Genomic DNA, 72089 nt, shown 5'->3' with positions numbered 1-72089 from the left:
AGACTTATGGATAAGGCAAGAATTTATGACCAAAAAGATATAGAGAATATCATAAAAAATGAAATAGTTAATTTTGATGATAAATTTAAAATATTTTTTACAAATAAAACCAATGTAACAAATATTATAAGAGAAACAACAAGGTTGGGGAAAAATAATCTTATAGCAAGTATTTCTGACAAAATTACTTTTTCTCAAATTTTTACAGAACTGAATCAAATTCATAAGAATAGAAATCACTCCCCAGATGAAAAATGTTCAAAGATTATGAACTGGCAGATCTTAGAGAAGGAAATCAAAATGCTCCATAGTCACATTAAAAAAATACTCCAAAATCACTATTTATTAGAGAAATACAAATTAAAACTGCTTTGAGATACCACCCCATACCTTCCAGATTGACTAACATGACCAAAAAGGAAAATTACAAGTTTTGGAGGACATGTGGGGGAAATGGGATGCTGATATACTGTTGGTGGAACTGTGAACCAATAGAACCATTCAGGACAGCAATATGGAACCAGTCTCAAAGGACCACAAAATTATGTGGTTCTATGACTTATTAATACCACCATTGGGTATACACACACACACACACACACACACACACACACACACACACACACATATATATATATATATATATATATATGTTCATTCTGAAGGGATCATAAATAAGTGAAATGGACTTATCTAAATCATATTATTTTTAATGGCAAAGAAGTAGAAACTGAGGTTTTGTCTATTACTTGGAGAATGAATGAACAAATTGTGGTATATGGTTATAATGGAATTCTATTTTGCCTTAAAGCAGTGGTTTTCAACCTTTCTAATGCCGTGACCCCGCAATACAGTTCCTCATGTTGCAGTGACCCCAAACCAAAAAAAATTACTTTGGTGGCTACTTCAAAACTGTAATTTTGCTACAGTTATGATTTGGAATGTAAATACCTGATATGCATTATGTATTCTCATAGCTACAAATTGAGAGGTTGAGAACCACTGGCTTAAAGAATAATGGGGAAGATAGAGAGGGAGAAAATCTAAATTATAAATTTTAATTACTAAATTTTTAAATGACAAAAATGATTGTTAAAAGTGTTTCTACATGTAAAAGAAAAATTAAAAACTTAAATATGTAGCAAAACAACTAAACCTGTTCATTCATTCATTCATTTAATAAATATTTGACTCTTATTTTTCTTTCATACACTGTTTTAAAAGCTATAGAAGATAGCAAAGAAATGAAAGATATATGCCCTGCCCTTCATGGTAAGAGTTAGTTGATAAAAGAGAACCTTAAAATGAAGCTAAACAATAGACTAAATGGTATATTTTCTTAAAAGAAGAATAATACATATTTTAACTTCTATAAGAAGGCAACGGTTGATGCAAACAAGGAAGGTTAGGGAAGGCGTTCTGACAGAGATGGATCTTGGGACAGGCTTTCAAAGAGAGACAGTATTTGGACAGAGGTGTAAATGGAGCATTCCAGTTGGTAGAAAGGGAAGAGACAAAACAGGAGAATTGAAAATGTTTAATGGGTAAAGGTGTGTGTGTGTGTGTGTGTGTGTGTGTGTAAAACATTGCGGGGATTTTTCTGGCCAGAGAGAGGGATTTAGATGAGAAAGTGATCAAAATTAGAGATAAAGATAAACACATCATTCCTAAATGTCTTTAAAGAGGATGTAATACGATGTAAAATAAACAAACTTGATTATAAGAAACTATGCAAAGCATTTTATATGCATTTCAAACTCAGCACAATTATATCTGAATTTTTAACTTCCATTAAGTTACTTCAGATCTTTTAAATTTCAGTTCATTTCTCTGTAAAATGAGAAATATGGCATTTTCTTCCCCTCTTACACAATCATGGAAAAGAAAGAACTTTCTGCCTTTCAGGTACTTATGATAATAAACTTATTTTTTTAAACCCTTACCTTCAGTCTTGGGATCAATACCGGGTATTGGTTCTAAGGCACAAGAGTGGTAATGGCTAGGCAATGGGGGTTAAGTGACTTGCCCAGGGTCACCCAGCTGGGAAGTGTCTAAAGTCAATTTGAACCTAGGACCTCCCATCTCTAGGCCTGGCTCTCAATCCACTGAGCTACCCAGCTTCCCCCAATAAACTTATTTTTAAAGTATTTATTAAATACTTTCATGTCAAACAGTGTGCTAGGCATTAGAGATATAATATAAAAGCAAGGAGAACGCCTTGATTCAAGGAGCGTATATTCTAATAATGGGAGTTGTCACATAGGAAATGATGGCTAGGGAGAGTTCCTGGCTTGGTAAGTAACAAGGGGTGTATGGGGTGCTCAGGGAGGGGTAGTATCTCTGGTATGGAGGGCCTGTCGTGCCCTCCTAGGGCAGCTCTCCAGCCTCTGACCCCCACCTGATACCCATCTCTCACTTGTGGCTCCCAGTAGCTGCTAGCATGTGGCAGCAGCCACACACCAGGCAACAACTTCGACAGGCTGGCCAAACCTTGTGAGGGTAGCCATCGGGTCGTTGACCCCTGGTGAACCAGGGCTTTGCTCACCCAGCATGTGAAGACTGCTTCAGCCGAACAGACGGAAGAAACCAATAAGAAGGTTCAACGGCTGAGATGGCAATGCAGCAAAGCACTGTGGAGTGCTTAGGGCGTGTTGGAGCACAAAGGACAACACGGCCATCCAATGCAGCTGAGGAAGTCTCCAGACATAACAATTTTTCGTGCCACTGGACCCAGGCTTCCAATGCCGAGAGAGTGGGACTGTCTCTGTGCATCGACTTTTCCACTTAAATCTCCTTCACGCACAAGTGTCTTTGTGCACACTCATCTATCCTAACCCCATCCACCCTCTTCAAGACTTGAGGCGATGCGGGAGTGGCGACGCAACAGGTGGAGGTGACCACTGGCAGTTGTAGTCACGATCTTGCACGTAGGCAGCCCACGGACCTGTACGGCAGCAGGGATATTTGGCAGCATCCTAGGCAACTGAGAAGCTCTCTCTAGGACAGCACTGCTCACCCTAATCAAGGGAGGGGACTAGAAAAGGTGTCCCAAACATTGCCTGCCCTACAAACACCCAGTCAGCACACCGCGGCTGGCAGGTCATCCCTTTAAGAGGTCGAAATCAAAGGAAAAATACAAAGAAACTCCTACTAGGAGCATGGAACATCAGGACATTATTTGATAGAGAGAATACCCCAAGACCTGAGAGAAGAACAGCTTTAATCGGTAAAGAACTGGCGCGATATAACATCGACATCACAGCCTTAAGCGAAACACACTTACCAGAAGAGGGATCACTCAGCAAACCCACCACTGGATACACCTTCTTCTGGAAAGGCAGAGCCTCAAATGAAGACAGAATCCACAGTGTTGGCCTGACTATCAAGACCAGTTTGCTCAAATAGCTGCCAGACTTGCCTGTGGGCATCAGTGAGAGGCTCATGAAGATCCATTTGCCTCTCAGCAAAGACCGGTATGCCACAGTCATCAGCGCATATGCCCCAACACTGACCAGCACAGAGGAGACCATCGAGCAGTTCTACCCTGACCTGAGTGCCGTCCTGCACTCAGTGCCCACAAACGACAAGCTGATACTACTGGGAGACTTCAATGCCCGCGTTGGCCAGGACCATGAAAGATGGAAAGGAGTGCTCGGCAAACACGCTGTGGGCAAAATGAACAACAACGGCCTACTGCTACTCAGCAAATGCTCAGAGTTTGAACTCACCATCACGAACGCTGTGTTCAGAATGGCAAACAAATATAAAACAATGTGGATGCACCCACGATCAAAACAGTGGCATCTCATTGACTACATCATTGTACGCCGACGAGACATCCAGGATGTACAGATCACCAGAGCCATGAGAGGAGCTGAATGCTGGACAGACCACCTATTGGTTAGAACAACTCTTCAAATGTGAATTGTGCCTTGCCATCCAAAATGCGCCCAGACAGTTCGCGCATTTTATAACTTGAGTCATCTTAGAGATCCATCTTATTTGCAAACATTCCAGTCCTGCCTGGATGACAAGCCATCTGCCAAGGAACCTCCAGCTTCACTGGAAGCTCAACCGAGAAATGGAACCATTTCAGAGACACAGTGAAGGAAACATCAAAGGCAGTCCTAGGCCCCAAACAATGCAACCACCAGGACTGGTTCGAGGAGAACAACACCACTATTGAAGACCTACTGAACAAAAAGAACAAATCCTTTATGGAGTGGCAAAATACCTCAAACTCTGCTCCTAAAAAGGACAGATTCAAGTCTCTCCAAGCCATGGCGCAGTATGAGATCAGGAAGATGCAAGACTGATGGTGGGAAAAAAAAGCAGAAGAAATCCAGTGCTTTGCTGATACGAAAAACTACAAACAATTTTTCAGTGCCCTCAAGACTGTCTATGGGCCATTAAAACCCACCACCACTCCCTTGCTATCCTCTGATGGTGACATTCTCATAAAAGATAAGCAAGGCATTAGCAACAGGTGGAAAGAACACTTCAGTCAGCTTCTCAACCGACCCTCTTCAGTTGACCAAAGCGCCCTTGACCAGATCCCCCAAAACCGCACCATTGAACAACTTGACGTCCCTCCTTCAATAGAGGAAGTCCAAAAAGCCATTCATCAAATGAGTGTAGGCAAGGCACTCGGTAAAGATGGGATCCCAACCGAGGTGTACAAGGCCTTAAATGGAAAGGCGCTCCAGGCATTCCACATAGTGCTGACCAGCATATGGGAAGAGGAAGACATGCCCCCAGAACTCAGAGATGCCTCCATCATAGCCCTATACAAGAACAAAGGCACACAAGCAGCCTGTGACAACTACAGAGGCATCTCACAATCTCCACTGCTGGAAAGATCCTTGCCCGTGTTATACTCAATAGACTCCTATCATCTGTCTCAGAGCAGAACCTGCCTGAATCACAATGTGGCTTCCAACCAGATCGCAGCACCATCGACATGGTCTTCACGGTGAGGCAAATGCAGGAAAAATGCCTTGAGCAGAACCTGAGTCTCTACATTGTCTTCATAGACCTGACAAAGGCATTTGACACAGTGAACAGGGACGCATTGTGGGTGATCCTTAGCAAACTCGGTTGCCCAGCAAAATTCTTCAAACTGATCCAGCTCTTTTATGTCGACATGACAGGGCAAGTCCTATCTGATGGAGAGCCTTCCGATCGCTTCAACATCTCCAATGGCATGAAACAAGGCTGTGTCCTCGCTCCGGTACTATTCAACCTATACTTCACCCAAGTATTACGACATGCTGTGATGGATCTAGACCTGGGCATCTACATCAAATACCGACTGGATCGCTCACTATTCGACCTTTGCCGCCTGACTGCAAAAACAGAGACAATAGAGAGACTCATCCTGGAAGCTCTCTTTACAGATGACTGTGCTCTCATGGTCCACCAAGAAAATCATCTCCAAACCATTGTGGACAGGTTCTCCACCGCAACAAAACTGTTTGGCCTGACTATCAGCCTCAGCAAAACAGAGGTGCTATTCCAACCTGCACCAGGGAGGCCAACGAACCAGCCGTGCATTACAATCGACGGCACGCAGCTTTCTAACATCAACACTTTCAAGTACCTGGGCAGCACCATCACCAACGACGGGTCCCTAGACCACGAGATTAATGCCAGGATCCAAAAGGCCAGCCAGGCACTCGGGCAGCTGAGCTCCAAAGTCCTCCAACACAGAGGTGTAAGCACTGCGACGAAGCTCAAAGTGTACAACGCAGTGGTCCTCAGCTCGCTCCTGTATGGTGTGAGACATGGACACTGTACCAGAAGCACATGAAATAGCTGGAACAATTCCACCAACGCTCCCTCCGGTCAATCATGAGGATCCCATGGCAGGACCGAATCACCAACCAGGAAGTCCTCGACAGAGCCAACTCCACCAGCATCGAAATCCTGGTCCTCCAAACCCAGCTACAATGGTCTGGACACGTCATCCACATGGACCCACAGCGAATACCAAGACAGGTATTCTATGGTGAACTGTCAGCTGGACTCGGGAAACAAGGCCGACCAAAGTAAAGATTCAAGGATCAGCTAAAGTCCAACTTGAAGTGGGCTGGCCTTATACTAAAGGAACTAGAACTCGCTGCCTCTGACAGAAGCAGCTGGTGAACCCACATTCACCAGGCCACCACCCCCTTTGAAGATGAGCGACGTCGACGTCTTGCCGCTGAGCGTGAACGCCGACACCAGGCCACAACCGCACCTCCCGTAACAACTGGCGTCCCAGGCCCCATGTGCCACAAACTGTGCGCCTCAGCCTTTGGACTCCAAAGCCACATGAGGGTACACCGTAGATGAAACTGCACAAAGACAATAGTTATTCTAGGTCACTGAGAGACTACCACTACTAAGTGGAAAAAAAGCAGAGTGGACCTACAGAACCTTTATGGGAATATTGACAAACTTGTCTTGATTACAGTTCTGGAACTAAAGAGTAATGGGGCATGGGGGCAGAAGAAGGAACCAAAGGTTAAGCAAATTCAACTGTTGAGGAGATGCCTGGGAAGAAAAGAACAGTTGGAGCCAGGACTGCAAAAACTGGAAAAGTCAAGCTGCCACCATTCACAATAACAAAGATCCATGTCAGGAGTTCTAGTACTAAAAAGACTTTGTCTTTCAGGGGCTGGTTTCTGGCCCTGGCAGCAACAGTGACTGGCAAAGAAATGAAAAGTTTGGACTTCATCCTCTTCCCAGTGGAGAGCAACGTGACATTTTTAGCAAAGAATTGACATAATGACATTGGTAGGTTGCCCACATCATGCTTTACAGTATGCACTAGTCAGCTTATTCATAGAAGAAGAGTCTAGGGAAGGTACAACTGAGGTTTTGGATATTAATTTCAAAAGTGCATCACTTATCAAGCATCTTTGCCTCTCTGAAAGACCTTTTATGTTTATATCAGTCTTTTATTTTTGTTAGTTGCATTTTTAGAATACATCATGTGATGGAATCTTTTTCAGGGAAGATTATTGGAATCAGAGTTCCTGAACAGCAAATGAGTTCTAATTGGTCTGAATTGAGTAACTATTAACACTTTGAACTTACTAAATAATTAGTTCTTTTAAACTGATGTACAGACTGGATACAGGAAATTAAAAAGGTGTGAATGAATGTGTAAATAATATGCTTGGCATGGATTGAAATCATTCACATCAATAAAAACAAAAGAATAAGGTTTTTCCAGATGTTTTGGTTGAGGCTTCTCTCTCAAGAGAGAAAGAAAGGAATACCTTGGCTCTTTGGTTTGACTAGGTTTACCCAGTGATGCATTAATCTCAGCAACAAATGGATTTCTTGTCTGGAAAGAAATACACAGAATTCAAAAAGCACAGAATTGCAAAATCTCAGAATAAAATGGGACCTCCAAGATCATTTCATCCAATTGACCTTGAAGAATTCCCAGTTTCTTCAACATATCCTGATACTATGTAGTCTTATTTCTCCCTGCATCTGAGTAATCACACCTAGACATTGGCCATTTAAACTATAATTTAAGAACACAGAACCAATTATGATGTTCTAAATATTGTGTGACCACAGCATGGCATAGCAGGTGTCAATTTCCTCTTCCAGAGCATTATGATTGTCAAAATAAAATGCAGTGAGCATTATGGGCTGCCATGTCACTCTGTAGACTCATGATGAAGTAGACAAAGTCAACTAAAGCCTCAGGATCATTTTCACACAGATGTAGTTGAGCCACACTATATCCACTATTTACTTTCAACATTGATTTTTTTGGGGGAAAAAGAAAGTTGTTATATAGTACTTTGTATTTATCTCTTAAATTTCATATATTTCTTCCCCATCTCTTGATTCTGTCCTACAATGTATAAGCAACCCCTTCCTAATTTACATCAGCTGCAAATTAACTATTCTTTGATCCAAGTCACTGTTAAAAAAATATGAAGAAGCATAAAACTTATTTCTTGGCAAACTCAAATAGTAACAACACATAGTAACTTCTCTTCCAGATGATAGAGCCAATAATCACTATTTTTAAAACACTTAGGCAACTAGCTATGAATCTAACTATAAGTTTTCAAATAGACCTCTCTTGTCAATAACAGCAAACAGAATTTGTCAAAAGTTTTGCTAAGATGGGATATGCGATATTTGCAGCATTCTCCTTATTTACAAGTTGCAATTGTAAAATAAGGGGAAAAGAGGAAATGAAGTTAGTGCAGCATGAACTTAAAAAAATTAAATCATGTAGTTATTGAACAATCACTACTCCCCTTCCTAAGCACTAACAAACTATCTCAAAATTACAATAATCTTGAATTTTCCAGGAATTAAATTCAATCCTATAGTCAAAATATATATGCTTCTCTTTTAAAAACACTGGGACAACTCTGCCTATCTCCATTTATATGCTTATACTTTTGAGATATATTGCTATAAGAAACTATGGATTCATTAAGATCAAACTTCTTATTTTATAGGTGAGTCTTGTAAGGCCAACCTTTTCTCTTTTTTGCAAATACTACTTTGTGTCTCAACCAATCATATCACTAGTTCTTCATCACCTAGCATGGTGCCTGTCATATGGCAGGCACTTGATCTATGATTAGTGATTTGAATTTTATTTCAGTCCTCTGGAATGTGAAGGTATGACTTAATAGGAATTTATCAGAAAAAAATAAGAAAAGACTTTAGTGGAGGGAAAGTTCACGATAGTGTTATTTAACTCTTTTCTAGTTGGATTTCAACTGGAGTACTATATTCAGTTCTTTGAACCACAGTTTTTAAAAAATGGCATTGATAAGTTAGATAACAGAGAGGAGGACATCCAGTAAAGTAAAGACAACAAAATCATATCATATGAAACGCAATGAAAGGAGATTCCCCCTTCAGTCTTTCCTGTTCTCTCACTTATCTTCAACCTCTCCCACTATTTTTCTACTATCTAACAATATTCAACCTTTCCCCATCCTCTCAAAAACACACTTGCTCCATCTATCCTCTCTAGCTTTTATCCCATGTCTCTCCTTCACCTACTGTCTAAATAACTTGAAAAGATCTACTACAATAAATATCTCTACTTTCTTTCCACTCACTCTTAACTCTAGAGTTTGACTTCCAACCTTATCACTCAAATGAAATTTCTTTCTTCCAAAGTCGCGAATTATCTCTTAATTGCCAAAGTCAATGGCTTTTTCTCAATCATTATCCTTACTGACCTTTTCACAATCTTCAACACTATTGGTCATCCTCTTTTTCTGATACTCAATTATTTGTAAGGTTTTTTTGTTGTTTTTGTTGTTGTTGTTTTGTGTGTGCGTGACATATTCCTTCATTGGTCTCCTACATTTTCAAAAATTCATCAGTCTCCTTTGCTAGATCTTTGCAGAGTGCCTGTCATATGGTGCCTTTCACAAACATAATAAATGTTTATTGACTAACTGATAGAAGACCTTGGGGGAGAGATCATGATAATTTAAATATTTGAACACCTTTAATGTGAAAAAAGCATTAGTTTTGCTAAGTTTGTCCCCAAATAGCTGAACTAGGAACAAACCATAAATGTTGAAGAGAAGCAGATTTAGGCTTGATTTAAAGCAAAACTTTCTAAAAATTAAAAAATAGAAAAAAAATTAAATAGGCCACCTTGGAAGGTAGTGAGTCCTTCCAGGGATGTCTTCAAGCAAAGACTGAGTAATAACTTCTTGGGCAAATTGTAGAAACACTATAACTAAAAATAATAGAATTTGGGACTAGATATCTAAGATATGCCAAAGGTGAGCAACATGTAGCATTCCTTCAAAAAGACTTTTAAAGTAAATTCACTCGAAATCGAGTTTGGAACATGATGAGGACATAGAAAAATAGCTCTTGGAATTGAAAGGTTCCTGGAGAGGTCAAGAGAGTGGGACTGGGGTAGAGCCAGATTCAAAGAATCTTTTGTTGTTGTTCAGTCGTTTTCAGTCATTTCTGATTTTCCATAGTCCCATTTGGGGTTTTCTTGGCAAAGAGACTGGAATGGTTTGCTATTTCCTTCTCAAGCTCATTTTACAGGTAAAGAAATTGAAGTAAACAAGACTACATGATTTGCCCATGTTCATACAACTTGTAAGATCTGTGTGAGTTCCAAGATCAGATTTAAACTTAGAAATGTGAGCCTTCCCAATTCCAATCCCAGGGCTCTATCCAGTATATCACTTGGCTGCACTAGGTGGGGTAGTGGGTTATATGATTCCTGGGAAAAAAGGATAATTTCCCATTTTAATTAATTATTCTAACTACATACTATTCTCAGTTGCTTCTGCCTTGCCAAAGGAGCATAAGTCCTGGCAGTGCCCACTAAATTCAGCTCCCCATACAAAGCTCTTGTTTCCCTGACCAAGTTATGACTCTCTAGTGAGGACTTTTTTTTCAGATATAAGTTGAATTAAATGGTCTCTGAGGTCTCCTTCACTCTGGATGCTATGATTCTCTAACTTGAATATATTAAGAACATATAAGTTCTTCTTTACTAACTCATCACTTATCTTCTGTTTAAGCACAAGGTTCCCAGTAACTTTTTTCCCTATTTTTCAGAGTCTGAAGCCCATTCATCCTAGTAAAGAAAACAAAAGTAAAATAAGATTTGAGCTTTGCTACTTTTCCACCATTGGTCATTATCAATGCTCTGTGCACTCCAAACAGAAGTCCTATCTCTTCTCTTTGATCTTCTCCTTGTGCTCAATATATCCAAAGAAGCCCTTTTTTGTTGAATTACACCTTCCAGGGGAAAAGCCATCTCTGAAAATTGCTCAAATAATATGTAGAAGTCGGCACTGAAGCTAGAAATGTTTTCTTTTTCAATAAGAAAATATTTCAAGTCATAGGTGAAATTCAAATATGAGTTCCCTTTGGTGAATAAATGAACATAAAACTCAATGTGGAAAGTAAAAAACATGAAGCCATCAGCTCTGTGATTTGGCTGCCCCAGCAGGAAAGAGGCTCACCTGTTTCAGTACTCTGGAGCCTATTCTCTTACCTGAAGCTGCATGCACCTCCGGGGCAGCTAGTCAGGACTTTGACATCACTGGGAAATTCATTGCAAAATAGAGGAAAAGGAGTGAAAAAGAGAATTAGCATTTATATGACACCTACTATGTACCATGTTAAGTGCTTTGTAAATATCTTATTGTTTCCTCACAACAACTTTGTGAAGGTTATCATTCCCATTTTACATTGAGGAAAGTGCACCAAACAGAGGTATGGCTCATCTTTCTTCCTTTTCAAAGTCTTACCTTCCATCTTAGAATCAATATTATGTATTGGTTCTAAGAGAGAAGAATAGCAAGCAATGGGGTTTAAGTCAGTCATATAGCTAGGGCATGTCTGAGATCAGATTTGAACTCAAGTCCTCCTGCCTCTAGACCTAGCTCTCTCTCCACTGAGCCACCTACTTGCCCTTTGAGTGACTTTAACCTTTCTTGGCCCTGTTACCTCATCTGTAAAATGGAAGACAAGTTCACCTCTGACATCTCTTCCAGATCTAAATCTATGATCTATTTTCTATCACAGCTCCAGGCTGATGATTCTGACTATCCAAATCTACAAATATCAGCCACCATATAAAAGATAAAGTAAGAATTTTCTTGACAAAACAAAATCCAAAGTAAAGACTGACCAAAGTAAAGGAGGGAATAAAAAAGGGATGCTTCAAAGACAAAGAAAGACACACATTCTTACCCATGTAAAAGGTTGGAGAGTACAAAGATGTCGCCCCGAAAAGGGAGACCACTGAACATTCAGAATAAAATAGTAGGTAAGAGGTTTTTCCTGTAGAGTGGGAAACTGGACCCTTAGGGAGAAGGAAGCAACTTCTAGAGCTATAAGGAATGATAATGTGAAGCCAAAGGCATCATTGTGTCAGAGGCCATCCTCCAAGGTTTAGAGGGAAAAAGAAAGAATTCTGGTATCTGATTATTCCCCACTAAGGGGTACTGAGACAGCAATTCTTTGACCTGACAAAAATATTTCAGAGATTAAGTGTCTAGAGAGAGAGAGAATGAGATGGAGGGAAGAAGGAGGGAGAGGGAATAGTTTGTTGTAAAGTAGATGAGACACAGTCAGAAGATCTAGTAAAATGCGGCTTTATCACTTTCTAGCTATATGATTTGGGGCAATTCACTTAACCTCTCTGAGATTCATTTCCTTTCTCTGCAAAAGCATGCCCTGCTTACCTAATAGGGCTGCTACTGTGGACAAAACCAATGGCATGTCTAATGTATGTGATGTCCAACTACTGTAATTTCAACTCTTTCTACTCTTAAATTGAAGGGGTCCCTGAGGGGGTGAATGAACAGGGACTTGGGAGGTGCCAACATCCTACCATCTTTGGTCTAGGCTACTTTGAATAATCTTATCCAATTTTGACAGAAATTCTTTAATATTTAAGAGATATGATAAGAGAATAATGTTGTTGTTCAGTTGTGTCTGATTCTCCAGGACCCCATTTGGGGATTTTTCTGGGCAAAGATACTAGAAAGGGTTTGCCATTTTCTTCTCCAGCTCATTTTATCCATAAGGAAACTGAGGAAAACAATGTTAGACTGTTTTCTAAGGGCCACATAGTTAGTAAGTGTCTGATGTCAGATTTATATTCAGAAGGATGCATCTTCCTGATTCCAGACCCAGGACTCTATTAGCTACATCACCTAGCTGTCCTAACAATGGCAGTTGTATGGAAAAAATGGGAGTTCTTAATTGAACGAGTAGGGAGTAATACCTCAGAAGGCAGTTATTAAAGGGAGAAAAGATGCAAAAATTTGCATCATTATACCTAATGGGTGATAGGTCCTCTTTTGAAGTTGGAAACCAATAAAACCAAGCTCCTTGGGCAAGCTTTTATGAAGTCAAAGGTTAGGAGGAAACATGGCAAAGTGAGTAATCCCATTTTTTTGTCTTGGCCTTAATGGAGCTATAATGCAGTGTTATTTGTATCTCTTGTTCATCAAGGAAAATTCCGAAGTCCTCCTTCTCTGAAGTGGCTGGTTGTGCCTAACAAGAAAGAAAGATTTACCTTGCTGAGGGTTTGGGGCTTTTCTGACAACAGGATCTGGAAATGCATCCTGGGAGCCACATGTAACTGTAGGAGCATCTTCAGAGAGAAATAGCTGACCAAACCATCTAAAATAATTAAGTAGCCATGTCAAGAGGAGCCAAGACATTTGATAATAGCTGCTTAGAGCCACTAAAGGCTGGGTGAGTAGTGATGGATGGCCAGTGGCACTTGGATTTAGCAAGAAAAGAAGAAGCCTTTGTCGGATTGTCTTAAATAGAGCTATCTAGGTTGTTTTTAACAGGCTTCTTGCAATGGAGATTTCTGTTAGTAATGTGTGGTTTGGTATGATAATATCCCTGGATTTTCTTATTGGTACTATAAAATGGAATCGCTATAAAATCTCTCAGATTAAGCTAGAGTCTTCTATATTGTAAAATCCTCTAACATAAAGGTTATAGAAATAAATATTATTATTCTTAAACATGAACATTAGAATTAACCTATTTATTTTTAAAACTTCATTTATGATGAGAAGCAGCATGAAGTAAGGAATAAAAAAGCCTGTCAGTAAGAAACATCTGGATTGAAGTACTGCCTCGTGATCCTAGATAAGTTACTTGATAAATCAATTGACACATTTCAGAGGCTATAAACTGCAGAAAGAGTCTAACCTCTATTGAGAGCTGGAGTTTTCTCCTGGAAAAGTTCCTATATCAAGATCCAGTAAAAAATAATAATACATCTGGTTTTGCTACAATGGGCACTTTCTAAGCAAATGCCTCAACACATCTTTCCTCAAAGTAAATTTTGTAATACTCAGATGAAGTGGTGTCCTTTACCTTTGACAGTATGGTAATTAAAATTCATCCAGATAGTATAGTGGATAGAGTACCAGGCCTGGAGTCAGAAAGAACTGAGTTCAAATTTGGGCCCAGCTACTTTATGATCCTGGGGAAATCACTTAAACATGTTTGTTTCAATTCCTCGTCTGAAAAGTGAGCTGAAGAAGAAAATGGCAAATCAGTCCAGTATGTTTGCCAAGAAAATAGCATCAGAAAGAGTTGGACAAAACTTAAATGACTGAACAACAAATGGTAATAACAATAACCACTGCAATTAATGGAAATTATGCTGCTATTATTTGAGGACTTTACTTACTCTGCTAATAGTCATTTTTATCTTTCTTTTGGAACTTTTTGCTTAACTATTTGCCTACAAGATCACAGACACATGATTAGAAAGAAACTCAGAAACTAAGCGATATGGGAACAGAGCACCCAGCCCTGGAATCAGGAAAACCTGAATTCATAAATGGCTTCACACACTTACTAGCTATTGACCTTGGGCAGGTTACATTACCGCAGTTCATCTCTATTTTCTTGTTTGTAAAATGGGGTTAAAAATAGCACCTACTACTTCTCTACTAGCAGCAACACAATGACCCAGGACAATTCTGAGGGTCTTATGATAAAGAATGCTATCCACATCCAGAGGAAGAACTGTGGGAGTAGAAACAGAAGAAAAACAACTGATTGATCACATGGGTTGATGGGGATATGGTTAGGGATGTAGACCCTAAATGATCACCTTAGTGCAATTATCAATAATATAGAAATAGGTCTGGATCAATGGCATATGTAAAACCCAGTGGAATTGTGTGTCAGCTACAGGGGGCAGGCAGGAAGGAGGAGAAGGAGAGAACATGAATCGTGTAACCATGGAAAAATATTCTAAATTAATTAATTAAATAAAAATTTTCAGCAGCAATGCAATGATCCAGTACATTTCTGAAGGACTTATGAGAAAAAACACTATCCATCCTAGTGTAAATATCAATAATATGGAAATAGGTCTTAAGCAAGGACACATGTAAAACCCAGTGGAACTGTGCATCAGATATGAGGGTTGGGGGGCAAGGGGAGGGAAAGAACATGATTTTTGTAATAATGGAAAAAATGCTCTAAATTAATTAATTAAATAAAAATTTTAAAAAGTTCTTAAATTTATTTTCAATTTAAAAATAGCACCAATCAAAACCATTAATAAGCACATGAAAAAGTGTTCTAAATCTTTTATAATCAGAGAGATACAAATCAAAACAACTCTGAGGTATCACCTCACACCTAGCAGATTGGCTAACATGGCAGCAAAGGAAAGAAATGAATGCTGGAGGGGATGTGGCAAAGTAGGGACATTAATTCATTGCTGTTGGGGTTGTGAATTGATCCAACCATTCTGGAGGGCAATTTGGAACTATGCCCAAAGGGCAATAAAAGACTGTCTGCCCTTTGATCCAGCCATAGCACTGCTGGGTTTGTACCCCAAAGAGATAATAAGGAAAAAGACCTGTACAAGAATATTCATAGCTGTGCTCTTTGTGGTGGCCAAAAATTGGAAAATGAGGGGATGCCCTTCAATTGGGAAATGGCTGAACAAATTGTGGTATATGTTGGTGATGGAATACTATTGTACTCAAAGGAATAATACAGTGGAGGAATTCCATGGAGACTGGAACAACCTCCAGGAATTGTTGCAGAGTGAGAGGAGCAGAACCAGGAGAACATTGTACACAGAGATTGATATACTGTGGTACAATCAAATATAATGGACTTCTCCATTAGTGGCAATGCCTGAACAACTTGGAGGTATCTATGAGAAAGAACATTATCCACCTTCAGAGGAAAAACTATGGGAGTAAAAACACCAAATAAAAAACAACTGTTTGATCACATGGGTCGAGGGGATATGACTGGGGATATAGACTCTAAATGAACATCCTAGTGTAAACACCAACAACATGGAAATGGGTTCTGACCAAGGACACATGTAATACCCAGTGGAATTGTGCATCAGTTATGAGAGGGATGGGGGAGGGGCGGGAGAAATAGAAAAAGATTTTTGTAACCAAAGAATAATGTTTGAAATTGACCAAATAAAAAAATAATGTCAAATTAAAAAATAGCTCCAATTACTCAGGGTTGTTGTGGGGATCAAATAAAATTTATAAATTGTTTAGCATAGTGTCTGGCTAATAGACTCATTAAATTCCTATTTCCTTCTATATTATTCAACTCCCTTAATTTTTAGCTAAAGTAAATGAGGTCCAAGAAGGTTACTTACTTACCTAAACTAAAGGCAAAATTTGACCTGGGTTCATCCAGCGCCAGATGGAGTGAGTGCTCTTTCCTTTCCACATAAATGGCTCCCCATGTTTCTTGGAGTTTGTATGCAACATTTGGCTCAGTAATATCCCATTGAGTTCAGAAATTATAATTTGTCCAGTCATTCTTCCATCATTTCTTTTCATGAATAATGAATGATTCATTAAACATACTTATATCTCTGTATCTTTAATTGTTATCACTGAACTCCTTGGTATATAATCCCAGTCATGGAATCTCTGGGTCAATGGGTATAAAAACTCAGTAACTTTTCTTGTGCAATTTAAATAGTTTTCTAATATTGACCCTTTGACTATAAAGGAACTCTTTCCCAGAGTGTACTGGAGTGAAATGATTAGTGAAAACTATTCACTCTCCACTTGGTCTATCTGCCTGGGATGTTGACTATTTCAAAGTAGGTAACTGAGTTTGAGGAAATGGTGGGGGGATGTTAGAGATGGGGCATGTTCAGATCTGGTTGTAAATTCATCGAAAAAATAATTGAAGAAATGTTTATGATGAGAAACTGTAATTAGGAGTAATATGGTAGAATTAAGGAAAAGAAAATAACAAGTTTATAATAAGATTCCGGTATGAGGTACTCAAATTTAATTGTGTATTTTAAGTAATGCCAGACTTCCAGATGCTGTTGGAATGAGGACTGGATACAAATAGGTTCATACAGAAATGACTTTGGAATCAACAAGCTGAGACTGGGGCACATTAGGCACCCAGATACTGTGTTTCAATTGCTTGTCTGATACTGGTGTTTCGATATATAAAAATCCTATTGGACTGAGACTCTGTGATCATCTCCCCCTTGTCATAACTCACTAAGAGGAATGGAAAATTCCCCAAAAAGACTCGCCTTCTCAGCATATTCGATTTGCATATGAAGCGATCCATTTCAGAGTTGAAGTATCAAACCCTAGGAGGCTAATTTATCCAATAGAATGTTATAATCATCCGTATCAAATGCATTGCTCAGATCCTCAAAGGAGGAGGGGTGGGCGAAGAAGGAGAAACTCATATTCATGCCATTTTAATCTCACACCAATGCAAAAAAGCTACAAATTCAGCCAGAGAACATCCTGCAAGAAACGGTACAATTTGGAAATATCATGTGAATTTTTGGATTTGGAGCACTACAGAAGCAAATTATTGAGTTCTTTTACTTTAATTCATCTTCTTCTTATGTAGGGATAGGGAATAAGACACCAGATTTAAAGTCAAAAATCCTGTGTTAATCACAGAGCTGCCACTTATTAATCTGATCATTTCAACCAACATTTTTGAAGAATCTATTAATTGCAACACACTTTGTTAAGATACCAGGCATGCTAATACAAAGCTTAAATAGCCTTTGCTCTCAAGATTATTCTACTGGGAGTGAGGAGGGTTATTAGCTACATGACCTTAAATAAGCCATTCTCCCATGTGACTGTGACCAAGCAATTCTTCCTCATTAGTACTCATTATATTCCTTTATAAAATGAAGAAGAGACAAGTTGGGGAAGGAGAGTTGGTCCACTGCTGAGCTTATCATCAGGAAGACCTAAATCCAAATCCTGCCTCAGCTAATTACTACCTGTATCGTCCTGAATAAACCATTTAATATCTCCCTGATTCAGTTTCTTTCTTGATAAAAATAATAGAAATTGGACTGCATGGCTTTTAAGTGTTCTTCTAATTCTAGATATTACTGTCAAGATCATGTCTATCTGAAACAATAAATCAAGGTACAGTTCTATTATATGAGCATCTATAACAACTGGAATTGGTACGATGTGGAGAAGACCTCATAGCATACTGAAAAGAACTCAGGACTAGGAACCAAGAATTCTGGGTTGCTTTAAAGCTCTGCCTAGAACTAGTTGCATAATTGTCCATAAAACTTTGTCCTTATTCCATAAAATAAAAAGGTTGTTTTGGTGTAGTAGATAGAAATCCTGCCCATCTGTGCAGAAGACTTGGGTCATTCCTCTGATACCAAGTGACCCTGGATTATCATAAACTCTCAGTACTGTTAGGTGGCTATAAATAGAAAAACAGACCATTAAGTGATTTTTCTAAAGCACAAGTCTGATCATATCCCCCACTCTCTACTCATGAATTTCATTGACCCTGTATTGTCTTCAAGATCAAGTATGAAATGCTCTGTTTGGCATTCAAAGCCCTTTATAACTGGTTTCCTCCTACTTTTCAAGACTTCTTTCACCTTACTCTGAAAATACTCCCAGTGACACTGACCTTCTCTCTGTTCAACAAACAAAACTCTTTTCTGAATACTGACCTCCTTGGCATGTCCCAACTTTAAGTCCCAACTCAAATTCCATCTTATGCTAGAAACTAATCCTTCTTAATTCTAGGTAATTATGTCCTATGTATCCTGTAAAAAGATTACTTTGCATATATTTGTTTGCAAGTTGTCTCTCCCATTAGCTTGTAAGCTCCTTGAGGACAGAGACCTTTGCCTCTTTTTGCATCTCCACCATTTAGCACACTGCCTGCCACATGCTAGGCACTTAATAAGTGTTGATTGATTAAACAGTCAGTGATCTGCTTTAGTAAAAGGATTTTATCATATCCAGAATTCCCCAAAACATTGAAATAACAGGTCTAGACCATAAAAAAGTAAAAAAACAAACAATATAAGCAATTTCTAGTAATATGGTGGGGAAATCTGTATGAACTATGGCAGAGTTAAATAAGAAGACCAACAGAATGCTAAACACAATAAATTTATTAGTGTAAATTAAAAGAACTCTAAGTGGGAACAGTGAGATGCCTAAGTGAATAAAGAGTCAGGGCTAGAACTGAGAAATCCTACATTCAAATCTGATGCTTCCTGACTGTGTGATCTTGAAGAAGTCACTTAACTTCTGTTGCCTAGCCCTTACCACTCTTCTGCCTTGGAACTAATATTATGTATTAATTCTAAGATGGAAGGTAAGGGTTTAAAAAAAAGAAGGGGGAAAAAACTAAGTGGAGATGAAACTATGGCTAAAACTGATTCTAGGGTAAAAACAGGTAATGAAGTACACTTCCCTCTAAGAAGTGAAATACTATATTACAATTACCTTCAGATGCAGTTATTGTGTTGATTGTTTTGTTGCCTTTTTTACCAAGAAAGCTCAAGGCTTGATGAGATAAAGATCTATAAAGAGAAATGACTGTGATGTTTAAGCAAATTTCATAATGCTTAAAAAAACCCAAATAAATAATTTTCATGATTGCCACAGATACTACACTAAGACTTTTTTCCTTTAAATTTTTATGTTAATCCTTTATGTATTTGTGGAGGTGTTTTTCCCCCAAAGCAAAGAGAAAGGACACTAAATATCCAAATCATGAAGTCTAAGGGCTACATTAGGCTTCCATGTCAGGATGAATCTGTGTTACTGTTAAACATTTAAGGACCTGGAAGATGAAAAAATCTCAGCTCAGGTCTATATATATGGCAGGGTTACTAGAATGCCACGTCCTTTGAGAGTTGGTTTCTGTGACAACAGTAAACCTGTTCAAGAGAACGATTTGGTATACATGGATGCCAAAAGCATCTACTCCATTGTCTTCTAGCTGGTAGTCACAGAATCATGCCTCAGCCCCCAAGGCTCTTGGAGACTAGTGTGGCTTGCATTTCTCATTCCTAGAACTTCATTAATTCAATATTACCATACCAGAAAAGGAAAGAGTCTTATACAACCACAGACACAATGCAATGAAGTCAAAATTCCAGATAAGGCCAGAGTTCCAGAATTGGAATCACCAACCATAGAGTTCATTTTTTTTTTCTTTCTCCAGATGACTGGGAATCCCTTTTACAAAGTCCTAATTAAGTTTCATCCAGTCATTATACAAAGTCTTTCATTTGGAAGAGAACCCACAACTCCATTATGGCTACTTTTTTTTTTTTTGGTTAGGATCCTGAAATTGGTCTCTTTTTAATTTCCACCCATTGCTTTCAGTCTTACCTCTAGAACTGAGCACAACAATCTATTCCTTCTTCCATAGAACAATATTTCAGATTCTTGGAGAGCTACCATGATCCTCTGAATCTTATATTTAAGTCTTAACACTATCATTTCTTTCAATTGATCCTCAAAATATGACTTCCAGTTTCATCACCATCTTTATTTTCTTAACCTCTCCTTTTGTCCCAATGATGTATAAAAACTCAGTCTTCCCCTCACTGTTTTCCTTGGGACACAAACAACTTATCAATGTTCTTTCTAAAATGTGATGAGTTGAACCAAAAATGACACTTCATATGTAGTTTTACCAGAACAAAGAGAATCTATGGATTCCAGGAGCGTTCTACTAAAAATTACTTTCCAAGTTTTGGTTGTTGTTAAGTTGTTGGATTTTTTCAGTAATTTCTGATTCTCCAAGACCCCAGTTGGGATTTTCTTGGAAAGATACTGGAGGAGTTTGATATTCTTTTTTCCATTCATTTAACAGATGAGGAAACTGAGACAAACAGAATGAAGTGACTTGCCCAGGGTTACAAAGCTCTTATAAGTGTTTGAAGCTGGAATCGAACTCAGGAAGATGAGTCTTCCTAACTGCGAGCCCAGCATTCTATACACCATATTCCTTAGCTGCCCCTTTCAAGCTTATATAAATCCATTAATGGCTACATGTTCAGTCCAGGTACTTATAAGTTCCAGATACAACTCACCGTACTGTCATCTCAACCACATTTCCCCTTCTTGTTCAAAAGGAGAGCCTGAGAGACTGCTAAAACTCAAGTATATTATGCTCAAAATATTCAGGATAGCAAGCCTGTTTTTTTTTAAACTGAGATTAGTTATGCAGAAGTAGGCTCATGAATAATTTGGTGAAGCCATTCTGACTTAGTAATCATTAATTCTCTGTCTAAATGCTCACAAACAATCCCCTTTAACAGTATTATCTATAACTTTATCAAGAATATAACTTTGTCAAGCTTGCTAGCCAAGTATCTGAAAACAATATACTTGCGAGTTTCCAACATTGCTACATTTGTACAATTTCCCACAGTTTTCATAAATGATTCTGAGAAATAATGTGGTCAGGATTTGCTTTATTTTAATTTTTTAAAGTTTAATTGGTGATCATTTTGCCAAAAATGTAAAATAAATTTTAATTAGCATTCTTTGAGACCTAATGATTTTAATTAATGAAGACCAACTAAATTTACTGTTGTTTAATAAACATTATATAATCTAATAAATAAATAATAAATATAGACTCTTCAACTAAAATGTAAGCTTCTAGAGAGCAGAGACCATTTCATTTTTACTTTGTATCTTCATCACTAAGCATAAAAGTAGCTCATATTGGGTTTTTAATAAATGATTTTTTATGTTATGTCCTCATGTATGAGTTTTCCTTTCCCTGTGAGATTTTCTTACATTTGCACAATATATATTATATGTACACAGTTGTTTCCAGGCTATCTCTGCCATGAGAATGAGAGCTCCTTGAGGACAGGGTTGAGGTTTTGGCATTTCTTGAATACACGTTTCTTTGTACAGTGCCTGGAACATATTAAGTAAATGCTTGTTTTCTTATTACATTTGGGGAGATTGTCTTCCACAGTTCAAAGAGCATTCTCTTTGCTTCAGAAAACATTAATAAACTAAGATATTGAGTCCTTCCTTCCCATATTTATCTGTTATCATATCAGTCTTCCAGTATACAAGATCTACAGCTTCTTTAATCTTTTTCTTTCCCTAAATCTTATCATATATAAATATATATAATATAGATGATATATATGAATAATTTATATATACCTACATACATTATTCACTTATAGATAAATATACAAATATGTATATATACATATATGGAGCGATTTCCATAAATGTATGTATAAATGCGTGTATATGTATAACTACCTATATAAATATCTAGATATAAATAAATAAACAGATAGATGATGCAGTGGATATGGCAATGAGCCTGGAATCAAGAAAAATCATCCTCCTGAGTTCAAATCTGACCTCAGATACTTACCAGCTATGTGACTCTGGACAAGTCACTTAATTCTATTTGCCTGAGTTTCCTCATTTATAAGATAAAATGGAGAAGAAAATGGCAAACCACTCTAGTATCCTGGTCAAGAAAATCCCAAAGAGGGTCATGAAGAGTAACCCCCTACCAAACCTCTACAAAATGGGGCTAATATATCAGCTTTAGCTGACATGTAACATCTTTAGTTTCAATATAATAACAATACACAAGATGCATATTGGTGGATTTTATGATTCATTGAAAAGTCCAAGCAATGGCATTCTTGATTTGCTTGTGGCATTAACAGGCTCATGAATCCATATTTAAGTTCTGGTTTTAGATAATAAATCAGATATAATCATGGATTTCAAATACTATAGTTAAAGGGGACCTTGGGGATCATCTATTTTAGCTTACTCTTTTTATAATTAAAAAAAATTAAGACCAGAGAAGAAAAATGAAATGCCTGGAATGAGTCTATGCCCTAAGGTGTCCATGTTTTTATTATAAACATCAAAATATTCAAAAGTTGACTGTGTCTCAATCCTTGCTGAACCTCCTAATGGTAAACCTGACTATATGTAGGGATCTTCCAGTGTTTATTTATTATTTATTAAATTTGTTTTTCATTTTAATTACATAAAATTATTATTTGTTAAGTATTATTTATTAAAAGACACTGAAGATAGGAGCTAGAAATGTTGGATCAAACATAAAGACAAAACTTAGTAAGTTCACTTGTAATTCTTGCACCTGTTATCAACAGACTAAACTGCATAGGTCCTGGATTGCTGACATAGATCATTTGAAGTAAGTCCTAGACCTCCTAGTAGAGCATAAACTCAATGTAAATTTGCAACGTGAAGTGACGACCCAGAATGAATGGGATCTTAGATTCTACAAAAAGAAATATAATATCCAGAGAAAGGAAAACCACAATTCTACATAATTCTCTACTATTTAGATGGTATCTGTGATATTTTATTCTGATCCAGTTGTTAAATGCTTGGAATGACTGAAAAACTAAAGTAGATCCTGAGGAGTACAATTAGTACCATGAAGGGAGATAATTAAATGACTTGGAGATATTTCACATAGAGAAGGAAATATTTATTGTGCACAATAGAGCTGTCTTCCAAAATTCAAAGTATCATCAGATGGAAAAGGAACTAAACTTGTTCTATTTTAGCCCCAAAGGACAGGGCTGATCCTAATGAAAAATTATAGGAAGGCACATTTGGGCTCATCATAAGGAAACATTCTTTAATATGATCAGGACTTTTTAAACATCAGATCATACATCTAGGCTGGAAGAAATCTTAGAGATCATTTAGTCCAACTTCAATTTTCAGGAGGAAAAAATGAGACCTCAAGATCTTAAGTGATTTGGCCAAGGACATACAGGTTGTAGACTTAGGATCCCAAATTAACTCCAATTGCAGAGTTTTCCACTGGAGTCCAGCAGATTTGTCATCTAATTGTGATATTCTTCTCTTCATTCTGGAATGGGACACTTCAGAATATAGTGAAATTATAATGAAAAGTATAGTGAAATTTTGTATGAATTTTGCAAGGAAAAACTGGATGACTACTTCATTGTAGATAATACAATAGGTGGGATTTTTTTTATTTGAATTAGAATTGAACTAAATAAGCCCTATGATCCTTTCCAGTTTCATTTTGCACATGTTAACCTGCCTGATTTAAATTCTAAGGAAGGAGGATGCCCCTCCTAAGACAGGCTCAGCACTTCTGAATTCATCACCCTGCTGCTTATTCAAACCTTATTTGATATTACATTCCTCAGATTCTTCTCCATCTCCAAAGAAGAGTATCAACTTCCTCCCAAAGCCTTCCTTTATAGAGAGTAGAACCTGAACCCAACTCATTTTGCATCTGCTGACATGCCTATTTTCATCTCCATAGGGACATCCTGTTACTCCTTTCCTCTTTCTAAAGAAGTATTAAAGAGTCTTTCCTGCTTTTCCTTCTTCCTTTTGTGTGTTCCCATTATATTGTAAGTACCTTGAGAATAGAGATTGTCTTTCTTTTTATTAATTGTATCCCCAGCTCTTAGCAGTATGCCTGAAACATAGTAGTTGATTAATAAATGTTTATTGGGTTAAACTAAAACTAATAATGAATAAAGAGAAAATGGAACTAGAAACAAATGATCATGTTGAGAAAGAAGGCAGCCAGTACATCTAATAATAATTAAAATTGATATAGTATGTTTGCAAGGAATTTGATATGTGTTTTCTTACTTCCTCACAATCACGAGATAAGTGGTGTTATTTTCCTCATTTTACATATGAGGCAACTGAGGATAGGAAAAGTTAAATCCCAGTGCCACACTAGTATATGTGTTAGAAGGTATTTAAACTCAGGTATTCCTGACTCCAAGTGATATGTACCATTTCTTCTTGGTTTCAACAAAAGTCTAACTAATTTGCTTATTTTTCTCTGTTGCTGGATATTCATGAACTTGGACTTTTAGTATAAAAATGCAGAACATTAAATTAGAAAAAGTGAACTCCTTGGGGACTACCCTAACCCAAAAGCCTTCTCCCCAAACTATGAGTTCAAAATCACTCAACAAAAAGTTCCTTTGCTACTTCCCTGTGGCCATTTGATAGTTAACTCACTATATTTTTAAAGAGAGAAACATAGCCTGGGAGGCTTTCTAGGCTTCAAGCTGAGGGTTTACATCTCCATTCCCACTGAGATCACCTTGCTCTTCCATCTGGTGAGTAGCCAATTCTGCTTCTAGATCTCTAGCCTCCAATGTGCTATTTGCTAGCACCAAGCTGTTGGCCATGGGACTTACAGAGCATTTGGTTAAAGACCCCTAAATCAATCTGGCTCTTTCAAAAAGGAGAATGCCTTTGGCAGCCCCACTCTTAGCATCTTGCTTGGCTGGAATCTTTAATTAACACTGTTAAATGCCTTGTAGTATTAGCCCAGGACAGCAGGATCAGATTTACAGAAACAAAAGCAAAGATTTTGACAGGGCTGAGGTCTCATCCCAAGTATAAGCATCTGGCCTTGATAGAAGGACAACCAGAATCATACTACCATAGATTATACTCACACTCTTGGATATCTTGTTAGTAATGTTCTATGATTCCTCATAAAATAAAACCATAGTTTCCTGGCCACATTCAGAAATTGTGTATATGTGTTTACACACACCAGACAAAGAAGAATTGAGAAAATAATACAAGACCCCCATTTTGCAACCCAGATCAGTACTCACACTGAACTTGGTGTTAAAAGATTTGGGTTCCAGTTTCCACTTTGACACTTATGGACTATCTGTTTCATATCATCCAGTTTTAAAGTGGGAGGAGAAACTCCTGATCCATTCCTATTTCAGTGAGTTGTTATGTCAGTCACTCTTTGCGGATGATATGATGGTTTACTTAAGGAATCCTAGAGAATCAACCAAAAAGTTACTTGAAATAATCAACAACTTTAGCAAATTTACAGGATACAAAATGAACCTGCATAAGTCATCAGCATTTATATATATATATATATATATATATATATAACCCATTTCAGCAGTAAGAATTAGAAAGAGAAATACCATTTAAAATCACCCTAGATAATATAAAATATTTAGGAATCTATCTGCTGAGACAAACACAGGAACTATATGAACTCAACTACAAAACACTCTCCACACAGCTAAAACTAGATCTAAACAATTGGAAAAACATTGATTGCTCATGAGCTAACATAATAAAAATGACCATCCTACCCAAATTAATTTTCTTATTTAGTGCCATACCCATTGAACTACCAAAAAACTTCTTTACTGAATTAGAAAAACAACACAACAAAGTTCATTTGGAAGAATAAAGGATCAAAGCTATCCAGTGAAATCATGAAAAAAAAATGCAGAGGAAGGAGGACTTGTAGTCCCAGATCTCAAACTATACTATAAAGCAGTGGTTATCAAAACAATTTGGTACTGACTAAGAGGCAGAAAGGAGGATCAGTGGAATATACTTGGTGTAAATAACCTCAGCAAGACAGTCTATGACAAACCCAAAGACCCCAGCTTTTGGGGAAAAAAATCCACTATTTGATAAAAACTGCTGGGAAAATTGGAAGACAGTGTGGGAGAGATTAGGCTTGGATCAATACCTCACACGCTACACCAAGATAAATTCAGAATGGATGAATGACTTGAACATAAAGAAGGAAACTATAAGTAAATTAGGCAAACACAGAATAGTATACATGTCAGACCATTGGGAAGGGAAAGATTTTAATACCAAGCGAGACTTAGAGTCACAAAATATAAAATAAATAATTTTGAATACATCAAATTAAAACGTTTTTGTACAAACAAAACCAATGTAACTAAAACCAGAAGGGAAGCAACAAATTGGGAAACAATCTTCATAAAAACCTCTGAAAAAGGTTTAATTACTCAAATTTACAAAGAGCTAAATCAATTGTACACAAAATCAATCCATTCTTCAATTGATAAATTGACAAGGGACATGAATAGGCAGTTTTCAGATAAAGAAATCAAAACTATTAATAAGCACATGAAAAAGTGTTCTAAATCTCTTATAATCAGAGAGATGCAAATCAAAACAACTCTGAGATATCACCTCAAACCTAGCAGATTGGCTAACATGACAGCAAAGGAAAGTAATGAATGCTGGAGGGGATGTGGCAAAGTAGGGACATTAATTCATTGCTGGTGGAATTGTGAATTGATCCAACCATTCTGGAGGGCAATTTGGAACTATGTCCAAAGGGCAATAAAAGATTGTCTGCCCTTTGATCCAACCATAGCACTGCTGGGTTTGTACCCCAAAGAGATAATAAGGAAAAAGACATGTACAAAAATATTCATAGCTGTGCTCTTTGTGGTGGCCAAAAATTGAAAAATGAGGGGATGCCCTTCAATTGGGGAATGGCTGAACAAATTGTGGTATATGTTGGTGATGGAATACTATTGTGCTCAAAGGAATAATAAAGTGGAGGAATTCCATGTGATCTGGAAAGACCTCCAGGAAGTGATGCAGAGTGAAAGGAGCAGAACCAGGAAAACATTGTATACAGAGACTGAAACACTGTGGTACAATAAAATGTAATGGACTTCTCCATTAGTGTCAATGCAATGTCCCTGAACAATCTGCAGGGATCTAGGAGAAAAAACACTATCTACAAGCAGAGAACAAAATGTGGGAGTAAAAACAATGAGGAAAAGTAACTGCTTGATACAGGTGTTGAGGGGATATGATTGAGGAGATGTTCTAAATGAACACTCTAATGCAATTACCAACAACGTGAAAATGGCTTCGAATCAAGGACACATGTGATACCCAGTGGAATCGTGAGTTGGCTATAGGAGAGGCGGGGGGGGGGGGAGGAAAAGAAAATGATCTTTGTCTCCAATGAATAATGTTTGGAAATGACCAAATAAAATAATGTTTAAAAAAAGGGAAAAAAAAGGAAAGTCACTTAAATATTGATTGCCTAGACCTTATGAACTTTCTGACCTAGAACCAATACTAAAACAAATGGAAAGGTTTTTTTTAAATAATAATTTTGATGAGGAGGAGCATGATAATAGGTAGCATTTATATAGCTATTTAGAATTCACAAATCTTTACGTTAGTCTTCACAATAACCCTGTGATGTGGATAGTATTATTAACCTCATTTTACAAATCAGGAAACTGAGGCAATCAGAGGTTAAGTGACTTGTCCAGGGTTGCACTGCTAGGAAGAATCTGAGGTCAGATTTGAAATGAGTTCTTGATTCCAAGCCTAGTACTCTATCCATTACATTAATGAGTTGCTTAAAAAGTATGGTTATTCACTATCCACAAGCAGAGGATAAACTGTGGGAGTAAAAACACCGATGAAAAGCAATTGCTTGACTACAGGGGCTAAGCGGAAATGACTGAGGAGAGACTCTAAATGAACACTCTAGTGCAAATACCAACAACATGGAAATGGGTTCGAATCAAGAACACATGTGATACATAGTGGAATCATGCGTCGACTATGGGAGAGAGGTGGTGAGAGGGGGTCAGGGGGAGGAAAAGAAAATGATCATTGTTTCCAATGAATAATGTTTGTAAATAACCAAATAAAATAATGTTTAAAAAAAAGTATGGTTATTTCCTTAAGCCAGCAATATTATATCCTATATCTTAGCTAGTTTTGTTATGTGAGAGTCTTCATTCTTCTTGGAATGAGTGTCTTCATCTGAGAAATGAGAGGGCTGAAATAGAAAACCAATTTCTTGATGCCTTTTTTGTTCTCTGATTTAGGGCTTTGTCAGAACAGCTAAGCTACCATTTGTGTAAAATTCTTACGCAGAAACTTGTTTTAATTATAAATTCAATCCAATAAGAATTTATTAATCACCTACAAGATGATGTATAATTCCATTGGATCTGCAATAGCGATTTAAAGGAAAAATAAAAAGTAACCCCTGTATTCAAGGTCCTTACTTTCTACTGGGAGGATACAGCATATTTTAAAAATATACAGGGATAAATGACCTAGGTAATCTAGTATATGATAAACCCAAAGATTTTAGCTTTTGAGATAAGAATTAACTATGTGAAAAAAAACTGCTGGGAAAACTAGAAAACAGTACATCAAAAACTAGATATAGACCAAAATCTCATACCCTTTATTAATATAAAGTATATTATTTAGACATAAAATATGATACCATAAATTAATTAGAGCAACATAGAATAATTTGTCTGTCTGATTTATGGAGAAGGGAAGAATTTATGACCAAATAGGTCTATCTCCTAGATAGAACATTCCAATATATATAAAATGAAGAAAATATATATATATATATATATATATATATATATATAAAATTAAAAGGGGGTTGTACAAATAAAACCAATGAAATTGAGATCAGAAAAGAAACAATAAACTGGGGAAAATTTTCAGTAAGAAATTTTTCTCATAAAGGTCTCATTTCTCTAATATATACAAAACTAAGTCAGATTTATATGAATCCAAGTCATTCAACAATTGACAAATGGTCAAAGAATATGAATAAGCACTTTTCAGATTAAGAAATAATAACTATCAATAATTACATGAAAAATGTTTTGGTTTTATTTTTAAGGATTACATAATTTAAACATAAAGCAATATTACTGCCACCCCAAACCCTCCCCCTGTTCTGGATTTATGTTGTTACTCTGCTCCCATGGAGAGAGCAGAACAGTCTTCATAGAAGCAAGTAATTCTCAATAACAATGCATTATACAATATTTAGAATGACTTATTCTTTAAAAAATGTACAATCAAAGTCCTGAAGATGCACTGTAGAACTTTGGGGATATTTGCCTCCAACATACTTTAGACTGCACATCACCATCACCATTCCAGTTTTTAAATCCTGAGTAAAGCTCCAACAGATAGATAGATAGATAGATAGATAGATAGATAGATAGATAGATAGATAGATAGATGAATAAATAAATAAATGAATGAATGAATGAATGAATGAATGAATGAATGAAGACATGCTAATCTCATCTCTTGGGGGGGGCAATTATCAAATCACTCCCTTTGACAAAAAAAGAAAAAAGCAACCAAGTTAAAAAACAAAGCACCAACAGTCCATTTAGAAGCATTTGCAGTGGACAATGGAACATCCAGATTCGGGGTACTCCTGCTTACTGATCCACATCTGTTGGAAGGTGGATAGGGAGGCAAGGATGGAGTCTCTGATCCAGATAGAGTATTTGCACTCAAGTGGGGCAATGATCTTGATTTTCATTGTGCTGGGGGCTAAGGCTGTAATCTACTTCTGGATTCTGTCATCAATGCCTGGGTACACAGTGGTACCACCAGAAGATATGGTATTGGCATACAAATACTTAAGGATGTCAACATCACAGTTCATGATTGAGTTGAAGGTAGTTTCATGGATTCCACAGGACTCTGTGTCTAAGAAATATGGCTGGAAGAGAATCTCTGTGCACTGGAACCTCTCATTGCCAGTGGGGATGACCTGACCACAGGGCGCTCATCACTCTTTTCCAGAGAAGAGCTGGATGCAGCAATGACCATCTCCTGCTCAAAGTTGGGGGCTATGTGACACAGCTTCTCCTTGATGTCACCCATGATTTTCTTCTCAGCTGTAGTGGTGAAACTGTACCCCATCTCAGTCAGGATCACAGCCATTCAGATCTAGATGGAGGATAGCATGGGGAAGGACATAACCTTCATAGATGGGCACAGTGTGGGTGACACCATCACTGGAGTCCATCACTATACCAGTGGTATGACCAGAGGCATACAGGGACAACACAGCCTGAATGGCAACACATAGCTGGTGTGTTGAAGGTCTCAAGCATGATATGTGTCATCTCTTCTCTCAGCTTTGGGGATCAGGGTGGCTTCTGTGAGCAGTATTGGGTGCTTTTCAGAAGCCACATGAAGCTCATTAAAGAAAATATGATGCCAGATCTTCTCCATGTCTTCCCAGTTGGTGACAATATCATGTTCAATGGGGTACTTCAGGGTCAGAATACCTTTCTTGATCTGGACCTAATCTCCTCTTTAGCTGTCTTTCTGGTCCTTATCCACCATCACACCCTGATGTCTGGAGTGCCCAGCAATGGAAGGGAAGATGGCCCGAGGGGCATTGTCTCCTACAAAACCAGCTTTGCACATTCCCAAGCCATTGTCAACAGTGAGCACAGCAATATCATCATCCATGGGGAATGTTAGAAGTGGAAAGTTTAAACCCTTAAGAGAGAGGAGGTGGTACTGCATCTGGAGGCAGTGGGAGGCAAGTGCATTCTGGGTGAAATAGCTCATAGCTCATTCAGATTTTTTTACAGTAATTTGGGTGTCTGAATTGAGGATGAATTGAAGAGGGGAAATACTGAAACCTAAAAATCTAATTTATAGACTGTTAAGATATTATAAGGGAGGGAAGATAAAATAATTCATGATCTTGACATAGGAAGTCTATTCCCATGTATGGAGAGATGGGACTGTTGTAAGCTTTGGGAAAATGTTTTTAGTGTCAAAATTTGAAATATTAACAAAGGTGATCAATAAGTTCAATTAATCAGAATAGCCCCTTCTCTGATCGTTCTGTCTACTGGAATTTGTACTGTACGTGACAGAAGGGGAGCTCAGACTAGAACAATGAGACAACTAAAAAAAGAGCAGAACTGATGGAAATAATTACAAAGATCCATGACAGTAATGCTGATTGTTCTTGTAACTGAACAAAATCCACTCCATTACACCAAGAGAGACAAATGGAGATTGTCTGCTCCTAAAAGGCAGGGAATATGTCTATTAAACTTGTCTTGAAAAGCATTCAGCCATGAATGTGGGTGCTAAATATCAACTTGTCAATTGAGAGGAGAATGTGTTTAGCTTTAAGAATCTATGGATAAATTCTAAAAAGAGTGATCAAAAGATTTTGCTGTCAAAAATACATTAGACCAGTTCACATTTGGTCATCTCATAAAGTCTAAGAACCCATCCTATGATAACATTTTAGTTATTTTCTGTCTTATTAACAACTCTAAGACAGAAGGGCAAGAATTAGGCAAACAGGATTAAGTGAATTGCCCAAGGAGACACATCTACAAAGTGTCTGAAGTCAAATTTGAACCTAAGTCTTCCCAACTCCAAACCTAGTGCTCTAGCCACTGTACCACTTAGCTGCCTAATTATAATGCTTTTAAACAATTTTTTGAGCACTGATACAATACGTTTTTATTGTTTCTACAATGGTAGGTCACAGACAAAGTGCAGAAAATTTGGACAGTGGCAACACATTTATAAATTTCATAAATTTATAGAATTCCAATGGTTTAACATTTTAAAATTTGCAATTTTTAAAAAGAAAACAAGTAACAAAAATGCAAATACCCAGATCGTTGGGGTGTTTTCTTAGTCTAATACAATAAACCTTTTAAAGAAAAGTTTGGTTTGAATACAATGCTTAATTAAAACCAATGTTCAAAAAACAAATCACACCCTTTTGTATATCTCCCACATAATTTCATATTTAGTAACAAAAGTGAAAGCAATTTTATTTAGTATTAAAAGCCAATCCCTTTTTAACGCATGAATGAACAGCTATTCCTGTTGAAAGACCAATCATTGTATGTAAAACCATTCCAAACATCTAAAATGATACTTGATAAAATATAACATATATAATTACAAAGGAAACCAATTATTTTGAAAGTCATTAAAATGGAAAAACAAAACAAATTCATAGACCTCAGGTTAAGAATCCCTGTCTCAGGCTACAAAAACATATATATTCAGTGCCATTCTCCCCACCATTTTCACATCTCATCTTTCCCCAAGATCATCCTTATTGTTCTATTCTACTAGTATCCGCTATCTATACTATTCCATTAACTTCTCTATTCTATTATATCAGATTCTATAAACTTCAAAACATCATGGAATTCCCAGTTTTCATTATTACCAACATAATATAGATTTATAGGCAAGGTAGTAAGAAGGTAAAAATTCAAAGGTCTCTTGCAATGGGGGAAAAAAAATACCCAATAAAGCTGATAGAGTTTAGAGGGACCATGGAAGCCAATCTCTCATCCTATAAATGAGGAAAGTGAATCTGAGAGACGTTAGAAACCCTGTATCATTGGAAATGAAAAATTTTGTATGTAGGGTAGTGATAATGGTATTAACTTTACTTTTTAGGTTAGACCAATCGTGACATGGTAGGGAGAGTATAAGTAGCCCTGGGTCAGTAACTGATGCTTAGGACAGAGTTTGTTTTGCTGATGATCCCATCTTCATATTGTTGGTTCTCAGAAGTAGGTTCCTGCTTTTTTTAACCTCTGATAATGTGAAATTGATTATTAATTTTTACTATTCTTTTAGAAATCTTACCTTTTGTCTTAGAGTCAATATCATGTCTTGGTTCCTAAGTAGAAGAGCAGTAAGGACAAGTAAATGGGGGGTTAAGTGAGCTGCCCAGGGTCACACAGCAATGAAGTGTCTGAGGTCATATTTGAACCCATGACATCTCATCTATAGGCCTAGCTCTCTATTCACTGAGTCACCCAGCTGCCCCATTGATAATAGATTTATAGTTGAGATTTGTTCATTATAAAAATAACTATTAATCATGGAAATGTGGGAAAAATTTCTGAATTGATTAATAAAATTAAATTTAAAAAAATAATAAGAATAACCATTCTAAGCAAGTTTTAAGACTGTGAAGCCTAGATAATTATTGTGTAAATTCAATGCCATTCTTCAATGGTTGAGCAAAGCAAGATGCCAGCTGAGGGACATGAGAAAGATAGATGAAGGATGATTCAACCTGGTCAAAAGGTGTTTTCCTACTCCTGGAAGCCTTTGACAAAGGGAATAGAAGACTAGAGATATTCTGAACAATGTTCCAGGGAAGGGACTAACTATATTCCCCCTTCCATAACATCAGGAACTCTGGAAAGTCCCTGATCTGGGAAAACCCTGTGGGATTTATTCTTGCTAGAGAATGTTAGCCCAATTTGGGTTTTCCATTCACCATGATGGGTAAAAACTCATGGGCAGGTGATCAGATAGTGTAATTAAGAATAAATCACAATCCTACTTAGGGAAATATTTCTGGGCTTTATGTAACCATCAAATTGTACAAAAATATTCTTATTGCATCAGGGCTCTTTGGTTACTGAAGGATCATTGGCCTTTATTATTATTTTTTTTTTGCTTTGGAAAGATTTTATTTTTATCATCAATACAGAAGATGGGATAAGAGCAAAGAAACTGAAGGCAAGAAGACCAGTGAGGAGCTTATTATAAAAGTTCACGATACATAGTTGTTCCTCACTAAAGATCCTGAAGTAGAAGTTAGATGACTGCTTGTTGGGTATGGAAGGAAAAATGGTATCATAGACAGATCCATGGACTTGGAGACAGGAATAGCTTACTCCAAAGTTGGTCTTGGATTGACCTTTATTAGTAATAACCTATAGACTTGCCAATAAATAGATAAGCTCAGATGTTTTCTGCCTCAGTCTTTCATGATTGCAGATGTCTTGTGATGACAAAGCCTGTGCCAAGGCTGACCACAAATCTTCACAGGGGCTGGATTTCCTACTCTAAAGGCTTAATTTCCTTATAACTGAGTTGTCATGCCTGGACAAGTAGGGCTCCTGATACAGTAAAGAGTGCTTAGCCACAAGCCACATTTCTAAAGAACTTTACCATGTCCCAAGAATTGTAAAATAAATTGCCATACACTTGATCCTCACAAAAGATTGTAAGGTAGACAGGGTAGGTTGTATGATCAACAGGGGACAGAGGAAAATGAGCTAGATTTGGAATCAGAAAAATCATTATCGAATTCTAGCTTACTACTATGTGACTTTGGATAAATCATTTAACTTCACTGAAGTTGTTTCATTAGTTATCAAATCAGAGAGTTAGATTAGAGCCTGAACTCTCACTTTGTTATATCAATAAGGAATTTGTTGTTCAGTCATTTCAGTCACATCTGACTGTTCGTGACCTCATTGGGGGTTTTCATGACAAAAATGCTAGAGTGGTTTGCCATTTCCTTCTCCAACTGATTTTACAGATGAAGACCTGAGGAAAAGCAAGTTAAGTGACTTATCCAGGGTCACACAGCTAGTAAATGTCTGAGGTCAGATTTTAATTCAGAAAGCAAAGTCTTTTTTATTCCAAGCTTAATATTCTATCTACTGTTCCACCTAGTTGTCCCATCAATAAGGAAACTAAAATCTAAAGAGGTAGTGTAATTTGCCTCAGGTTGCATGGCTAATAATAGTTAAGACAAGATCTTGAATATGATGCTGGTCTGGATCCATATACAGTTTCCCTTGCCTACTATCCTGCTGTCTCTTTTGCTATACTTAGCAAGTACATGACAGAGACAGACAGACAGACACAGAGAAAGAAGAAGAGACATAGAAAGACTAGGAAAGAGATCAGAAAGATAAGAAAGAGGAGCAGAAACAGACAAAGAAAAGAGAGAAACAGAGACAGTAACAGAGAGAAAATAATAAGGAAAAACATGAATAAGGCACACTTTGTTTCCCACCTGCCATCACCAAAATTATGTTTAGGATGCCACAGTTCATGACTGTCCTGATTAATTATTGATGTCTTAGTACCTTAAGGCCATATGTGACACTCTAGAGGACTCTCGGCACCCATTTCCTAGGACTGTTGTGAGAACAAAATTAGAAAACATTTTTAAAAACTTAAAAAATCTTAAAGCACCACATAAATGTCTACAATTATAATTTGGTCATTAACTTAGCAGAATGAGTGCCTTTATTCAATTTCATGAAATGATGGTGGGTTAGCTCTAAAAGGTTCCTTGGGGATTGTTTTCCCCCTTGCATCATGGCGAAGTCTATAAGTTCCTTTGAATAATGTTTTCAAATGTAGAAAATAAAACCCATAGGATTGCAAAGGAAGCCAGTTAGATTAAAATACATTTGTCAACACTAATTTTTTAAGTTCACAGACTCTAAGCAAAAGCCCCTTTTTCTTGTTCAAGTACATTATTTTAAATATGGGAAACTGAGAGATGAAAAGATGAATTGATTTATCTAAGACCATGTGGAGATACAAGCTAGTGGCAAGGCTAGACTCTTGTCTCCTCATTCCCAACCTAGTTCTTTCCACCATGACATACTGATAAGATGATATGTTCTTCTTAAAGGTCTTAATGGAAACATAATGATCAATAATGAAACATGCATAACATTTGATTTAGTCTTAGCACAAAGCTACACATAGATGAAAAGGTCACAGTGAACTACATATTTATTAAATTCAATAAAATCTTCATTAACCAGAATGCTGAGGGATACTGGTTAATGGAGCTTTATGATTCTCCAAAGAATATACTGAAAATGCTTTCAGTTTTTATTCCTTGTTGACAATATTTCAAGACTACATTATCCTTGCTTTAGTATGCAAATAGAAACAAATATCATTGAATCTTGTTTGGCAAGAGATGCTTTTTCAGAAAGTCAGTCTTCATCCTCTATTTGGGGGTGATTCAGGATTATAGATGTAGAACATTAGGTATATGTCTTCTGACCTGAGATCACATCCTGAAAAGTAAGTAAACCACTGTTATAAGCTGGTGCTTTCTTCTTTTTCCCTTCTAGGTTCATCAAAAAGTGAGAAAAAACCAGTGATGACTAAAAAAAACAACAAAGATCTTGACTAATCAGGATGTTATCCATTGTTGTTCACCAAAATATAAAATAAGGTTTCTGAATGAAAACTAGTTTTTTTTTTCTTCACTCTGCTCTTCAATCATTTACACCCAATCATTTCTAATGGTCAAAACTTGGAGGCTTCTAAGCCAGGTTTATTCAGATTTGGTTTTCACTAGGCAAAAAGGATATAGATAAAGCCTCAAGAAGTGACTAGAGAGCTGTTCTCTGGATCTTACAGATTACCATGTCCTTTTCATGCCTGGGTAGATTTGTGCTAAGACGAAATGAAAAATAGGAGAAATGGGTTCAATTCCTGTCTCTGACACATACTAGCTGTTTGACCCTCAGCAATTCTGTAAGCCTAACTTATATAAACCATAGAAGAGGTCTTTCCACCATGGGAATTTTTTTTTTACCAATTTTACCAATTTAACAATTACCAATTACTTTTACCAATAAAATCACAGACCTTTAAGAAAAGAAAAAAAATGGTCATGAATGAATTGCTTCAGCATCCTGGTCTAGTCTTGTGCTTAGAAAGGAAATTTAATAGTCAATTTATACTTATCATGTGCCAGATACTGTGATAAACTCAGGAGATGAAAAAAGAGGCAAAAACATTTCCCCTATTTCAAGGAACTTACATTTGTTGGGGAATAATGACCTGTTAATAACTATTTATATGTAAGATCGAGTCAGATTAGATGGAAGGTAATTTCATAGAAAAGGCTTTTGGAGGTGGTGGGTGGAGAAAGTCCTACAGAAAATTAATCAATCAGCAATTCAACATTTATCAAATGCTTACTATGTTCCAGAGACTGTGCTAAGTCTTGAGGATACAAAAAGAGGTAAAAGACAGTCCCTACTGTTAAGGAGTTTACAATTTTATGGAGGAAACAATAGGCAAGTATATATACATATATGTATATATAACAAAACTACATAAAAGATAAAGAGGAGATAACTAGCCAAGCGAAGGCACTAGAGATGGGGAAGGCTTCTGATAAAAAATAGGATCTTGGTTGGGATTCAAAAGAAACTAGGCAAGTCAATAGGTAGGATTGAGAAGGGAAAGTATTCCAGACATGGGGAACAATGAGGGAAAATGTGCAGAACTAATAATGTCTTATTCCTAGAGAAGCCAGGAGTCCAGTGTCATTGGATCAAAGAGTAGTGGTGAGGGGTGAGGAGTAAGTTTTCAGAAGTCTGGAAAGATAGGAGCGGGCGAAGTTATAAAGGGCTTTAAAGGGACCATTTTCTATTTGATCCTGGAAGTGACAGGGAGCCAATGGAATTTATTGAGTAGGGGGATAAGGTGACCAGACCTACATTTTAGGAAAATCACTTTGATAGCTCAATAGAGGATGGATTAGAGTAGACAAGAGTTTAATATCTCAGTAATCTCATAGGCTTTCATGGTTCAATTATAATTTCTATATAAATGATTCTGAGATTGATATACTCCTATCCTACAGTCACCCAACACTAACTGCTCTCTCAGACATATTAAACTGGATGTCTGTAGGCAACTCAGGTCCAACATGTCCCAAATGGAACTCATTATCTTTCCCTCCTTTCTTCTTATCTTTCCAATTATTGCTGAGGGCACCATCTTGATCCTTCCAGTGACCTCAGTTTGCAAATTTGGTGTCCTCCTCAATTCTTCCCCCTCCCCCAATATATTCAAAACACTGAAAGATCTTTTCATTTCTACCTTCACATCATGTCTCATATACATCCCATTTTCTCACAGCTACTGCCCTAGTAGAGACCCTTGCCACTGCTGTTTACCTGGATTATAGCAATAGCTTTCTAAGTGTTTTCCCAATCAATCACCATTTTGACTCTTCAACTCATGAAAAGCTATTATTTACAGTCCTATAGTTCATTGGAAGAAAATTATTGAAAAAATGGGTGATTAACTCAGAGGTAGTTTAAAAATCAATATTTAACTAAATGGAATCAAGTAGTGGTAAATAATAACATGATAAATAAAAATACTGGCAAGTTGGAAAACAATGATTGAATAAAGGCTCATGGGGGGGAATAATTAGCCCCCCCTGCTGTTATTTTACATATTGAGATGTTTGCCAAAGTTTTATAAAGGGGATTTCTTCATATTTATAATTAAGTTATGATTTAAATTAGAGAACTGTAAGAGATAATGGGACCTGGAGTGAGAAGCACTATGTTCGTATCTTGCTTCTGATATTAATTGTATCATTATGAGCAAACATTTATTTGCAGAGGCTTTATACCATAAAATTTATCCCCATAAAATGCAGATAATGATATTTGTACTTCCTATCATACAAGGATATTGTAAGGAAAATATTTTGTTTACTTTCAAGTACTAGATAACTTGCTATTATTCAATATTTAGAATGTCAATGTCAATATGGTTTGGTCATTCCAGGAGTGGATCTCCTGTTTAGCAGGCCATTGGACATAGATTGTACTTTTAGAGTTAATATTTTTGTAGATTATATAAAATTAGTGCAATTCTTAGCAACTTCACCCTCTTTTCTGGCTGTTCTACCGTACACACTTTATTAGCTGAAGCAGAGGGCCCATATGGAGTTGAGGGTCATTTTATTCTCTTAACTTTTTATTCATTATGTGGCAGGTAATTAATAATAACTAAGGAAACAATCTGAGCTAAATAATTTATTAGCAAAACAAGCATTCCCTCTCTCCTTTCCCAACTCCCAAAACTTACTCATCCTGAGCCTAATTTGGAAAGCCCCTAATCTTTCCTCCAATTAGAAAATGGATTACCTAATTTTGTATTCTAGTTCATTGTTCCCTGTAAATTAATTAATGCATAAAAATCTGTCTCGCCCTATATTCAGAGTTCAGTGCCAAGTGGAGGAAATCTGTTTCTATTTTGTCATGGAATTGGCATGCATCGCTTAATTTAAATCAATCAAAAAATCAATCAGAAGCTCAAACCATTTTCAGTCACTTCTAATTCCACTTGCCACTTGCCACAATGGCTAAAGAATTCTTCTAGTAGCTAACATTTGGGTGAGGATCCAGTCTTTTGCTGAATCCATCAGTCAACACTCATTTATTAACTATATGTTTTGTGCTAAGCTCATAATTAAGTGTCAAGGCTACGAAAAACAAAGTGAAACAGTTCCTGCCCTCTCAGGGCTTATTCTCTTTTGAGGAAGAAAACATGCTCACATATGAATCTATGAAAAATAAATCAAAATAAACAAATGCAATGGGGGGATCCTCAAGGATTCAGGGAATCAGGAAGGACTTCATACAGAAGTAAGCAACTGAACTGAGCTTTGATGGAAACTAGTAGGATAGATAGGTGGTACCATGTATAGAGTATTGGACTTGAATTCTCAAAGACTTTTCTTTGTGAGTTCAAATCTAACCTGAGACACTCACTGACTCTGTCACTCAACAATGTTTGTCTCGGTTTCCTCATCTGTAAAATGAGCTGGAGAAGTTACCACTTCATTATCTTTGCAAAAAAAATGGGGTCACAAAGAGTCAGACATGACTGAAAAGACTGAAAAATAGCAAAGGGATTCTAAGAGGCAGAGATGAAGAGGGAGTACATTATTAGCATTGGAGAGAGTCATTGCAAAAATACAGAGAAATGAAAGATGGAGTATCATTTATGAGAAACATGATTGTTAGTTGGGTTGGCCTGTGGAGTTGTAGACAGGAGCAAGATTGTCAGAAGGTATACCAGGAGCATACCCTCAACCTTTCCTGATTGGTCAAAACAGGTAGAATAGCCATTCTACTGGATTAGTTGTCAAGAAACCTGAGCTACGTCCAAGCCATGTTGAGGCACTGGTGGAAGAGTTTTGTGTAAATTAGGAGAATCAAGAAACACTTTTGTTCCTGAAGGCCAGTAAGATATAAAACATTGGAAGGGGATTTATAGGCAGTGAAAAATTGAAAAGTTATACATCATTCAGTTTCAACTTTAGCTCTCAGTATGGACATTTGACCCAACTGCTCTCAAACTATAAATGTTAACTCCAGCACGTATCTAACAGCTATAATGGAAAAGAAATAGATAACAAACTAAAGAACACTGAGCCAGCTTTTCCTTGATTGTAACACAAAAGCATATTCCTGCTGCCTCAAGCTTTATTCTGTACAAACTGCTAAAAGTCATACACGATATGAACCAAGTATAAAGTGTAGCAAATGTCACCATTAATAATATCTCACATTTACATGTGCTTTAACATTTGTAAAGCATTTTATTTGTAGCAAACCTGGGAGGTAGATAGTACAGGAATGATTACCGATTTATAAATAAGAAAGAAGAAAAGAGAAAGCAGAGAGAAAAAGGGGAGAGAGAGGAAAATAGAGATGGAGAGAAGAGTAGAGGAAGAAATGGGGAGGGAGGGAGAGAAAAATACAGATGAAGGGGGAGAGAGAAACAGATGAAGAGAGAGGGAGAGAGAAACAGAGATGGAGAGAGAGAGACAGAGAAAAGAGAAAGAGAGAGACAGAAATAGATAAGGTGGGGAGGGAGAGAGGGAAACAGATGAATAGAGAGGGAGAGATAAACAGAAATGGAGAGAGAGAGACAGAGAGACAGAGAAATACAGATAGAAAGAAAAGGAGATAAAGAAAGAGGGAGAGATGAACAGAGATAGAGAGAGAGGGAGACAGAGAGAATCCTGGTTCTGGCCAAGGTAATGTAAAAGACTCACTATTAGAGCCAGTAAGGTTAAAGCATTAATGCCTAAGTTTCTAGTGGAGGATGGAAGGGGAAGAAAAAAAATCAAGATTATGACTGGGATGCATGTGGCAAGGTTTGCAAGTAGTGACCAAAAAGGGAAGGAAAATGAGGCTGCACTATATTAAGTAATTTGTCAATGAAAACACAGGGGGCACACATTTGAGGTAATATCCAAATCTATGTCTTTTAACTCAAAAGGCCAGCACTATCTACATTATGCCATGCTTTATTTCAATTGGCCCTCATGTAGAAACTGGCCTATGTAGAGTTTAACAAGGCTTCTTTCCCTCTTTTTTCCTCTTCTTTCACTAAATGGCCCAGTGGATAGAATGTTAATCCCCAAGTCAGAAAGAACTCAATTCAAATCTAGCCTCAGACACTTACTAGCTGTATTCCAGACTTGGCACTCTATCCATTGTACCATCTCCCTGCCCAAGAATGAATGTGATGCAGTAGGATTCAGAGAGGAGGGGTATCTGAATAGATGGGGGCACAAGCATAATTCTAATTGTGTAAATCTGCATTATCACTTTTAATCTCACTGACACACTTGCCCAATGAGAGGCAGAGTTGGAGACATCAAAGATTGGCAATACTATGAAAATCATAGAGAGTTATTTCCACTTTGGCAGTGAGTAGAATGTACAACTGCTACAGTGTGTCTGGGACTAGCCAGGACTAGGTTCTTAGGGTAAATAGGGTTGTTGGTAATACCACAGAGACTAATAAATGCCTGTGAATGGGCAAGTCAACCCTACCCAGAGTAGAAAAACACTAGTCCCATTCAAAATCAACTGAATTGTTAATGTGTTTTGAAGAAACATATCAAGAATGAAAATATGAAGTTGTTTACAAGGGTAAAAGGATCCAAACCCACAAAACCCATTAAAGAATAGTTGTTGGATTTTTTCAGTCTCTGAGAATTTAATTTGGACAATTTAAAGGCTAAAAGAATTAGATTTACATTATAATAGGGATTATCTTCACTTCCTCCCCTATTTAGAAAGGTGGTGAGCCTTGGGCTCTTGATAAGTTCATCATGATCTTCCCTTCCTAAAACTGGAAGATGACTATGCCATGGGAGATAACTGATTCCCTGTATAGCAACCCTGGGCACAGCCAGGTGGGCCAAGATACTAATATAAGTTGAGGTCTTTAAAAAAATTAACTAGTTATATGAAATAGATCCAGCAACCCTACTGATTTTGAAAATCAATTTGTCAAACTCTTATCACCCTCCTATTGTTTATAAAGCACTAGTTACTAATGGTAAAAACAAAACAAAAAACCTTATACAAACATCTTATAGTCATCTCTGGGAGATTGGCATAAAAGCATGCATACAGCTAAACATAACATAAGATAAAAGAAGGAAGCAAGTATTAGGAACTAGAGAAATCAAGGAAGGTTTCATGGAGAAGGTGGAACCTGAACTGAGTCTTGTAGAGACATAAAGATCTTGATAGTCAGCAATGAAGATGGATGGACAATACCCTGAAATGTTTTTCTATAGAGAAGCATGACTAAGTGATGTCACATACGTCCTGAAACATGAGATTTACCAATAATATTATTTGTTAAGAAAACAGAATCATAGATTTTGAGCTGAAAAGATGATAGAGTCCACTCTCCCTCATTTGGTTAATGTTCAATCATGTCCAATTCTTCGTGCCCCCATGGATTTGTCCATTGGATTTTCTTGGCAAAGATACTGGACTGGTTTGCCATTTCTTTCTCAGTGTATCTCCATTTTATAGATGAGGAACTGAGGCAAATAGGGGTTAAGTGACTTGCTCAGGATCACACAACTAGTAAGTATCTGAAGTTGAATTTGAAGTGGATCTTCCTGACTCTAGGCATGATGTGCTATCCACCTCACCACTTGGCTGCCTCATTGTATTGCCCCTTCATTTTAGAGATTAGGAATCTGAGGGTCTTAGATTTAATATCAACTACTTGGTGTTTGACTTTCTCTGGTACTCTCCAACATGCCTTCCTTCTCCCAAAAAATCATCATTTGAAAATCTCATTTGCAACAAGACTATGTCTTCCAGGTATCCATATTTTATCAGACCCCTTTGTCCATCTGAGCAAACCCTCTGGCTAGAGGGCAGAACCATGGGTTCCCATGCCTCTAGCTAAAAATGGAGCTCTGTTCATTTTTTCTCTCCATTTCCCATCAGCTGAACTGCTTTTGGATTTCTCTGGGTACTTTTTCTGCTCCCCCTTTTCATCTTCCTTTTGTGTATGGTCTCCCCCTCCCCTTAGATTTTGCTGGAAACTCCCTGAGGTCAATAACCGTCTTTATTTTTGTATGTTTACTCCTTGTGACAGGATGGGTGCTTAATAATTTTTAAATTGTTTTGTGCCTTAGCCACTACTCTAAGATAGAAGGACAAGGGCTAGGCAAACAGGGTTAAGTGATTTTCCCTCAGTCACACAGCTAGGAAGTGTCTACAGTCAAATTCAAACCCAGGTCCTCAAAACTCCAGGTCTAGTGCTATATCCACTGTATCATTGACTTGCCCCATAAATGAGGGGTTTTTGACTGGCTGATAACTTACCCAATGAGATAAGTAATAGAATCAGAACTTGAAACCAGGTCCACTAACTCCAAAGTACAGTGTTGTTATTATACCACACTGCCTCCTGTTATGCATCTCCTTTTCTTCCTCTAAAAGATTCTTGCTTATCTAGGAGGGACCCTTAGAAGTCAATAACCTTCCCAAGTTATCCTGTTGAAAAAATAATCTTTATATATTTTAGATACCTAGTAGTACTATATGTCATTTATTTTTATTAGATTCATTAGTATTATTAATTCCATCAGAAACACCAGTCAATGGGAAAGGTTAGGCAGCCTAGTTCAGTGGAGTCTAAAATGCAATTTTCCTTAGCAGTTGCCCTTCAGAAGCTTATCCCTACATAGCATGATCTGTGAGCTACCTGAAAGGGAATGGGGGACCAACTTGATGTGTCACATGTGCAAACTGCTAAGCTCCAAAGGGCAGCAGATCTGGAGAAATTCTTTGAAAATCTTAATCTTGTCTAAATTGGGACCAATCTGTTCAATGGAGAGATGAAAGCTAATAAGGCAGTTTAAGGTTACTAATTCATCTCTGAAGACTTTCCACTTGCCTCCCACTGTGGAGAGACAAGCCACTGATGCCTTTCAGTAAAAAACTGTATCTGTCAGCAGGTGTAACACAGCTGAGATGCCTGCTGAACACACCTGCCCCAGCTCAGCAGCATTTATCTGTGAACCTGAAATCTTGGAAGGAGATGGTTGGAAGCACACACTACAGTAAGCTCTTGGTTACCAGATCTGGTTGTGAGTCTTTTAATAGAAAATTACCATATTTATTGTAATCACTTGGGGGGGGGGGGCTAAAACAAAACCCAAAACAAACCTTTGCACTTTAATGTGCGACTGTCATCTAGTTACTAGAATGTCAAATAAACTATCTTTTGCTTAGGGTTCAAGTCTGAACTCCTGTCTATGTCCAAAATGATTGGAAAACTAATAGTAAATTCATGGACTGTATTTCTTTGTAAGTTACTGTGTCAGGAAAATAATTATTTTATTATTGCTTTCTGTTTGTTTAAGCAAACATTGATTGGAGCTCTCAAGAATCTGAAGGGTTGAGACCAGCAACCTGATGTGAATTGCAAATGAATTTCATATGCTAATTACTTAATACATGTTATTAAAGTGGGAGATCTTGCTTAAATCATAGCCTTGAGAGTAGAAGGCTTAACAATGGTATAATTCATAAATTGGTTGATTTCATGGCAGAAGACAATGTATAGGTTTCAGGTCAAAACATACATTTCCATATAGAATCTGTTAACATGCTCTCATTTTGGATTCTATTCAGGTCTTCTCCAATGGGGTATGCATTAGCTTTTAGGAAAATGAGAAGATTTTGTCTTTTTCTAACACCCTTTTTTGTGACACAAATGAATAGAGGGAAAAGGTCTATATTCTACTACTCCAATACCAGCTCTATTCAATACAATAATAATTTATTATTAAAAGCCAATATAGGAAGACAGAAGAAGAATAAGGCCATTGTGGAACATTCAAAGATATAATTAAAATACAAAGGTTTGCTTTGCTAAGCAAGCTACCTGCCTCTAAAATGGATTGATTGTTAGACTAAGATCCAAAAAACTTATATTCTTGAGAGGCAATGTAACATAACATAGGACCAGATCTCAGGATTGGACTTAACTTCAAATCAGATCTCAGTAACTGTTTATGTCATCAAGGGCACATCACTTAACCTTTCATTAAAAAATTAATGCTGACCTTAATAAACAGCATCAAAAATGAGTCCTTCCGAATACACAGTGGAATAAATAGGGTTGTATGTGAAACTCTGAACCTGTGTGATATAGTGCTACTTAACCTCAGGTCCTTCCATCTGTAAAATGGGGATAATAATATCTCAAGTCCCTCAATCACAGGGTTAATATTGGGCTTCAATGGAATGAAGTATGCAAAGTATGGTAAATCTTCTAGAAATGGTCTGACTATGTGACCTAAGGCAACAGAGTAGGTTCTTAGTAAATGATCTTTTTTTTAATCTTTGCTTTCTGTCTTAGTAATAACTCTAAGATAAAAGGGCAAAGGCTAGGCAAATGAGGTTAAGTGACTTGCTCACAGTCACTCAGCTATACCCTCTGGGTCTCAATATTCTTAACTATAAACTGAGGAAGTTGGACTAGAAAACTTCTAAGGTCCTTTAGAAGTCTAAGAAAGGACAAAGAAAAAAAGAAGGTTGTGAGTAAAAGAACAAAAAAAGGCATGAACCCTAAAGATGGAGGTTATAGAAATAAATCTTATGGATTATTGAAAGAATATTTTGGATAGACCCCAATCTTTTTCTATTTCAAAGGAAGCTGATAAAGGAAAGATACATAAATGAACTTTAATGTGCAACTTCTTCTGTACCTATGACTGTGCTATTCACTATGCTTTGAAGCTACTAAAAAGATATAGATAGTGTTCCCTAACTGGAAGTAGTTTATAGTTTAATTGAAGGGAGAAAAAAAAACAGGAGACAATGAAGAAGAGGGTATGATAATAGTATTTATAGCCAATATGCACAAAGCATTTATTCTAATTCAAGCCCCCAAATAACTATGAAATTTGATACTTGAGGCATTGCCATCTCTATTTTGCAGAGGCAAAAACTGAAACCAGGTAAAGTTAAAATACTTGTCATTGAACACATAAGCACTACATCTCAGAGGTAAGATTTGTAGCCTCCCAGTCAATCAGATTCAAAACCTTCATGTCACTCTCAACTCATTCTCACCCTCCTTATCGAATTCTTTGTCAAAGCCTGATTATTCTACCTTGAAAATAACTTTAGTATATGTACCTTTCTCTCCTTTAACACTGTTACCACTCTGTGGACTCTTATTCTTTCACCATCTAGACAATTGGTTGGTCTCCATTGTCCCACATCTTTCCCCATTCCAGTCTATTTTTCGTTCAGCTATCAAAAAACTCCAAAGTTCTCCATCACCTCCAGAATCAAATATAAAATCTTGTTTAGGATCCAAGAACCTTGATAATCTGGTCCTCCTTTACTTCTCTAGTCTTCTTCCCTGTTAGATGTCCCACCATACACCCATCATCCCAAGGGCACATATACCATGTACTCTGCAATTCAGCATCACTGGCTTCCCTGCTTTTCTTTGAATAACCCCCTCCCTCCCAATTCCTAGCATTTTCACTGGCCTTATCCTATTCCTAGAACACATTCCCTCCTCATCTCTTTCCTCCTAACTTCCCTGGATTCCTTTAAGGCTCACCTAAAATCCCAAATTATATAAGAAACCTTTCCCTCTCTCCTTTAATGCTGGATAATCTCTATTGATTATCTTTAATTTATCTTGCATATAGTTTGCTTGTCTGTAGCTATTTATATACTGTCTCTTCTGGCAGACTTGTGATATCCTCCAGATCAGGGTAATTTTTTTAAAATTTTCTTTGTAACTTCAGAACTTAACTTGGGACCTGGGACATAGTAGGCACTTAACAAATGTTTGTTGACTGGACAAATCCAAATGTAACATTCTATCCACTCTGCCAGCTTGCTTCTTATTATGGGGGGGGGGTCAGTGCTAACAGGAAAGCCATATTTCCTGGATAATTGCAAATGGAATTAGAGAATAGAGAGATTATCACAAGCAATTAAGACTTCACAGAGTTGGCAAGATTTGAACTAGGACTTGAAGGGATGGCTGTGCTATATGAATAGGTGGGAAAGAGAAAATCAGAAGAAACAATCAATAAAGATAAAGAAAGAAAAGACCTTGAGAAAAAGTCCAAGGCTCACAAGAATTGTATAATCCACAAAATATCTATTAAAAGAGTTCTACATAAAGGTTCTGGACAGATTTTTCAGTTGAATTGAGTGCATTTGGGCCCAGCAATTCCAATTTAATAAGCATATACTAAACCCCCAATTAAGTGCAAAGCATGATGTGATTCTCTTGTATGGGAATCTAGCCTTGATTTTGCCCTTGGATCAAGTGGGTGAAACCAAGCCTCATAGCATATTTTTCAAGCTCATAATTATTGTCCTAGAAACCAGCCACCTCTTTTAAAGAGCAGAATGCTCAAATCTACTGTTTGTAGCCTGTCACCATCTTTAGTATGGCAGAGTTCAGGGCCACCACATCTTGTGTGGCAGCCTTCCCAGAAAAAATAAAATAAATTGTAAAAGATGCCATTTTAACAATTATGCTAATCGTCTTTTGTTCATGATGGTCCATCATATTTGGAAAGTACTCATTCTCTGTTCCAGTGCTGATTCAACAGTTCATTCCATGGCAATTCGGTTGTAATATGTCAACAGTTTCATCTACATTAATAACTTCCTATTGCCAAGGTCCCATAATTAAGAGGCTCATTTTGACAGAATTGTTACAGTCCTGCCACTTAGAAAGGAGAAAGAGGGAAGGAGTGAAAAAGCAATTTATTTTCCTAATGTTAAGTGTTTGCATATGTAGCAGACACCAAATACCTGTAGCCTCTGTATTTTGCAAGTAAACAGATTGGAATTACCAACTGTAATGTTTCATTTGACTGGCACAATGTGATATACTAACAAAATTACACCACAAAATTCATTTTATTTGGAGATAAATAAGAGCGGCTGTAATATAATGGTAGGAGTGCTGGTCCTAGTGTCAGGAAAACAGGTTTAAAAACTTGTCTCTGGTAATAAGAAAAAAGACTTGTACAGGAATATTCATAGCTGTGCTCTTTGTGATGGCAAAAAATTGGAAAATGGGGGGATGCCCTTCAATTGGGGAATGGCTGAACAAATTGTGGTATATGTTGCTGATGGAATACTATTGCACTCAAAGGAATAATAGTGGAGGAATTCCATGGAGTCTGGAACAACCTCCAGGAAGTGATGCAGAGTGAAAGGAGCAGAAGCAGGAGAACATTGTACACAGAGACTGATACACTGTGGTACAATCCAACATAATGGGCTTCTCTACTAGCAGCAATGCAATGATCCAGGACAATTCTGAGGGACTTACAAGAAAGAAGCTATCCACATCCAGAGAAAGAACTGTGGGAGTAGAAACACAGAAGAAAATCAACTGCTTGATCATGTGTGTTGAAGGGGATATGATTGGGGATGTAGACTCTAGATGATCACCCTGGTGCAAATATCAATAATATGGAAATAGGTTCAAAATCAACCAAATAAAAAAATAATAATATGCATATAGGTCTTGATCAATGATATATGTATAATCCAGTGGAACTGCTTATGGGATAAGGGGGGAGGAGAGGAGGGAAAGAACATGAATCTTGTAACCATGGAAAAATTCTAAATTAATTAATTAAATAAAAAATTTTAAATAAAAAATAAAAACTTGTCTCTGACACAGTCACCATGTGGACAAATCACTTCTTTGGAGACGAGTTAATCATGGACATGATCTCTTTGACAGAAGGAGTTTCTTTACCTGAAATTCTTTCAAAGACATAGTTATAGGCATTTGGCATATTAATAATGCTGAGGAAAAACAGATTTGTTTGTTGCTCACATTTAATTCAATTGAACAAATATAGGGTGCATCAAGAGCTTTAATTGTTTAAAACCACTAAGAAATATTGGAAAATGAGAGGATGCCCATCAATTGGGGAATGACTGAACAAATTGTGGTATATGTTGGTGATGGAATACTATTGTGCTCAAAGGAATAATGAACTGGAGGGATTCCATGTGAACTGGGAAGACCTCCAGGAAGTGATGCAGAGTGAGAGGAGCAGAACCAGGAGAACATTGTACACAGAGACTAATACACTGTGGTATAATTGAATGTAATGGACTTCTCCATTAGTGGCAATGCAGTGATCCTGAACAACCTGGAGGGATCTACAAGAAGAACCACTATCCACGTTCATAGGAAACACTGTGAGAGTAAAAACACTGAAGAAAAACAACTGCTTGAATATATGGATCAAGGGGATATGATTGGGGATGTAGACTCTAAATGAACATCCTAGTGCAAACAACAACAAGGAAATAAGTTCTGATCAAGTACACAAGTAATACCCAGTGAAATTGTGCGTTGGCTATGGTAAGGGTGGGTGGAGGGGTGGGAGGGAGTTAAAGTGAGTATTATAACCAAAAATAAAAAAAAAAAAACAGAAAAAAAACACTGAGACTTTGGGGTCACTGGTTATGAACTACCTATCCTATGCCTGGCAGGATTCAAAGACAAAAACGAAAACAAACAAAATAATCTATGCACTTGGGTATTCCAGATAATGGAGTGATTCCCTTGTCTATTATGACAGCAGTCAAAATATCCTCTCCCTTAAGTAATTGTCTGAAAGGAGAGGAAGGATTTAGAGTCTTTTGGGTGAAAATAACATATGCACATGTTAGAAAATATAAACTACTAGTCTAAGACTCTCCTGAACTGTATGACCCTGGGCAAGTCACTTAACCCCATTTACCTGGTCCTTTCTACTCTTGTATCTTACAAATGATACTAAGGTAGAAGGTAAGGGTATAAAAAAATTAGAAAATAAAGTAGATGCAAAGTAATTAGGGGCAACTTGGCTGGGCAAAGACTTCTAACAGCTGAATAAAGTAGGAAAGATCTCATAGTAGAAGACGCATGATCTAAGCGAGGGAATCAACCAAGTGTTGAGTGAGGAGGGCTTGGACAAAAGCCTTTATGAAGTCACAGAGACAGAAGGTAGGATATTTTATTACAGAAGAAAGGAATAGTCCAACTTAGCTGGAACATCAAGCTTGTGAGGGTTACAATGTAAAGTCATTCTAAAAATAAACGTTATATGAAACAAAACTAACAATTATCACTGATGTTATTTTCTGCATCCCTAGTCCTCCACTTCTTTACAGAATGGAAGGATATATTTTCTCTTTGGTTGTCTGGAATCAAGATAATTTGGTACAATTAATCAAAAATCACAAAATTTATGAATTTGAGCATTAGAAAAAAATATAAGAAAACAATGATAGATAATCATAGCATTTACACAATGCTTTAACATTTATAAAGTCTTTCATGGTCATTTCATTCAACACTCATAGCAACTATGTGAAGTGTCATTAGTAAACCCATTTTATATCAGAGGATATTGAGAATAGTGGAGGTTAAATTATTTTGCCAAGTTTAAGTATCTGTGGAAGGATTCAAATCCAAGTCTTCTTAAGCATAAATCTAGCACTCAAGATTCAAATTCAAGTCTTACTAGCTGTAAATCCAACATTCTTTCCATTGCCACCTCAATGACCAAAGTACTTTATAGCAGTATCAGATTCAAAGAGAAACAGAAGATCCATGTAGAACACATATTGATTCAAAAAACCACAATAACATCATCTAAGTTCAATTTTATTTTATTTACTTTATTCAGTAGTTCCCTATTACATTATAATCTGATTTGGGACACTGAGAGGAAGCATGAGTTTCATACCTCTATTCTGCATGTATTATTATTATTTGGTTCTCATAAAAAGGCTATGAGATAGGTGCTACTATAATCCCTTTTTTATATAAGTTTAGTGACATATCCAGGATCATACTGCTATTATGTCTGAGGTTGGATGTGAATTTAGGTCTTGATGGAAAGTCTGGCACTCTATATACTATGCTACCTACCTGCTAAAATGAGGATATTAAAAAAAGAATTCTTGAAAAAGTAAAAGATATACACACCAATATTAATTGATACAAGTTAAGATAATGAAAGAATGAATAAAAAAGCATTCACTAAATGTGCCAGGCAAAACAAATGCATGTCATACATATGTAGATTTATGTATAAATACATATATACAAATTTGCTAACAATAATTAATTTTTGCTTCTTTCTAAGAAATTATCCTTAGCATTCCAGATAATGGGGTAATCCCTTGCTTATTACCAGAACAAATCCAAAACTACCTCTCCTTTAAATAATTGGGCTTAAAAAGAGTAAATAGGCTAAAATTCTAATATGTAAAAAAGGACATGATTAACTTTCCTTTAGATGATTGCCTTATATAACTGAAAGTCCCTGACTCAAATGACTGTCTTATGGGGAGAAAAGCAACTTATAATTTAACATGAGAAAAAAAAGAAAAAAGTTTGAAAATACTAGCTCATTTGTCCAAATGTTTTAATAGTTAGCTTAATTAAAGGGAACAATAGAGAAAAAAGTGTCAGACATGACATGAGTTTTTTACTATTACTTTTAAGAAAAGGGGTGATTATAATAGATAGAGTCAGCATGAGTGGCAAAATAATAGCCTGCAGCTGGAATATGAAAATTAAACTGGAAGAGCAATTTTTAAAACATCTATCTATCCATCTATCATCTATCTCTATCTATTCATCCATCCATCCATCCATCCATCCATCTATCTTGCTATGTATCTAAGTATCTATGTATGTATCTGTCTGTCATCTGTCTTATTTCTCTCTCTGTCTCTATCTCGCTGTGTCTTTCTCTTTGTGCACAGAGCACTGGGCTTGGAATCAGGAAGACTTCATCTTCATGAGTTCAAATCTGGCCTCAGACACTTAGTTGTATGACTGAAGACAAATCACTTAATCCTGTTTACCTCAGTTTCTCATCTGCAAAATGAGCTGGAGAAGGAAATGGCAATCACTCCAATATCTTTGCAAAGAAAACCCTAAAATAGGGTCATGAAGAGTGAAAAATGCCTGAAAAGACTGAATTTCAAAAACCTGGATTAAGAATGGATCTAAGTTCAAATCTATCCTCACACACTACCTAGCCATGTGACAATGGGAAGTTATTTAACATCTTTGTCCCTCAGGTTCCTAATCTTTAAAATTTAATAGCAATTATAACTATTTCTCAGGTCTGTTGTGAGGATCAACTAAGACTGAAGAAGAAAAGTGCATTTCAAACCTTAAAGTACTAAAATTCTTCTTCTTATTGCTATTATTATATTATTATTCTCATATAATATATATTATCATTTATCAGTATATTTTCTATCATTTCTATAACGATTGGTGAATATGCAAGAATATGCAAGAAAAGAGCATTACTGTAAACAAATCAAATTGACTTATTAAGACTTCTTTAAATAATATTATTGCTTTTATCTTACATGCCTTGAACTAGGATGCAATAAGAGAGTTAAACAATTATTGCATAATTTTCATAGTTATAAGATTTCACATTATGGAAGGGACATCAAATGCTATTTGGAAAAACTCACACTTTAAAAAAGATCTTCATTTTAATGTGCTAAAAAAATGGATGTAACTTTTGCTTCAAGACTCTCAATGAGAGGAGCAGGGGGCTTCCTGCTGCTTCCTATAGCAGCCTATTCTCAAGTATAAATTTATCCCTTTTTGATGCCTTAAATTAAACCAAATTCTGCACTCTGGAGACCAAAGAAAACAAGTTCAATCACTTTTATTTTTTAAACCCATAACTTCTGTCTTAGAATCAATGCTAAGTATTCTTTATATTAATATAAAATATAATTAGTATAATTCATTATACTAGTATAACAATACTAAATTTCCAGGCAGAAGAGTGGTAAGGACTAGGCAAATTGGAATGAAGTGACTTGTCCAGGGTCACATAGCCAGGAAGAATGTAAAGCCAGAATTTAACCAAGAATCTTCCATTTGTATACATGGCTCTTTATCCACTGAGCAACTTAGATGCTCCAAGTTCAATAACTTTATAATTTCAAAAGCATTATGACTTTCTTGTTTTCCTCAGTCTTCCTTTCTTCAGATTAAGCGCCTTTCAAGTATTTCTCATATTATATGGTCATAAAGCCTCTCCCTCCTAGTTTCTTTTTCTGGACTTTCTACAACTTATCAAGAGCCTTTCTGAAATGTGGCACAAAAAATAGACATGGTATGATTCAAGTGGAATTTAGTGCACTCCTAAGCTATACTCTATTAATGCATCCCAAGGTTTTTTTAGGCAAGTTGTAGCTTTGCTTGTCTCAGGAACTTGAAATCATTAATTCAATTCAACAAACATGTATGAAGTACCTACTACATACCAAGTATTCTGCCAAGTGTTAGTGATACAAATGAGAAACAATATAGTTCCTGTGATCAAGGAATTTAATATGTAAAGAGGGAAGACAATACATGGAAGGAAGCTGAAAGATGGCAGGAAAGAAGATGAGGAAATGTCAGTGGAGTCAAAACCAAGTAGAACTATTCATGGAAAATGGAGTTACACATGAAGTTCTGAAACCCCTAGAAAGGAAGACTTTGAGCAGAAGTTTATTCCTTTAATCATCCAGACAGAAAGAAGAGGCAACTAAAGGAGCTGAGGTGTTGAGTATCAAAAACTGAATCATTTCTCAAAGTAATAAGATTTCAGGTGATCATATATGTATATTTATACTATTTTCTTACTTATCTTGGGTATAACCTACCTACTAGTCATTTGTTTTGATTTCTACCCAGTCCAAAGATCATTCGCTTTGGAAGAGAAAACTTAAAAATTAAGAACCTATATTTTTTGTTTTGTCATTTATCACAAACCCATCATTTGTTTGTTTTGACCCATTTATACACTTCTTTTTAATACCATTTCAAGATGATATTATCCTTCATTATCTTCCATTATCATCCTCCTTCATTACCTTCCCCCCACTTCCATCTATACATAAAAACTACACTGAATACTTCAGAATCCTCATTTTTATAGGATCATAGTCACCACCAAGTCCAGTCATTCAATTTATAGATGAGGAAATTTATATACCTACAGGTTATGAGACTTGCTCAGGATCAGATCTTGAGTATCCTGTCTTAGACTGGATGCCCATCCCCAAACCCAACACTCTCTCCACTACTAAACACTACATCTGTCCAGAATTATTACTCTTTGTTTCTTTGTCATTTCAATTTTGAGGATTTCCCAGAGCTCCTCAGCACCTTACCATCTAGAATTTCAATCCAAAGGATATTCCCTATCCATCATCTCCTAAAAAATCATTGCTGAAAATTTAATGTTGATATCAGGATCTTCCTGGCTTTCCTGTCTTTATCATAACTCTTAGAGGTAGTGATCATTTCTCCCCAAAGCTTCCAAGATATTTATAGTCAAGCAATCATTTCTTCCCAAATGATGACCATCAAATCTAGACTAAAGTTCTCTCCATCCATTCATCTGTTTTTTGAAAAAGGAAATGTTCATGAAGGAAAAGCAAGTCAGTCTAATTTTGGTAGAGAGAATACTCCAACAGATGTCTGTATAATTGAATTTTTCCTTTACCAGTATATCATCCCTTTGTGCTAGACTGATGGTCCATATCCTGAACTAGTTATCTATTTAGGGCACTTTGATGGCATCACTTTTATTTCTCTCTCCATTGACCTTCACTCAAATGTTCTCCACCATGTTTCCCTATTGTGGTTCCTAAAATTCATTACATCATCAATCAACAAAAATTAAATATGTGTTTTGCTGTTAACATGCATGAGATGCTATATCTCCCCCAAAAATGTTAGTCAAATGAATTTTTGATTAAATTACAATGTAGATGGAGTATGTATCTTTATTTAGGTCAGAACAGCAGCATTGTTTAGTGGAAAGTACACTGTACTTTAAAAGATATATGTGTGTGTGTGTGTGTGTGTGTGTGTGTATGTGTGTGTGTGTGTATGTATATATATATATATATAAAACACGGCAATAGGAGATTGACCCAAGGATGCAGAAACCTAAAGCACATGAAAAATTTGATTTAATAATTTTTAAATATTGTGAATATTTTAAAGTCTGTTACTTATTCACTTTGTTAGCATGTAAACTTTTGCAGTAAATAACTGCCTTTGGCACCTAGTTATTGAGAATGATTTTTTTAACTAGGATCCTATTGAACTAGGATGTTACTGCTCAAAGAGTTTGCCTCTAAGCTGGCCTTCCTAACTTATCAGTTTCTCCATCTTAGTATTTGAGCATCTTTCTCTCAATGGAAATGTATCACAGTCTTCTTTCTATCCATAGGGGTCAATGAGATTGTCTAGGCATCTTTTCCTCCAAAAAGTGGCATCTAGACATCTCCCTTCCTACACAAAGAAATTTACCTTAATCATTTCTTATATCGTGGATATGTTTGCATTATGATAAAATATTAAGTTGAAAATATACTTAAGCCTTTTTTGTCCCAGATAGTAAAGTTCCTAATCACTGATTTAAAAAAAATCTTGGGGTCTAAGCCTCGCTCTGTCACCTGCTGGTTTTGTGTTCATAAGCAGAAAGTATGTTTTGATGGCTCAATTTCTTTATCTACTAACAGGGGAATGAAAATTTGTTCTTTATTTACTTTCCCTTAAGGATTATTGTAAGGACTGTGACTTTGTAAACAGCAAAGTAAACAGTAAAGCTTCATGTGTGTGTGCTATCAAATTAGTATTATCTAAGGTTGAATATTTTCTGCCATAAATATATTTTAACAACTGCCTGTAGCATGAATTGTAATTATCAATTATGTATTGTAGAGATATCTTATTTGTAGCCAAGATTCACTGACCAGGGCAAACACAATTAAGAGTCAGATATTAGATCATATCTAAAGAGCTTAAGACTGTGGTTAGGAGGGCATAGAAAGAATCTGTTTCTTGTACTAGTTAAGAATTGTGGGTATTTTATGGAAGTGTTAATAGAAAGACTGATAGCATCTATGAGAGAAACAACACCTTCATAAAAATGCCCATTTGAGCTAATACAGCATCTCTAATTGAATTTCATTGAATCCAGTTAATGTTGCAGACTCAATATTTGCATTAGTGTTGAGAAACCCACGCATTTGGAAATCATGTTAGAAATTAAGAGTTGTTGATGTTCTCAGGGAAAGCATCATCTCCTCTGTGCAGAATATTTCTATGTAAGAGTATATGCAATTAAGATCTTTCTTGTTAAGTGCATGAAAAGACAAACAAATGCTCCTTATGGATTTGCATAAATCTCTAATATACATATATTTTTCATGGAAAGCATCCTATCAAATGTTTTTTGATTTACCAAGAAAAAAATGAAAGGAAGATAAAATAAGGGACTTTGCACATTTTCCAAGGAGTCACAACATTACTAAGGCAAAGCCCTGAAAATAGATACCTATAGATAACAACAGCAAGAATTTAATTGCAGTTCATAATGATAAATTGTGTTCAAAGATAAAGGAAAGTAATAAGGATGCTTTTTATTTATCATTTTAAAGGCTTTAATCACCTTCTCCTAGAAAGCCTAGATAGTGCCAAATTTCCTTTCATCAAATTCTGAAATAGCATCCTGATTTCTGAGATATGGAATTTGAATTCAGCTAGAGAACTTGGTGCCACAATTTTAATTCTAACTCATAGAATAGATTTTCAGAAATTACATTCAAGCCACCTAGCACTGGTACTACCTGTCAGCAGAAAAAAAAGAGACCATGTAGGACAATGACTTACATTCATTTATTATGCTTAAAATGCAGAACTGCTTAATGTCAAGATCATCCTGTTAATATGAACATTAAGTATAATTGTATAAAATATTAAGGATGTTCCCATGCTATACATTACTTGCATAATAATAGCATTGACCATTGTATAAATCATCTAGTTAAATAAGCATGAGCTTTCTGGTTTCCCAAACACATGAGATAGCAATTGTCTCTAATGTTGAGACTGTCTTATTAAGTTGCAAAGTGAATCTATTTTAATATTTGTGGCTTGCTAAATTTAGTTGTGACATAATTGTAATGATGATATTTATTGTTCATAGGCTAACATAGAGAGAGGTACATAAACATATTCTATATATACATTATGAAACATGACTTGGGAGAAAACAGTATAAAAATAGTAATCAATATTTATGATGATCTAAAATTAGCAAGGTTCTTTACATGCATTAACTTACTTGAGGCTGACAACATCATTTTAAGGAACTCATTATTAGTCTTATCTCCAATTAACAGAAAAGAAAACTGAGATTCAGAGAGTTTTAGACTTTTCAAAATTCATATAGCTATTGGAAGCAATATACAGAATGTAGGCTTCTTGACCCCTTGTCCAACTTACCATTATTCACCATGGTACTCAATTTACCAGGCACTGACCATAAAGATAAAAGGGCTGGTATAGCATAGGTATTCAGGAGATATTCTGTTAATCTGACTTTAACTATGAGTAGGTCAGTTTACCTTTCTTGTTCTCATATTACACATATATGAAAGGAGGTGATTGTATTTAATTATCTTAAAGGATTCCTTATAATCCAGATATTTTGTGATTCTAATAATTTTTGCATTTGTAATAAGATCCACTGTGGTGTTGTCATCTCAGAAGTCTAAGACAAATAATTAAATGGTGTCTAACAAAGAGTTCTAAGGTAATTTGTGGCTCAATTTTGAAGGACAAAGTGGAGACAGGGACACTAGAATTTTCTTTTATTTGGGGGAAAATATCTGATTATACGCAAAAGATGAGAACTTGATTACTAAAATAATTAAGAAGGGATCATTTTCAGAGAAGTTCTATAACCTAAGCCCAGAAAGCTAAGAAAAGCAAAAGAAAAGAGAGAAGATAATTCAGACTCCATCTCCTAATCCTGAAGCTGGAAATAATTTTAAAGAGTAGGACTAGCCAAGCAAAGGAATAGTGTGAAAGAAAAAATTCAGAAACCCACCAAATCTGCCTGAGATATTATGCCCAGGAAGGTGCTGGTCAAGCATTGTATGGGACAATTCAGAAATAGAAGCATTTATTCAACCAAGAAGGTATTCCATCAAGGAACTATTATGGAAAGAGAAAAGGAGGAAACTGAAAGTTACAGTTCAAAGGTTGTGAATTACCCTGAGAATATGGAATTTCTTCACATTTGTGCCACGTTCTCAGATTTCTATATATATATATATGAGTGGCCAGTCTTCTCCACAAATACCAAGTACATTGATAGCAGATGTCATTTTTTTTACTTCATTGTAATTTATTTATCATTCATGCATTTGCTTTACTATATGGTTGTACATGATGATATTATGCTTTGTTGTTAAGTAAATAGGTTTAACATCTAAAGGTGTTATTTGGAGTGGCATTAATAATGGGATCTCAAAAGCTTGAGTGATGAGGAGGGCGCTGTATTCACCTCAACAGAATTACAACTAAGAAACTCAGAGCATTTGCTTATAACTATGTAGAATTTATGTACTTTTCTAGTCATTCTCTAAGCCTACCATTGTGCGAGCAAATTGGGATCAGACAGGTGAGATGGTAGGACAGTAAAATAGGTATTCACATCCCCAGATGAGACTGTGGCACCTAAGAGATTGGATCAATTGCCACAAGCACTCATTACTCATTAATCATTACATTCTCCATCCTGAAACTTAAATATCAATAGAATAAATTTCAGATTTCATCCTTTACTGATAAAGACAGGTAGAATTGGAACTAAAGTCAAAGACTGTAAGAAAAGTTTTGAATTTTCCCAGGAGATCCTGAACAAATCACTTCTCTCTGGGCTTGTAGTTTCTCTGTCTTCAAAATAAGACAGAAGGATTTTCTCTAAGATTATTCCTGGCTCTAAATTTATGATCCTACAAATTATGACTCTTTGATTCCACTGTGAAATCCTCTAGAATACAAAAGGGCTAGGTGACTACTGGTGGCAGCTTCAGGATACATTTATCCTGCAGGACAAGATAAATTATTTAATACTTTGGGGTAAAAACCAACCAACCAACTGAACAACCACAACTAGCCTGTGGAGCAAACAAGACCCATATATAGCTGAAACATGAGATACACCTTGTGCCAGCTAGGCTTCCTCTCTAAGTTATAATTAGAACCATTTCAAAGAAGCTTTTGACTTTCAAAATGGCAGAGGTGGGAATTAAAGCAAAGAGGGACAGGGAAGAGGTGACCAGAAATATAAGGGGAGAAAAGCACTACCCCTGGTCAGAGGATTTCCCTGGGTAACCTCTAAACCTCTGCTAATTTTAAGGTTATATAATTTTGTGATATAGTGGAAGTGAGAATTTCATTTATTATTCAGTGATGAAAAACTGCTTTCTTTTCAAAAATAAAGTAGATACACAGTTAAATCAATTATAGCTATAAGGCAAAACCTAACCTTTGTTAGATGGATTTTTTTTTCTTTTTTGCAATGTCTTTTGAAAACCTGAGTCTTTCTTTTTATATATAGTGCCCTCCCCTAACCCCTAAACCCCATTAAACCTTCCCTTGTAACAAAGGAAAACAGCTTAGCAAAGTCAATCAACAGTGCAGCCACCTAAGACTAGTTTACAATAGTATGCACAGAGAATAGCCCACCTCTTTCCTGAAAAAGAACATATGCTTCACCCTCTGATCCCCAGGATTGTGATTATTCATTATAATTAATTTGATTCTAGCTACCTCTAAGCTTGGTTTGATTTACTTCATTGCATTCGTTGTGCATTATTGTTGCCAGAAAAAAAATGTTTCCATGTTTCAGAATTCCTCACAATCATTATTTATTATGGTAAACAATCTCCCATCAAATTCATACATTAAAATTTGTTCAACTGTTCCACAATAACTGGGCTCACACTTTGTTTCCATTACTTGGAAAAGTGGTTCGACGATGAATACTTATATGGCTATTTTCTATATTTTTATATTTCTGTATATTTGGGGGGATTTTTTCCCCTTTAACTGTATTCATAACTATATCTGAAACTGACACTAAAGACAGAAAATTACAATCAGAAAAAAATGCATTTTCCTTCAGATCCAAAAGGTGGGATAGGTGGCTATTTTTTTCCTTATGTATTTTTTTAGTTTACAATGAGGTATTTCAGGTTATTTGTTTGCAATTTACACTCCACAGTCAGTACAGATCCCTAGGGCTCTGGCTTTTTAATGCCTACAAATGGAATTATGTATAGCAATACAAATCCAGTATTTGGCAGGTAGAAAATACTAAGCCAAATAATCTTCCCATAGTCTGGTAGGGTCTAATGGTACAGCGTATCTCTCTGTCTTTTTAGCATCCAAAATAAATCACAGGATTGTGTACCTAGCAACAAGCAGTGGGAAAAGGCTCCAGGTAACTCTGAAGAATATGATGATCTGTGCAATTTAATGCTCGTTATTTCCATAGCTGTCTTATTTGTCAGGTTGGATGAAGCCTGGCAAACCCTAAACAAAATGATGGCATTGATAGTCTTGGTCTCTTTTTTCACCTTTTGTGTGTTCCTTCCAGTGCCTCATCACAACCCATCTGCTTTCCAGACATGCACACATATGCACAGCACATTATAACATTACTCAGAGCTGTCACACTGCCCTGACCATACATAGGTCACACCTGATATTGGTCTCCTCAGGAAACCTCCACACATTTATTCAAGACTTGATGTGTTTTGCCCTTCCCAGAAGCATTTGCATTGTAATAAAAAATACAAGGAGTACAATATGAACCACAAACAATACAAGCATCACTTGTTGAAATCAGTAATATATTGATGAGGAAGATAAGAAGCTACCCGATGATTGAATTCCTCTCAGCAAATAGTACCTCCTGGAAGCTCCTTCTTTGGCCCCTCCAATATTCATGGTAATTTCCCTCTAGTGACCTCCTGGTATCCCAGGGGCTCTAAGAACTCCCAAATTAATTGACCCACATACATAAAGTGCTGTTATGGCTCTGCTATATTATAGATTATCCACATAGAGAAAGTTCTATCCCTCTTGTCTTAGCTGTGCTTAAGGCAAGTTCAACTAGATAGAAGGACTTAAATTTTGGCTGGTCAGAACGTTGTCTTTCATTTTGATTCAAGTTATAAGTAAAGATGTTGGTAGAGCTGAGAAGTTGATTCATATACTCATAGAATCCAGTGCTGGAAGAGACCTCTGAAGTCATCTAAGCAAGAGCTTCATAACTTGTGTTTGTGTGTGCGTGCTATCCCTATTCTCTCACCAATCTTCAAACATTCCCAGTATACTATTTGCAAACATGATTGTGTCTCCTCTACCCTAAAAAAAATTGCCTCTACTTGATACATCCATCCTCACTAACTTATTTCATACTTCTCCTGCTTCTTGTGAGTAGATTCCTTGTGGGTGAGACCTATAATAGATACTTCCACTCCTCTCTTCTCACTTTCTTTTTAACTCTTTGCATTCTGGTTTACAACTTCATAATTCATGGGAAACAGCTTTTTTCCAAAGTTAGTAATAATCCCCTAATTGCCAAATTTCTCCTTTTGCTAATAATCAACAAACTCAAGAGAGTCCCTTTTACTACATATTTTATATCCTCTGCTTGACTATTAAAGCTCTTTGTTTCTTGGCTCCATCTTACTTTTCCAGGCTCTTAAAAAATTTCCCCAAAACATTATTGTTGTCAGTATGATACTCCCCCACTAAAATGTTAGCCTTCAAGTGAAAAGACTATCTTTTTGGTTTTTCACTGTGTTTCCAGGCAAGGCACAGTGGCTGGAATATTTTAGGCTTTTAAAAAGTATTAATAACATTTAACTGAATCATACAGATGAATTAAGTGGAACTGGTAGAGAAAGGAGGGCATTGGGTATTAACTAGTCTAAATTGATCACCTCTCTTTGTGACCTTGAGTTAATTATTCATCTTTTCTAGACCTTACTTTTCCTCCTCTGGACAAAGAATAAAATGAACTCAATAAGTTGTGAGGTCCCTTCTAGCTTTACATCATATGTCTTTGGAATTCTGTTTTTGTCAGATAGTTCTTCTTTTTGTTGCACCCTTTAACTTTCCTGTTTGCCACAAAAAAAAAAGAAAGAAAAGAAAAGAAAAATCACCATTGCTTGCCTCCAGGCATTTCTCTGAGAGAATTGAAAGTGAAAATATTCAACAACCACATTGGTATTATGCATAGGCAGAACAGGCACTCACCTGCATGAACTACTTCAAATGGTCCTAACTAGCTCAGTGCCAGGTTAGTAAATCAGTAACTTCCCCATGTTGCTATATGACTCTCAATCCTGGGATGCCATGAAGCATAAAATTGCAGGTGACCCAAAAAGTAATGGAAATATGGATGATTATAAGTGTGCTGTGCAAATGTAATGCTATAGAATGCAGTGTTTTTTCTGCCTTTGTACCTTTGAAGGAAGAGAAAAGTTAACATATGTGGTAGAGGCATGGAGAGGATTTGTAAGCCAAGATGCAGGAACCAGGGCTGGAGACCTGCCTGTCAATCAAGAAAGAGTTTCCAAAATGGAATGTTCCCAGGAGTTGGCAGTTGAGCTGACCAGGGGGAGGGGACTTGACTTGGAGTCACTCTCTCTGAAGGTTGGAACCTGGCTGAAAGACCCTGGTGGGGCTGACTTGGTTTTGGGGTTCTCTGGCTTTGGAGAGTTGAAGTTGACAAGAAGGAGAAACTTGGCTTTTAAGTTGGTGGTCTATTTGAGAGTTGAGCTGGCCAGGAGAAACTGAGGGACTTTGAACTTTGTTTTCTCTCTTGAGGGAGTTGTCTCAGACTGAAGGACCCTTGGGGGGTAGGGGGGCTTCAGAAATTAAGCTAAGAGACCTTGCTGATTTTGTGAAGAAGAAGAAAGATTTTGAACAGCTGTTGTCCTCCATCTCCCTAAATGTCTTAGAGTCACAGCTTGTGACTGGACTACTTCCTCAAACCCTCATTTTAGATAAGGGACATCCTCATCCCTCTAACCTCAGTTTCCCATCCTGTTATCCCAATAAACCCCTTGACTTGAAAAAGGAAAAGAAAAGAGTATCTTTATAGTTCACTCAGGGGGGAGGGAAGAAGTCAAAGGCTTCAAGAAGAATTGGGAGGAGAGGGGATGGCAGGAAAAAGAGGGTTGGAGATGGGAGGGAGTGAAAGGAAGGAGGAGATTAAAAAGATATACTAATCCATCAGTCATCAGTAGGGATTAGTAGGCAAGCCCCAGAGTAAACCCCAGAGCAGTTCCCTTGTGTAGCCATTTCCCTGTGTACCAGTATCCCTGTGTGGCATCCCTCAGCATTTCTCATTCCTAGCTCCATTACAAATAAGCAGCTTCAGGTTTCCCCTCTAGCAGATCTCTCTCTTTTCATAACCCAGAGGACAGCAGTCATTGCAAAAGAAAGAGTTTCCCTCAGTTTACATTTCCTCTATTTCAATAAGTGATAGTTTTCCTCAGTTTACTTCTCTATTCCAACCTCCAGAGAGAGTGACTCCAGGTCAAGTCCCCTCCCCCTGGTCAGCTCAACTGCCAACTCCTGGGAACATTCCATTTTGGAAACTCCTTTTCGATTGACAGGCAGGTCTCCAGCCCTGATTCCTGAATCTTGGCTTACAAATTCTCTCCATGCCTCTACCATATATAAGATCCTTTGTGATGCTTTTCTAATTTCATTCCATATCTACCTAGAACTGTTATTTCCTCTCAAACCATGTAATAAATATAGAAGTCATTCAGTTATCCCTTTGAAACATCTGTGTAAAGTGTTTGATGCCAAGCAACATATTTCTTTTGAAATTTTTATTTAATTAATTAATTTAGAACATTTTTCTATAGTTACAAGATTCATGTTTTTTTTTCCCCTGACCTCCCCCAAACCCCTTTTCATAGCTGATGCACAATTTCTCTGGGGTTTTACTTGTGTCATTGATCAAGGCCCATTTCCATACCATTGATATTTGTTCTAGGGTGATCATTTAGAGTCTACATCCCCAATAATATCCTCATTGACCCTTGTGATCAAGGCAGTTGTTTTTCTTCTGTGTTTCTACTCCCACAGTTCTTTCTCTGGATGTGGTGTGGCATTTAAAAGAGTGGATGCCATAAACTGTAAGAGTTAAAATGGTTGAGGTTGTAAACTGTAGTGAGTAAAATAGCGGAAGATATAAATTGTAGTAGATATAAGAGTGGGTGAGTAAATTGTGACCTCAGAAAATATGTTTTCATTACAGTGTCTTATTTAAAATCAAATATAAGGTGGTCGCCAGGGAAATATTCCCAATTATGAATATACCCAAGTCAATTGGGTTTTATAGAGAATTTAATTAATAATACAATGAGGTATCAAAGAAAGAGAGAGAGAGAGAAAGAGAAAGGAAATAAATGAGAAAAGAATAGGCCGGCCCAGGCAGCCCTGGCCAACCCAGGCCTAAGTCCTAAAAGAAAAGATCAGTCAGTCCTTAATCACTCACCATAAGATCTGTTCAAACGAGGATTCAGGGGGACAGAGTCTCCCCAGAGGGAGTTCCAGCCAGAGTCAGCCTCCCTTGAGAGACCTCCTTAGAGATTGTCCTTCTTTCAACAACCTCCTTAGAGACTCTTTCTCAAGAGACTGTTTTTCAGAGATCCTCCTTAGAGCACTCTCCTTCTAACAGCCTTCTTAGAGACTGTTTCTCAAGAGCCTATCTCTTCTAATAGCCTGTCCTTTTCTTATATAGGGGGTTTTCTCCTATGTCACCTCCCCTAAGTTCTTCCATCTACCAATCACAGTAGATGTTTTCCAAAGGACAGCCCATTCTGAATTCACACCTGAGTAGACTAATCCTTTTAATAATCCACACCTGAATAGCCTAGAATCTCTGAGTAAATTTTTTTCCTCTTTGCTCCTTGTAAGTTCACAAATTGCCTGACCTTTATAGGTACTTAGCACCCCTTTGTATTATTTCTAAAAATAGGCATGGCTTAAGTATGGGTTTAAGTATTTTTCATTGTTCAGCAAGGATTTTTCTCCCCTAAAGCAGGCTTAAATATAGTGGAGTAGAGGTCTTCGCATTTCTGATCTAAGTAGAGTTCTCACATTTTAGATCTAAGTAGCTTCACTGTTTAAAATGGGGAATAGTCCCAATAGGGAATTGTCCCAATGGAGAATTTCCCAATGGGGAATTTTTAACATTCACAAGTCTGAGAAATTTCAAGATTCACAGTGGATAGTGTTCTTTCTCATAAGTCCCTCAGAATTGTCCTGGATCTTTGCATTGCTGCTAGTAGGGAAATCCATTACAATCAATTGTGCCATAGTGCATCAGTCTCTGTGTACAATGTTCTCCTGGTTCTGCTCCTTTCACTCTTCATCAATTCCTGAAGGGCTTTCCAGTTCACATGGAATTCCTCCAGTTCATCATTCCTTTGAGCACAATAGTATTCCATCACTAATACATACCATAATTTGTTCAGCCATTCCCCAATTGTAGGACAACCCTCATTTTCCAATTTTTTTGCCACCACAAAGAGTGCAGCTATGAATATTTTGGTACAAGTCTCAAGCAATATTTTAATGAATGTTTTCAATACCATGGATTGACTTCATGAACCTATTACAGCTTTGTAAATTACCTAGTTGCCATGGGTCAAAATAACATGCTTTGGTGGTGTCTATAGAAACCCAGCAAGCAAGTCCTTAAATGACATGCATATTAGATATCCCTGAACCCTCTCTCTAAACTTTTCAAATTTTTAGGAACTGCCAAATATAATAATCCACTTGAAAAGACTTCAAATAATATATAACAATCTTGGAAGATGATTTTAATAGATTTTTAGAAATTTAAAAGAAAAATAGCCTTTCTATTCCAAAGGAGAACTGATATGTGGAGGGACTTAGATATTTATGGAAATCTGGGAATTACTTACCTGCCCACTATTGTAGTAGAGGCATGGAGAGAGAGAGGACTTGCAAGCCAAGCATGCAAGAAACAAGGTGGGGACCTGATCTTCAAAATCAATTCCAAACGGAATGTTCCTGGAGGAGGCAGTTGACAATAGGAACTCGACATCTTCGAAATCTGGATCAAAAATCCTGAATGCACGTTTCATCTCCTTTTGGGATTTAAAAGGATTGTCCACAAATTTTGGGAAAGATTGCTTTATAGATTCCAGTTCCTGTGTGGAAAATTGTCTATGGCCTTTTGAGTATCACACCAGCATTAGTAGTTAGCTTAGTGACCTCCTTCAAAGAACAGATTTTCTCAGGGTCACTAGCAGCCATGTTTTCATTGTCACCTTCAGTTTCCTGAGGTACCTTCTCTGTTTGCCCATTGACCTTGCCCATAATAGATCTAGTCCTTTTTCCTTAATCAGTTGTTCAAATACAGCCTTAATCATGCCTTCCAAGTTGTTATCAATGGCCATAATCTTCTCAGCCTTAAGGGGTACTACAAATCTGAATACTTTCTTCACTTGGGTTAGAGTCTGCAACACACCCATAAAGATTACATATACTTGTGCCAGGACTTGCCAGAGAACCAGTTCATATTGAAATGGCAACTGTAAAGCAATCATTGTAACGTTGCCTACATAATCCAGAGTTTCCAATACCATGTGGGTAAGTTTTCTATATAGTAAATGATATACCCAAAAGCAGACAATGGCTGTAATGACCACCAGTCCAAAAACAATTTGTCTGAATATTTTTGTTTTTCTTCCTCCACTACCCTGCCTGAAGGAATGTGGGTACAGTCAGACTTGAGGTGCCAAATGTAATAAATATATAATCTGAGTGTAACTATTTCTTGTTGTTGCAATGGTACTCTGACAGACTAGAGAGCTGCTAGTATGGACACCTGGGGATGTTGCAGTGACTGATGTACTCTGGCTTGGGACTAGAGGCTGCTAAGTGTAGGGACAGATATACTTGAGAGACACTGAGAAATGTTGCTACAAGTAAAGGGATGCTGCCACAGATAGAGGGATGCTCTGGGGTTTGCCTATTGATCCCTATTTGAAGGCTAATGGATCAATATTTTCCTAATCTCCTCCTACCATCTTCCTCCCTCACTCCCTCCCTTAACCATCCACTTCTTGAAACCTTTTGGCTTCCTCCCTCCCCCCTGAGTGGACTATAAAATACTCTTGTTTTCTTTCTCAGGTAAGGGGTTTATTGGGAGACTACAGGATGGGAAACTAAGGTAAGAGGGATGAGGTGTTCCCTAATCCATAATGAGGGATAGGAGGAATTTGGGAAATCAGTCCAGTCTCAGCTGTGACAGGGGGCAATCAAAGAGATGGACAACTGTTTAAAATCTTATTTTCTTCTTCACAAAGCCACCAAGGTCTCTCAGCCTAATTTCAGAAGCCCCCCTCAAGGGTCCTTCAGTCTGGGACAGAAACTAAATAATAGTTCTCAGCTTCTTCTCTCTTCAGTCAGGCTTGTCTCCTTTGATCATAAAATCTCCAAGAGCCAAAGTCTCCTTGGTCAGTCAAACCCGAGAGAGAGAAAGAGAGAGAGAGAGAGAGAGAGAGAGAGAGAGAGAGAGAGAGAGAGAGAGAGAGAGAGAGAGAGAGAGAGAGAGAGAGAGAGACAGAAACAGATCCTCCCCCTGGCCAGCTGAACTGCCTCCTCCGGAAACATTCCATTTGGAACCTTCTCCTTGATTTTGCAGATCAGGTCCCCAGCTTGTTTCTTTCATGCTTGGCTTGCAAGTCCTCTCTCTCTCCATGCCTCTATCACACTATACATTTTCAATGACAGTGGTTGGAGGTATCTTCACATTAAACAAATATGATTCTTATCCACTGGGAACTTTTCCTGGGCTGTATCTTTTTTAGTATCCTGAATCATCTTTGGTTTTTTTGTTTTTGCTTTTTCCTCTCCAAGAAATGTTTTCATCTCTGCCTTCACTCTTTACTCATACTATTTTCTCCCCTTTCTCTCCCTACTTTGCTGATACCTAAACAAACATTTAGGATCCTATTAATTTTTCACTTCCTCCATTAAACTTTCTCTGATCATCCCCTTATCATGCCTTGGCCCCAAAGGAGTGGTGGGCTCTTAAGATGACAATAGAAAAGCATGTTGGCCAATTAAGATAAAAAAAAAACAATGCCTGGAGACACATTCTTTTTTTAGCAACATCTTTATTGTGTAGGTCATAGATATTACAGATATAAGAATAGCCCTGAGTCTTTCTTTGATGACTCTGAAATAATTTGACTAAACTCATAAAGCTTAAGAGTGTCAGAAACAGGGGGAAATAGAATCCTTATTCCCTAATCCCCTCATAGTGAAAGGACTATGTTCATGGGTACATTTATTCATACTCTCTGGGTTCTCCAACCCTTCAAATGGTAAATGGAAGGGGAGAAAGATAAGAAAGAAGGTGAAAAGTTGTTGATGAGAAATGGAAAAGAAAAAAAAGAAGGTAGAGAGCATGAGGAGAGGAGTGAGAAGGAGGCAGAAGAGGAAGAAAAGGGAAGGGAGCAAGGGTTAATCACAACCCCTGAAATTTATTGTCTAAATCAGCATTCATTGCTCATGAGGATAAGATGCTTGATAATGCCACAAAAAGTACAAATAGAACCTGTAGTTCTTTTCTTAATAATCTTTGAACTCAGAGACATATCCTTTCTTGACAACCTGAAATAGACAAAGGAGGAAGAAGAAGAAGACGAGAATGGAATGCAAGAGATAGCAGAAAACTCATCTCCAAGAAAGCTTTGTCTAAGTGATAGCATATGTCCTGATGTGTCTAGTGCTTGGTAGAGTGACAAAGAACAGATAATACCAAGTGACCCTGAATAGTAACATGCATCAGGCAGACTTTTGATGGAATCCAGCATAAATTGGGTGCTGAAATGTGGCTGTAATTGAAATCATGGCAGAGTTTCTCTGAAGGGCTTTGCGGTGGATTAAGGTGGGCTGGGGGTTGACAGCATGTCACACATGTCTCCTTGTTATGATCTTTAGTTCCTCTGAAAAGAAAACAGAGAAAAGAGGCAAAAGCAGATTCCTCTCAAGCCTTGAGTGCATCCTTCACTTCCTCTCTGTTTTTTTGTATAAAATTTAAATTACAACTTTGATGAGAGAATCATTTTATTGAAATATGGAATCCACACTTGTTTGTTTTTTTTCCTTTAGTAGTGTATTGTACGAAAATGATGGTTAAGAAAAAGTGGAGCTAAGGTACCCCAATACTTGATTATATATATATATATATATATATATATATATATATAAAAGTACACTTGTATATTCATGTTAAAGATGCTTAGTAGTTGATAATTCTCAAAGAAGCCTGTATAATTGAGCCCCCAAAAGATAGTTACATACATGAAGTCAAAATTATAATGTTTTATTTTTATTTTCTAAAATGGTAAGACTTTCTGAATTCCAACTGATGGTTGTGGGAGGGGAAAAGATAGCTTAGTTTTATAAGTGCACAGCATGCCACAGAAAGACAGTTGGTTTCTTTCCTACCATATCCTTTGTAGCTTGTGACTATATTCCTATTACATTCTCTATTAGAATATGAACTACTTGAGGGCAGTGGCTCTTTTTGTCCACTTTCTGTCATAATATTTAGCTGCTTAGCTCAGTTCCTATCATGGATCTTATTTAGTAAATACTTATTGATTAATTAGAGATTGATAGATCATTCTGCTGCTGAGAGAAGGGTGTACAACAGGTAATATTTTTCTTTCATTTCCCAAGTGGGAGAACACCTTTGTTCTGGGTAGAATTGGTAGACTGCATCAGTGTGGCACACAAATTGGAGAAATCATTGTGAAGAAGATTAAGCAAACACTTAGAAAACAAGGAAAAGAAAAATAGGACCTCTAATCACATAGACATATATAATTTAGGTGGTAATTGACCAACAAATGGCATACATTATGGTTTGAGGCCAATTACAGAAGGCATTTGTAAGTTAGGAAAACAGCTAGATTTATCATTTGCCAAGATGAACTATAAATAGAACATTAAGAATCTGCTTACAACACAACACCTATAGGCAGAGAACTCATGAGATTCACCCAAAAAGGATCTTCCTACATTATGTTACTGATTGAGTTAGTTTAGTGAATTGGGGTTGCTCAGAACACTGTTATAAGTCAGTGTTTCTCTTATTGCTAGTCAATGACATTTAATGTTCATCTCTTATTATAAGATTCTAACAGGAACAAATATTTTTTTCTCATGTCTGGTCTTTGAAATACTGAAATTGGGGATTTCCCAAGAGATTATTTGTTCATCTGACCAACCATAGACAGACACATTCCACACTGACCCCAACATCATTAGGTCATTTTGGTCCTCTTCTAATATAAAGGACAACAACCATAAAAAGCTTCATTAAAAAGCATTATACCAAGAATTGATGGTTTGGAAACTATAAGAAAATTAGGCAAATACAGAATAGTATACTTGTCAGATCTATGGGAAAGGAAAGACTTTTAAAATCAAGCAAGAGCTAGAAAAAAATCACAAAATGTAAAATCAATAATTTTGATTACATCAAATTGAAAAGTTTTTGTACAAACAAAACTAATGCATCCAAGATTAGAAGGGAAGCAACAAATTGGAAAACAATCTTCATTACAAAAAACCTCTGACAAAGGCCTAATTACTCAAATTTATAAAGAGCTAAACCAATTGTACAAAACATCAAGCCATTCTCCAATTGATAAATAGGCAAGGGACATGAATAGGCAATTTTCAGTTAAAGAAATCAATACTATTAAAAAGCACAGGAAAAAGTGTTCTAAATCTCTTATAATCAGAGAAATGCAAATCAAAACAACTCTGAGGTACCACCTCACACCTAGCATATTGGCTAACATGTGTGAATCTTAAAACTGCTCAAACTGTACCTTAGAAGATTTGGTTAAGCAAATCCCCCTATTGTAACAATGTGAGAATTTTAGAATTACTCCACCCTGTTCAGACAGTGTCTTGGGAGAAGATAAAGTTGTAAACTCCTGATGGAACAATGAAAGTCCCCAACTCATACTTATAGTGAAGTTAGAACCTTAAGCTAGGTCTATTTTTAGATCTAATACAAAAGGGTGCTAAGTACCTATAAAGGTTAAATTAATCACTAAAAGGTCAAATAACTTACAAAAGGCAAGCTTAACAAAAGAGGTGTGAAGTTTTAGTCTACCCAGAGAAGGTGATAAAAAAAAAAAAGATGTGAACTAAGAATGGTCAGTCCTGGGGAAAATGTCTACTGTAATTGGTAGATGTGAAAATTTAGGGGAGTTGACACAAGAGAAAATTTTATTTAAAAGGAAGGAGCTCGAGGTGGAATGGGTGAGTTGGAGATTTGGAGTTAGTGTGGAAGAGCTGGATCTCTGAACTTAGCTGGAGTTTTGCTTGGGACAAATCTTTTGGTGAGTGGATAAAAGACTGACTAGTCTCTCTTAAAGCTCAGGCCCAGGCCATTTTGGCCTAGGCCCTTCATACTATTTCCTCTTACTCTGTCTCTCTCCCTTCCCTTAATTCCTTCATTTGCATTAATTAAAATCTCCATAAAAACCCAGCTGACATGGGTATTTTCATATTTGGGAATTTTCCTATGGCAGCCACTTATTTTTAATATAAAATCAAGACACTAAAAATTATCTTTACAGTTTGGCTGAAACCTTCACAGTTTGGCAATTCAAAGTCTTGAAACCCACATTTTTGTGGTCACAGATGACAGCAGAGGAAAGTAATGAATGCTGGAGGGGATGTGGCAAA

General features: G+C 36.8%; 1 pseudogene; it reads right to left on the bottom strand.

Annotated features, from left to right (window-relative positions):
* Positions 1-29829: 29829 nt before the first annotated feature.
* Positions 29830-30929, bottom strand: LOC100022238 (actin, cytoplasmic 1-like; annotated as a pseudogene).
* Between the last annotated feature and the right edge of the window lie 41160 nt (positions 30930-72089).

Source organism: Monodelphis domestica, chromosome 6 (assembly GCF_027887165.1).
Source record: "Monodelphis domestica isolate mMonDom1 chromosome 6, mMonDom1.pri, whole genome shotgun sequence".
In the NCBI taxonomy this organism is placed as follows: Eukaryota; Metazoa; Chordata; class Mammalia; order Didelphimorphia; family Didelphidae; genus Monodelphis; species Monodelphis domestica.
Note: the sequence above shows the minus strand (reverse complement) of the source record. Positions and strands in the feature narration are given on the sequence as shown.